The sequence below is a fragment of the Corythoichthys intestinalis genome, chromosome 11 (assembly GCF_030265065.1).
Source record: "Corythoichthys intestinalis isolate RoL2023-P3 chromosome 11, ASM3026506v1, whole genome shotgun sequence".
Classification (NCBI taxonomy): Eukaryota; Metazoa; Chordata; class Actinopteri; order Syngnathiformes; family Syngnathidae; genus Corythoichthys; species Corythoichthys intestinalis.
In genome coordinates, this window is record NC_080405.1 from 3,808,377 (window position 1) to 3,869,324 (window position 60,948).

At 42.7% G+C, this 60,948-nt stretch overlaps 1 pseudogene; it reads right to left on the reverse strand.

Annotated features, from left to right (window-relative positions):
* Positions 1-27,185: 27,185 nt before the first annotated feature.
* On the reverse strand, positions 27,186-47,606 carry LOC130924357 (uncharacterized; annotated as a pseudogene).
* Positions 47,607-60,948: the final 13,342 nt, after the last annotated feature.

A 60,948-nucleotide genomic window follows, 5' to 3' on the forward strand; every position in this document is an offset into this window, starting at 1 on the left:
GAATGGATGTCTGGGTGGTGCCCAGAGGCACTGCCAAACTTAGGTTGGGCAAAAGAGTTTGTGACCACTGTTGTCGGGCCGACGTTAATGATATTCTGTCCGTCCGTTATCATATGGCAAGGGTGTGATGTGGATCGTAAACTATGTTCTGTTTTAATCACTTAGTCATTCATTTCCTGCATAAAGGGCCCACGCAAACATTCATTCCCATACACTGTTATTTTAGATATATTTCATTGTTGGTTACACTATGGTTTCAGTATCTTTATTTTATTTGTACTAAAACAATAGAACGACTATTGATTAGCATGTTAGCAAAAATGCAATTTTTCATCATTGGCGGCTGAGTCCGAAGCAGATAGAGTGTCAACTAAGCCATCAGAAGCCATCAGACAATAAAGAAGCCTTCAAGTTTAGCTCACCTGAGATGCCTTGTGGAAACTGCAAAAAGACTGCATGTGATGTGGAGGCATTGGATCCCTCACGCAGAGGGATCTCAAAGCTCGTATCCAGAATCTTGAGATCATCTTACCCAGGGCTGTCAACAGACTTGCAGGGGCCCAGGGACAAGAGACCATTATAGGCCCCCCCCCCCCCACCTCACCACACCCCTGCCACCGGCTTGTCATGACAACATACGCAGTACTTTTAATGCTTTGCAAGCAATGACAGTGTAAATTTTCAAATTATTTAATTTGAGATGGACAGTTAAATTTAACAGACCGTAATGTGATGTGACACAATATAAACAAACAATTTTCATCTATTGTCCCGTGTAGGCTACAATGCAATACAACTGAGAGTTGGCTGCTAAGCAACAAAACAGTATAACTAAACATCCTGTGCCTGCCCCATCCACATCCCTGGGGTTATCAAGCCCCCAAACAGTGATGCCCCTAGATTTTTTGACAGCAAAGTCATTTATAACATCAGTGAACTCCAGTTTTTGAGCAAGGTCACGCTCAATGGAGAGCATGGCTAGGTTGGTAAGCCGGCTATGTGATATAGTGGAGTGTAGGTAGCTTTTTTTAAATTTTTATTTTACTAAAGGCTCGCTCTCCTCCAGCTACAGTCACTGGAAAAAACAAGAAAATGCATAGCAGTGTGCAGAGATTCAATTCAATTCAATTTTATTTGTATAGCCCTGGAATACAACAACGTTGTCTCAAAGGGCTTTGCAGAGGCAATATGATACACAATCAGAAACAGCAAATGAAGCAACAAAGATGAATAAATAAATTCAAGTCCTGGGTTTCCCCCATCCTGAGACCCTCCATGTCGGCAAGGAAAAACTCCGGAGTCTTAAGAAGAAAAATGAGAAACCTTGGGGAGTACCACAGTCATGAGAGATCCACTCCCAGGACGGATAGACAGGAAGCCCCAGGACAGCTAATGGGAATTAGCAGGCGAAGTTACAGTCTGTAAAGATGCAGTGGAGTAAGGGAACAAGAAACGGTCCATCTAGCCAGATGAGACGGGGGTAGCAACGAGGACGTCCATCCAGCTTGGGGTCCAGACAGTCAGGAGGCTGCAGCTGAAAAATAGCCCCTCCCCAGAGGGGAGGGGGGAAAGGGGACACCGGGTGACTAGTGATGAAGAGACTAGACAACTAGATATTAACAATGGAAAACAGAAATAAAGTAAGATAAGTGGTAGGTAGAGTGAGAAAAAGGAGATAGAACTCAGTGGCTGTACTTCCCCCAGCTTTATAGCTTCTAGTGCAGCTTAGACTAAACTTTGAGTCTACTCTGACTTCAACTAGCCTGACCTTAAGCTTTGTTGAATAGGAACGTTTTTGATCTAATCATAAATGTGCAGACTGTCTCGGCTTCTTTAATATTAGCTGGAAGCTGATTCCATAAAACAGGGGCTTGGTGGCTAAAGGCTCAAGCTCCGACAGTACTTTAAGAAACCCTGGGAACTACCAGTATACCTGCATTCTGAGAGCGGAGTGTTCTGTTGGGGCAGTATGGAACCAGAGCATCGGTGAGATAAGATGGCCCCAACCCATTAATGGTCTTAAATGTAAGAAAGAGGGTTTTAAATTTAATTCTAAACTCGACTGGAAGCCAGTGAAGGGCCTGGAGCACAGGGGTGATGTGCTCTCTTCTATTGGTTCCTGTTAAAAGTCTTGCTGCGTTTTGGTCAAGCTGAAGACCTTTTAGAGAACTTTTAGGACAGGCTGCAAGTAGGGAGTTACAGTAATCCAATCTCGATGTAACGAACGCGTGAATTAATTTTTCTGCATCGCTTTTATATTTCTAATTTTGGCTATGTTGCGCAGGTGAAAGAAGGCCGTTCTGCAGGTTTGTTTAATGTGAGCTTTAAACGATAAGTCAGGGTCGAATAAAACTCCTAGGTTTTTAACTGTGGTGCTGGAGGCTACACTTACATTGTCCAGAGTGACTATCTGGGCAGTTAGGGAATCTCTCACACTTTTTGGGCTTATTATAAGGATTTCTGTCTTTTCAGGGTTAAGTAAAAGATAATCAGTGCTCATCCAGGTATTTATATCTTGGACGCAGGTGCTTAGTTTGTCCACTTGCCTGATCTGCTCAGGTTTAATTGATAAATACAGTTGTGCGTCGTCAGCGTAACAATGAAAGTTAATGCTATGTTTTCTGATGATATTACCTAGACGAAGCATATACAGCGTAAACAAGATGGGCCCGAGGACCGATTCTTGCGGCACACCATAACTAACTCTAGAGTACGGTGATGATTGCTGGTTTACATTGACAAACTGGTACCTATTAGATAAATATAATTTAAACCAGCAGAGGGCTGCTCTTCTAATGCCTATGTCACATTCTAATCTCTGTAATAAGATATTATGGTCGACTGTGTCAAAGGCTGCACTCAGGTCCAACAGAATCAGGATCGAGACTAATCCAACGTCAGCGGCTAGTAACAAGTCATTAGTTACTTTGACTAATGCAGTTTCAGTGCTATGATGAGCTCGAAAGCCAGACTGGAAATGTTCAAATAAACTATTGTCCTGTAGGTGCTGACAGAGCTGTTTAATTATCACTCTTTCAAGGACTTTGGAGAGAAATGGTAAATTAGAGATAGGTCTATAATTGGCCAAAATATCAGGATCAAGAGTGTTTTTTTTTCAAAAGCGGTTTAATAACTGCATATTTAAAGGACTGGCCATTAACTAATAAAGTATTTATTATATTTAAGATAATATCAATAGTTAGAGGCAGAGTCTCTTTAAAAAGTTTGGTTGGGATCGGGTCTCGGAGGCACGTTGATGGTTTGGAGGACATTATAATTGAAATTACATCATTTTGGTCTACAGTATTTAATATTTTAGAGGGGTTTATAGGAGATTCTGAATTTTTAGTCTGCACTTTATCAGACCTAATAGTTGGAAGTAATTCATTTATTTCTAATAGTTGCGATTTTATTGTTAAACATTTTTAGGAAGTCATCACAGCTAAGGGTGGTTGGCATATAAGGTTCTATTGAGCTGTGACTGTCAGCCTTGCTACAGTGCTGAACAGAAACCTAGGATTATTTTTGTTTTCATCTATTAAGGATGAGTAATATCTGGTTTTAGCCGTACGCAAGGCCTGTTTATAGGTCACTAAACTGTTTCCAGGCAGAGAGAGTGTGCTCTGTGTTGGAACGGCGCCAAAGTCTTTCTAATTTACGTGCCGATTGTTTAAGAGAGCGTGTTTCAGCATTATACCAGGGAGAGGCTCGTCTCGGCTTGACAAACTTTAATTTGGGGGGAGCGACAATATCGAGTGTAGTACGAAGAGTAAACGTAAAACTATCAACAAACTTGTCATTAACAGCAGGGCCGGACATTATTCCTTCATAATCAGATGACATGGAGGCAAATATTGACTGTATTATCTGTTTATATTCTAAAACACAGTGATCACATAATGTCCTTTTCATCTGAGTTCTAGTCACTAGTGACGGATTATCTTGAAGCACAAACTGAAAGGTAATTAGAAAATGATCAGACAGTACGAGGTTGTGGGGATGGACACTAAGATCACTAATCTCCGTACCGTAGGTTAAAATCAGGTCCAGGGTGTGCTTGTGACTATGAGTTGGTTTATTTACATTTTGAATGAAGCCAGTCCCATCTAGTAGGTCATTAAAAGCCTTACCAAGAGAGTCACCGTCATCATCAACATGTACAGTATAGTAAAATTACCTACAATTATAATTCTATCCCAGCTTAACAAAATACTGGATAAAAAGTCAGAGAAATCTAACAAAAACTGTGAGTAGGGACCAGAGGGACGGTAAACCACTATGAAAAGAACTGGTTTTTGGTTCTTTGAGTTAGCATCTATAATTGATAGTACTAGACTTTCAAAGGAGTTATATATGTAATTAGCTTTACTTTTTGGGCTCATACCTAAACATGAGTGTGATATTACTGCCACCCCCCCCTCCGCAGCCTGTGCTTCTAGCTGTGTGAAAATTCACGTGACTTGGGGGCGTGGATTCATTAAATCTAACAAAGTCATCCTGCTGAAGCCAAGTTTCAGTCAGGGCCAAAATATGAATATTATAATCCCCAATTAAGTCATTAACTAACAGAGATTTGGGCGAGATTGACCTGATGTTTAATAATCCGCATTTTATATATTTATTAAGAGTTATTTTATTTTCACTGCTATCAGGGGATATATGTATTAAATTCTTTGGTCTCGTTCCTATAGTTCTCTGTTTTCTCCTGTTCACTATACGAGGCACGGACACAGTCTCTATCTTCTGTCCTTAATGTTGGATTTGTGACAGCTTGGAAAGAGGCGAGTGATCACTACTAACAGAGTTGTGTTTTACACTACAACACTGCGCCCGGGCCCCCACTCTGAAGTGTCACTTTGGGAGACTAAGTTTGGCGGCCAAGTTTCGAGTTAAGAGAGCAGCACCGTCCCAAGTTGGATGAATGCCGTCTCGGCGCTTGAGCCCGGACTTTCCCCAAAACGCACGCCAGCTATCAATAAAGACTATGTCGTTTTCTGGACACCATCTAGACAACCAGCGGAGTACACCTCATCATTGACCAAATTAGGCAGAGGACCAGAGAATGCTACGGTGTCCGCCATCGACTTAGCAAGCTTACACACCGAGGCGACGTTTAATTTAAGCACCTCAGACTGTCTCCGCCGGGTGTCGTTACCGCCTGCGTGAATCACGATACGGCGGAACCTCTTCCTATTCTGCTTTAAGAGCCTGAGGTTTCCTTCGATGTCACAGACTCTGGCCCCTGGGTAACACCTGACAGACACCGCCGGGTGCTTCACGTCTCTAACTATGGAGCTTTCAATTACGAGAGTGTCTGGTTCAGCCAGTGTGTCGCTGATGGGGGGCAAACCTATTGCTGACGTGAAGCTGCTGGTGCACTGAGGTTGTGCGTTTACCACTACGCTTCCCCCGTACAGTAAATAGCAAATATTTAATATGTTAAGGTTTTTAAGTATATAGAACAGTAGAACATAATATTTATTTAGACAATGATTTAAATCAAAAAAGAAATATGTGAATGTAAAGTAAAATAAATTAAGGGTCATTCAGGGGTCCCTATGGTCCTGAGGCTCAGGATAACATACCCGGTTGAACCCCCCACCCCCCTCCACCCCCAATCGAGGGGTTTGATCTTACCCAAACTCACCTCAAGGAAAGCTGCTTTTATCCCAAAAAAGGCCAAAGATTCTGAGAATAGATGAACTGAAGTATGCTCAACTACGCAACTCCAGCCATCAAAAAGGAACCAGCCAGCTTTCCCAAGTCTACCGGTTAAAGACCGGAGTTCCATTGCTGGAGAAGAGATTGGGAAGCACTCCAAGAACATGATGACAAAGATGCAACAAGGAGCCAAATGCGCAATTTGTCAGTCACAAAACAAAGGTTTAATGAGCAGTGCAAAGTGTTCAAAAAGTGACGACAAAATATCACAACAATGGCTAAAGGAAAAAAACTGAGTGGAGCAAACAAGGTAACAAAAAAGGCATTGGCTTCAACATGAATCAAGGCAAAAGCTTGAAAAAGGTGGTGGCTCAGGACGATACAAGATGAAATGACAATGGACAAGGGCAGACGCAGTCTATAAACAAGCTCACAGGTGATTACAATCAGCATGATTAGGGAAACAAGGGCGGTAAGTAAAGCTGAAACAAGGACAACATGGAAAAACAATGAAAACCTAATAAGAATATTGAGAAATAAAAAAAAGTTTCATCTTTGCATTGATGAAAATCATCTGAGGTCTTTGCCTGACAAATTACAAAAAAGCAGATAACATCTTTTGGGGCCCTGGAGAATAAGTTTTGAAACAATACAACAATCTCAATCGAGAAAATTGAAGAACTCCTGAAACTTACAGCCATCAGCGTCCATCATCCCAAAATAACAATTCTCTCATGCAGTCCATTGAAAAAGCTTTATTGGACCTTAGTGACCTGGTAGAGACCGGCGTCATGAAGAACTCACTTGTGACAAAGTTAATTAAAAGCAAGCTCCCTGACGTCCTAAAAAAAGAGTGGCAGATGCATGCGGCGAAGGAGAGGCATAAGCATAGTCTGTTAGGAGCTTTGACAGTATCCTGATGTTCCTCAAAAGGCAAGAAACAATCTATGAACAGTTGGTTCAAGTTGATGACTGTCATCAAGGTACTGCTTGAAGTCAAAACAATGTCGGTCAGAAACTTGGCACTTGAATTGACCTCGTATCAGACACAAACTACATATTGCACAAAGTAGTCGAACATCTTCACTTGCAGAGTGAAGCCATTACACTGGTCAACTACGGTGAGTGCGGTATGAAGAGTAGTCATTCCCTAACCGAGAGTTTGTGGGTATGGTTCCCCGCCCTGGTGACCTCGTCTAAATATCCTTGAGAAAGATAGTGAACCCCCTACACTTCCTTGAAGTTTGAACGGTGCAATAGTGTAAGTCCATTCACCATTCTCCTTTTCACTTCCTGTCCACACTTTTCTTATTTTGTTATTTCTTATTTTTTCTTTTTCTTATATTTACTATAGTCTTTTTGTATATGGTTTTCTGGCTTCTCTTCGATTCTTGCTGCACCACTCTTAACCTGTCTCAATCACCACTCCGACTAACCTTCCTTATCCTGTTTAAATGCAAGGGCATGCAATGAAAAAGATCTGTATTAGTGTGATGAATGTCCCAACAATCTCCAAATTTAGTGATTTCCTCTGGTCTTGAGATATCCCATCAAGAATGAAGAATGAGCCATATTAGGTGTTTTTTGCCAGTGGGACTACAGACCCCAGCTGATGGATACCAGCAGACTAAGTGGAATGCAGCTTTGATCGCCGCTCATGCTAAAACTTGGGGTACAAACTGGTAGGTAATAAAATGTATTTATTTGTACATTCTGTATATAAGCAATAAATTGAACACAAAACTAGAAATTTCAAGACAGGGATATTGCATGACCATCGTCGTCGTCTTCCGCTTATCTGAATCCGGGTCGTGGGGGTAGCAGCCTCAGCAAAGAGGCCCTCTCCCCCGCCACTGCCACCAGCTCATCTGGGAGAATCCCAAGGCATTCCCAGGCCAGCTGAGAAGTATAATCCTTCCAGAGTGTCCTGGGTTGGCCCCAGGGCCCCCTTCCAGTCGGACATGCCTGAAACAGCTCCCGAGGGATGCATCCAGGGGGCATCCTAACCAGATGTCCGAATCACCTCAATTGGCTCCTCTCGACATGGAGGAGCAGCGGCTCTACTCCGAGTTCCTTCTGGATGTCCGAGCTTCTCATCTTATCTCTAAGGCTGAGGCCGAGCACTCTGAAGGAAACTCATTTCAGCCGCTTGTATCCGCGGTCTTGTTCGTTCGGTCATTACCCAAAGTTGATAGGTGAGGGTAGGACAGTAGAATAATTGGTAACTCATTCCGGCTCAGCTCCCTCTTCACCACGACAGAAGGATTAAGCACCCACAACACTGCACCCAATCCGCCTGTCAATCTCACACTCTGACCTACCCTCAGTGGTGTACAACATACCAACATACTTGAACTCCTCTAACTGGGGCAGGCACTCACCCCCGACATGGAGCGAGCAATCCACCCTTTTCCATCTGAGAACCCTGGCCTCAGACTTGGAGGTGCTGATCCTCATCCCAGCCGCTTCACACTCGGCTGTGAACCGCCCCAGCGAAAGCTGGAGGTCGCTGTGCGGTTGAGCCAAGAGGACCACATTATCTGCAAAAAGCAGAGATGAAATCCTCCCACTATCGAACTCGACCCCCTCTGCCACATGAGTGCAACCAGAATTTCTGTCCAAGAAAGTCAAGAACAGGACCAGTGACAAAGTGCGGAGTCCAACCCTCACTGGGAAGAGGTCCGACTTGTTGTCATCCCCACGGACTAGACTCATGCTACTGTGGTACAAAGACTGTTCCACCCCATTCTCTCGGAGTAACCCCCATAGGGTGCCTCTGGGGACACAAAACAATCCACAAAACACACGTAGACTCAATTGGCAAACTCCCATGCCCCCTCAAGCACCCTTGCAAGGGTAGAGATGGTCCGTGGTTCCACCACCAGGATGAAAACTCATTGATCCCCCTAGATCTGAGGTTCAACTATCGGCTGGACCCTCCTTTCCTGGCGAAGACTTTCCCGCGGAAGCTGAGGAGTGTGATCCCCTGTAGTTGGAGCACACCCTCTGGTCGCCTTTCTTACAGAAAGGGACCACCATCCAGGTCTGCCATTCCACCCATGACCACGTAATGTCGCACAGGCGCATCAACTAAGACAGCCCTGCAACATCCAAAGCCTTGAGATAACCAGGTTGAACTTCATCAATCCATGGAGCTCTGCTGGCGGGGAGTAGATTCACTGCTTCGGCGACTGCCCCTGATGTCCACGTATTGTTGCATACACGCGTCAACTAAGACAGCCCTGCAATATCAAAAGCCTTGAGATACCCAGGACAGACTTCATCAATCCATGGAGCTTTGCCGCCGAGGAGAAGTTTCACTACTTCGGTGACTTCTGCCCCAGTGATTGACCCGTCCATCCCCAGGCCCCTCGGCTCTATTTCCTCCATTGAATGTGTGTTGGTGGGATTAAGGAATTCCTTAGTGTATTCCTTCCACCACCTGACAATGTCCCCAGTTGAAGTCAGTAGCTCCCCATTCCCGCTGTAAACAGTCACCCCCTGAGGCGCCGGACGGTTTGCCAGAGCTGATCGAAAGTCATAGCCTCACCGAACTCCTTTCACGTCTGAGTTTTTGCCTCGGTACCGCCACAGCTGCATTCTGCTTCGCCCGCTGGTACCAGTCAGCTGTCTTAGGAGACCCACAGGCCAACCATGCCATGTAGGTCCTTCTTCAGCCTGATGGCCTCCCTCACCTCCGGTGTCCACCATCTGGTTCGGGGATTTCCGCCACGACTGGTCCCAGCTACATTGCGGCCACAGCTCTCAGCAGCCGCCTCGACAATGGCAGAGCGAAACAAGGCCCATTCAGACTCAATGTCTCCCAATGCCCCCGAAATGCATTCGAAGCTCTGCCAGAGGTGCAAGTTGAAAATCAGTCTGACAGATTCCTCCGCCAGGCGTTCCCAGCAGACCCTCATTATTCGTTTTGGCCTACCAGGTCTGCGCAGCGTCTTCTGCCATCTGATCCAACTTACAACCAGGTAGGGGTCAGTTGACAGATCTGCTCCTCTCTTTATCCGAGTGTCCAGAACATACGGCCACAGGTCTGATGATACGACTACAAAGCCGTTCATCGACCGACCTAAGGTGTCCTGGTACCACGTGCACATCCTTATATCACACATGTTGTTCGTTATGGCCAAACTGTACATCATCCTACTGGAGGACTTTAACGCCCATGTGGGCAATGGCACTGTGACCTGGAGAGGAGTGGTTAGGAGGAACCGCCCGCCTGATCTGAACCCGAGTGGTGGACAGTTACTGGACTTCTGTGCATGAGCATCATGACCTGTCCAAATCTGGGTTTGAATTTTGGTGCTCATAGAAGCCAACCCATACAGTAGTATATTGCATATTTTTATATGAAAAAAAAATGGTTATAAAATCCATAAATAATGTGTATCCTTTTTGCTCACAGCATCAATTGTCAGTATAATCTGTATATTCTGGTCCATGATAATTGGGATTGGGCTGGGTTCAATCATCACAATCAATACAATTTAAACTCCGGCCGACAATAGTGGGATAGAGGTGCAGTAGTTTACATTCAGCTTTTATTGCTGGAAACTTGAAAGTGAGCCCACCGTGTAATATTGGGATGGTGACAGAGAAATCCAATCTATCTGGCCAGGTGGTCGAGGATCAGTTGGGTAAAATCCTGTTCAGAGCATCCAGTGGAGGAAGTGATTTTAATTAAAGATAAGTGGTTCGGAAGGCTGTAATGTGCATGTTAATCTGAATCCAATAAAATGGTTGTAGCAGCTAGGAGAGCTTAGCAAAGCACAGACTCTATTGAAGAACTGCATTTCATTTAGCTAGTAATCGATGCAGATTGACACCACTTAACATGCAAATAATGTTCAAGTAAACCAATGGCTTCCTGTTGAACGCCGAACATCAACAGTTTAAGGTTTAACTTTACCTTTGATCATTAAAACCCTCATTCATTTTTCCAAAGTTATATTTACTGTATAATTTCACAAAACCTCCCCAGGTTCGTCAGGCCACTTATATATCATATACAAACAAACAAAAAAATATACTCAAGATATCGGGCCATTTAAAAGAAATGAGAGCCTGAGAAAATATTGATCACTCGATAAACAAGCACTGATAACAACTAAATGTGAATAGCCAATATAACCCCCTGCTGATGTGTGCGAGTGGGGGTTTGTGTGTATGCTAGCTTGAGGCACTTTATTGGAGATGCTGTGAATCAATAACGTGTATTTGTGGGTCGGCCTGTAGCTATCCTTCCAATTACGCATTTCCAACAATGAGCCCAACAGCATCTCTTTATAAATGTCCTATTGTATAGGCTCAGGAAAGCATCAGTGTGCACACGCACACACATAAATAGATAGAGCTTTACAAGCTAAGCATTCTTGAATTGATTTGATAAACATTGCTGTGAGCCTGGGCTCTCTCCACAACTTTGTAATTACCGTGAAAGCTGACATTGTATATGTGTTGTGATTTTGTGAGTTTCTAGGTAGGGTGCCTAATGAACCCGCTAAGCGTATGTGTTTTTAACAGTTTAGTGATGGAATGAAGATGTGTCGAATTATTTTTAAAAGAATATTGGATTACGTTATCTGAAATCCATACACAGTTTACGGCAAAGCAACCCCTCGCTCTTGCATTGGCTTTTATTTTTAACTGTCAAAATTGAATTCTGGAGCTTTTGGTGCCAACATGCACATGCAGTAGCAGCTTCTTTTATGCCCATAGATCATTGCTGAAGAGAAAAAGCCATGAAAAATGGAATGGGTTGAAGCATGAAAAAAAGAAAATACAAACTAGACTCTACTCTAGTTACTAGAGCTGTGAGCTGCTATCAAGGGTCCTTGTTACCCTGGCCACATTAGGGTGCTGATATGTGGTGGCATTGTCACATTGGGGATCACGCCTAAGATAGGGCTCATTGTATATTATGTGACGTGCCTTAACTTGACTCGGTCCCCGCTGTCCCCCAAAAGGTGACAGCTGCAGCCTATCCTTGCATATGCAGTATTGATAAATGCTGCCACCTCAACAGATTTGTTCTCGTCATACAGTGCGATGACACGGGCATTTAATGAAATTCAAAACTTTTGATAATTCAATCTTTAATATATTTTGGCGGAACATACAGATTTTTAGGTCAATCAGATCAAATAGCGTTTGGAAAGAAAAAAAAAAAGCTTGTCATCATTGGTAGAGTCATAATCTAATTTATGTACAATTTCATATTTGCATATTTGTGCTAATTTTGGGTAATAATTATTAACCTAAATTATGAAATCTGGGTTATATTCGTTATTTTGTTTTCTTTTTATGTTACCGTGAGTTGGAGCACAGTAGCAAGTGCCTTATGGCAGGGCCTGCACCCACAACCTGAAGAAAGGAAGTGGGTTCCCTTCCCATGGGCTCACCACTTGAGGTTGGGTGTGCATGTAGCTGGGTGGCAGCCAAAGGAGTGGTCCTTGGCGGTCTGATCCCCAGCTGCAGATGCTGGCTCTTGGGACGTGGAGCCCCTGTATCTACAACTCCCATTACCCCCCCCCAGAACCCTGGTGAGGTTAGCTGATCCACCATTCCGTGGCCGTACGAAATCCACACTGCTCTGTCTGAATCTGAGATCCAACCGCCTGACGGAACCTCCTCTCCAGTACCTCTGATTAGTCCTTTCCAGGGAGGCTGAGGAGTGTGATCCCCCTATAATTGGTACACGCTCTGGTCCCCTTTTTTTTTTATAAAGGGGAACCACCACCATCATGTCTGCCAGTCCAGATGCACTGTCCATGCGATGTTGCAAAGGCACGTCAACCAATATAACCTCACAACATCAAGAGCCTTTAGAAAGTCTGGGCAGATCTCATCCACCCCTGGGGCTCTGCCATCAAGGAACCTTTTGATCACCTCAGTGACTTTAACCCCAGAGATAGGAGAACACGCCTAAAAGTCCACTGCTTCCTCACAGGAAGGTGTCTCGGAGTTGAGGAGGTCTTCAATGTATTCGGCCAAACTCCGCTATACACAGTGTTGATGATGCACTGCTTTCCCCTCCTGAGGCGCCGGATGGTGGACCAACATTTCTTTGACACCGTCCGGAAGTTGTTCTGCATGGCTTCAGATAACTTCTCCCATGCCATGGTTTTTTCCTCAGTGACAACCACGGTCGCGTGCCGATTGGCCAGCTGGTACCCATTATCTGCCTCCAGAGAGCTTATAGGGCTCCTTCATCAGCTTGACGGTATCCCTTCAGGGTTCTGGGATTGCGTCCATGACAGACACTGCCCACCTTACAGCCGGAGCTCCGGTCGCCCGCCTCAAAACTAGAGGTGCGGAACATGGTCCACTCGGACTCAGTGTTCCCCGCATCTGCCGGTGATAGGAGTTGAAACTCCTTCTGACAATGGACTCCGCCAGGCGTTACCAGCAGAATCACACAAAATGCTTAGGTCTGCCCTGCCAGACAGGCATATTCCCACACCATCGAAGCAAACTCACCTCGGATAAGCAGGAGAAAATTGATATGATGTAATAACGCTCTAGTAGTTGTCCTACTTTCAAGCTGTCGTAAATGGCAAATTGCTGCAACAAAGCGCTTTTGTGTAAAATACAAGTAAAAACAACAAGCAGAGCATGGAGCAACAACTTTTCGGACTGCCATCACGGGCCTATACTCACACACATACGAAGGTTTTGTGTGTTTTGTTTGGAACTTTTGTCAACGGGACAAGTAGGGAAATAAATATAGCTGGTTTCAGTTTCACATCCGCCTCATTCCTTAAGAGTTTTAGGTGACGCAAGCCCTGTCGATGAAAGAAAAAAACGTGTCAGTGTCTTCATTCTCTCTTAAATATTTTTGGTTCAACTTTTGTTTGTGAAAATTCAAATTTATAAGACCTCTATTTGGGGAAAGCGTGGCTCGGGCATCCAAATTTAGCTGTCTCCTGGAAGCCTCCCTGGGGGGAGACATAGGGGTCGACGCCGGGAAGACTATGTCTCCCGGCCGGCCTGGGAACGCCTTGGGATGCTTCCAGAACAGCTGGATGAAGTGGCTTGGGAGCAGGAAGCCAGGTCTTCCTTGCTAAAGCTGCTACCTTATTTACTGAGCAAAAAAAAAGGTCACGTGAAATTGTTTTCACATTCAATACCAGCTTTACTGAGCTAGTAAGAAACCAGGGAGATAAGGTCAGGAATGCTGAAAAAAGGGGTGATGTCTAACCAGGACAATGGGTGAAGCGAATGGCAAAAATCCACGTGTTTCCAACTCATCCCCCACCCAGACTAGGCCTAGAACATAATGAGATGAATGCCAGTTTTCGTCTGACGGGACAACAAGATGTTTTTGACATTTCCTTATTACACGTGTGGCCTGCATCGTAGCAGTGTTTGGGTCATGTCGTGTGACATGTCCTCCACCCCCACCCTGACCTTCACCAGTGACTTTGTGGCCAACTCATTCATTACCAAAGATGTATAAACTATGATGTTCTTCATCCCAGGCTGCACTCCGGGCTTACTTGTTTTGAAACACATGGTAAGATTTGCTTTCTTATATTGGCAAAAGAGAATGCAATGTTGTTTTAGCCTTTAAAGGTCTGTGCCGAGTGATCATGACACAGTAAATGTAACTCCCAGTGTTAACATGGAATTCACGTTACCATCAGCATGAACTTTAGCGTAGCACAAATCCTCTTAAACTGTTGTTGTTTTCATTTTGTTGGGATTGGTTATGGCCAGTGTTGTTAATCTTACTTTAAAAATGTAATCAATTACAGTTACAAATTACTACTCCCAAAAAGTAATTGCGTTACTAACTCAGTTACCTGAATGTGACCCCCGACACACACAGAGTCCGCCACGCTACGGTCAGCTCCGTTCCAAATGACGCAACAAATACGATACAGATCCCCTGCGATGCCCAATGCCCACCCGCGGACTCTAGACGCACAAATGCAAAACAGATCAGATCAACACAAAGTTTATTATTGTGACAGTATTTTCAGGGGGAAAAGCACGCCAAAATGCACAAAGGCCAAAAGTACAGTTTAGCTACAGTTAAATTCAGTTCAACACACACAAAAGCACACAATAACCCGCAGATCCAAACCCCCCCCCCCAAACCTACGCACGCACGCCGCTAGAGGTAAGATCAGGGCTAAAAAATCCAGCCCGACCCGATCAGGCCCGCGGGTATTAAAGCCCCGCCCGAGCCCAATCAATTAACTTAATTTGCAGGCACGAGCCCGGAAAAAAACTTAAGTTTTATGTTTTATTGGTAGGCCGGACCATGAACCCCCCGAAATTTTATGTTTTATTTGTGAGGACTCTAGAGGCGGAAACGTGGGGATGCGATGCGTCAGTCAGACCTGGACAGAGCACTGCTTGGAAAAACAAATTAAAGCCTATCTTTTGTAAAGAATTCTCCTAGTTAAACAAGACTGTATATGCAGATTCATTAAAAATGTATATCTTTTATATTTGTGTGACTGTTCAATCAGCTGGATAGTTCATGTTTCATTTCCTTGGCAATTAAATGCAGCAGCCCATTTGACATTTATTTTTTAATTTCCTCGAGTTGGCATAAAAAAACACAAGTTTTTTAAATGTTTAAATAGTGTACATATTTTTATAATCATTATAAATGCATTTAAATAATGAAATAACGCTGGAAAAGTTTGTTAAATATACGTTGAGACAACATTGTTGTGATCCAGGGCTATACAAATAAAATTGAATTGAATTGAATATATTTCTGTGTTTGTTAAATATATTTCTGTGTGGGATATAGTGCTCACATGGACGCGCCTCTCTGACAAGAGGCTCTGCGTGGCTCCTGTTCGCAATTCCCATCTAGCGCCTTCTCTGTTTCATCCAAATGATTTATTTTATAGCAAGTATTCCTTAGTTTAACATCCATACATCGTTTTAGTTTACATATATAAATATCTATATTATAAAAAAGTTAGCGAGAGAGAAGCCCGGCCCGACCCGAACGTCATAATTGACATTTTAGGCCAGACCCTTCCCGAAATTCGAGTCAGGTCAGGTTCGGGCGTAAGATCTTACATCCAACGCGCGCACATGCACAAACATTGCACTTGCAAGAACTGCCAGCGGAAATTAGTTTCTGTAAATCAGCACAGAAGTCGAGCTCACTTTATACTGTTTATTTTTCTCCGCGTTCTCTTCAGGTTGCCGCATCAAAACCACCAACAAGATAGTCGCGCTGACGACCAATGCAGCACTTCATAGCAGAGGTTGCGCTAGACTTTTTCGTTGTCTGTCATTTTGACTGACAGGGTCATAAAAATCCGGTCATAATCTATTTTTACCTGTCACTTAAATTTTTAAAATGATGATAATGACATTGTGGTGACCCTTCGTTTAGCATAATTCACCTTCCGTACTTGTGTGTCCATTTGGCCGAGCACGTTAGCGGCTACGACACAGTCACGTGACAGAAACACTTAAGAGCCGCGCGCGTTCCGGCTTGAATAGAGAGTTCACAGAGAGCAGCAGAGCTACAGCGGCTGGACACAGCAATTCGAGCTAACAAGACTCTTAACATTGCATAACGCTTCAACATATTCAATAGAATTTAGTTTTCATTCATTTTAAATTAATATTCTGTCCGAACAAGCTTAACAGAGAATCCACACCATGCCATCACACATAAAGCAGATGAATATGTAACTTTTTTCTCCGCAGTGACAAAAACAGCTGACTGTCGCCCCAGTAGCTAGGCTACGTATGGAACAATGAAATTAACAGTTCACCTGCTGTGGCCTGAACGGAGTCTTACACCTTCCTCCTGGTGCGCATGGACTTGAATTGCGTGCCCGCTTGTGCAGTCCCTGTTTTTTCACCTCTTTTATCAACACCATTTTTGGGGCTTTTTGAAGAAACTTCGGACATTCAGTTGCCTTGACATTTTTCAGAGTAAGGCCAACGACGTCATGCATCAAGAGAGACAATAGCTAATTAATATGCTCACTCCCCACCCTGTGGTCTGGGGTGTGAATTGCAACCTGTCAAAATGACAGGTGGACTTCAGTTTTTTCCGTCACCGTTTTAAAAAATCGGTCAACGACGGAAAATATTCGGTTAACGCGACCCCTGCTTCATAGTGAAGCTACCATGAGGAACAATGTCTTTTCCTTTAGTCATTTTAAAATATAATGTTTGGAGATACACGAGCACTATACTTCCCATGCAAATGACCTGTATACATTTTGTTTTGTGTAAATTTCAATAAAATATGGTTAAAATTAAATGCATAATACTTTTATCAACATTATTTTCTTTGAAAGACCGGATCTTGCTGCCGTTCTATTTCCTGTTTGGTGCGCGCTAAACAGCAGGGCTTGATCCGGCCGCAGGTTGACGGACCAGAAAATAGACCTCGTACGTATTTTAGTTTTGACGGATCGGAGAGGCGGACTCAGGCGCATCCGGATCGGAGCTTAGCGGATCATGTGGACCACCTCGTATTGACTACAATACAAACGTATTTGTTGCGTCGTTCGTAACGGAGCTGAGCGTAGCGCGGCGGACTATGTGTGTTTCGGCCTTAAGAGTAATTAGTTACTTGGGAAAGTAACTGGTGTTACCTTTCATGCACAGTAACGCAGGCCTTTACAGCCTCAGTAACGGCATTGCCAAGATGAGAAAAGTAATTAATTAGATTACTCACTACCAGAGGTCGCGTTAACCGAATATTTTCCGTCGTTGACCGAAGTCCATCCGTCATTTTGACAGGTTGCAATTCACACCCCAGACCACAGAGTGGCGAGTGAGCATATTAATTAGCTATTGTCTCTCTTGATTCATGACGTCGTTGGCCTTACTCCGAAAAATGTCAAGGCAACTGAGTGTTTGCCTGGGACGGCCAGACTGTTCTCCCTGTATTTTTCAAACACTGAGAGAAAAGTCTGGGACACAGCCTCTCGAGTAGGTACAATATCAATCGACAAATCAGATTTGTTTATTTGCGGTGACGTGTTCATCACGAGCAACGTCACTCTTGCGCGCCGAAAGTCGTCTCTACAACAACACGGATGGCGAACGGGAGAACCGAGAATATGTTCCAATCCGCGGTAAATTCAGTTTTAAATGATCTAAAACACATCGACACGAGACATTGACAACAGTCCGTCTCGCGCTAGCCATGTTGAATAAACTCCGTTCTCCTCATATGTTTACTTCCGCGCGCAAGTCCCTCGTCCTGCCCTCATCGCTTTGCTAACGGCACGTCTGCCCGTCGCTGAGTGGTGCACTCCGCTGTCTGTTTGCCTCTTGTTAAGCTTGTTCGGACATAATATTAATTAAAAATGAATGAAAACTAAATACTATTGAATATGTCATTATTATCATTTTAAAAATGTAAGTGACGGGTAAAAATAGATCATGACCGGATTTTTACGACACTGTCAGTCAAAATGACAGACAACGAAAAAGTCTTGCGCAACCTCTGCTCACTACTAAAAAAATAACACCGTTATACTCTAACGCCGTTATTACCAACACTGGTTACGGCGTACTGTTGCAACTCAAACCAGTGGAAAACCTTCACGAAGTTGGTGTTGTCCTTGTAGACACTACAATATGTGCTCCTCTTTCAATGTTCATTCGAAATTTTTCAAACCTTCTACAACCACTGTAATACAGATAAAACTGCTTTTGGCACAGTTATTCCTAAAACACATACAAACAAAAAAACCTCATTTTCATTAAAAATTGCATTTTCTAAATGATTCGCAAAATAAAAGTTAACAAAAACAGCCGTAACTCCAAGATCCAACTCCTAATCCACCCCACACACACACACACACACACACACACATATATTTCCTTAATGCAAAAGCTCAATTTTAACTACTTGAGAACATTGGACGTTCATTAAAAATGAAGCTAATGTAAACATTTACTTTTTGTTTTTTCTTTAAATAATAAAAATATAAGTAACATACAGTACCTGCCAAAAGTTTGGACACAACTTATTCTATGCAACAGAAAGCAAAGTCCTAATGTAACCCCCTTTTTCTTTGTCTGCTGCGATTTGGAGCGTCGAACTCCTGGACTCTGCGTTGTGTTTTAATTTAGTTCCAGGAGACGTGGATGGTTTTCGACTTTTTATTGTCTGCATAAAACACGCACACGATGCGAGCTGGTCACTCTCACAGGCCTCGCCACAACATGCTTTGCTGATGACAAATTACAACTGGCATGAACAATATATATAATAAGCAATAATTGTACCTGCATAAAACACGCACACGATGCGAGGTGGTCACTCTCACAGGCCTCGCCACAACATGCTAAAGAATAATTGAAAATGGTTAGCTCTTTGGCGCTAAGCTAATAGCGACTTAGCAATGCTATCCAACTCACCTTTGCTGATGACAAATTACAACTGGCGCCATCTGCGGCGTGCCCAGCTATTTATAGTCACCACATGAGTTGGGGGCGCTATTGTGCCTTCTAATGTGGACAAGTGGAATCACACATATCCATAATAACTCTGTTACATACCCCCCTGCTGAATTCCACTTGTCCCACCAGAAAACGAAAGAGAGAGAGAAAAAAATTCTGACCAACACACATCGCGCACAAACAGGCATACCAAAATTACAATAACAACCATACATTAGCAAAAAAACCTCTCCTTTCTTGTGTAACTGATAAGGTACCGACATACAAAATTACAGTCACAAAACCCGATCACAACGATCATTCCTAACAGGAATTAGTGAGGTAAAAGGCTGGCCAAACCTCGTTACCACACACAGGGAACCCAAATATGCCTGTTACATATTTCCAAAATGACTATAATTTCGCCTCAACACAGAAAAATATAAAAGAGAATCTAAATTTAGCAATGTACGGCGTATCATAAGTGAGAAACATAGAACGATATTAATAGTAGAACAAGAACTTTAACAATGGAAAAATTCACCCTAACACTAATGCATGACCTCAATAAGTCTAACTACAGGTTTTAACAATCTACCCGCTCTGGACCTCCTATTGTCCCTCATCTCCCCTTCAAGGACACGAAAACCAGAACCCTGGTCGTCAAACGCCGCGTCAGTAAGAGACAGATTGTCAGCAAGAGATTGGGAAACCTGTAAGTTGTCATCATCAGGTCGAGCGCAGTCTGCGCTAGTAATTACAGCGTCAGTCACTGGTGGAACAAGGCCAGGTGAAATACCCACCTCTGAACTGGCAACTCCAGATCTAGAGGCAACAGCATCGTCCAACTGAATTGACTCACTGTCCCTCAATACATTATCTAAATCCTGCTCCACCCTGCTAACAGATACAGACGGCAAGGTAGACACCCAAGCCTTTGTCCTATACTCCACAGAGTCCACCCCAACATCCAAATCCAACTCTTCACGATCAGAAGCAGTTGAATTAGAAACCAAAGATATGTCCATCCCACTCGTCGGGACATCATCAGAGTGCGGCAGAAAGTTCACAGGCATGATCAAGTTGCGATGCACAACTTTCTCCCGACCTGTGGAGGCATGCCGAATCCTGAAAGTGTGACTTTCCACATTCAAATCAACCACCTCATAAATGGCATTTTCCCATCGGTCCGCCAACTTCTTCTTCCCACGCTCGCCTTTATTGGCCAGCAACACACGATCACCCACTTCCACAGGTGCCCCACGTACTTTACGATTGTACAGATCAGCATGCCGCTTAAGCTGCTTAGAAGCCGAAGTCTGGGCGATGTTCATAGCTTCAGACAAGTCTTTCCTCAAGGTTTGGACATATCGATCATAGTCCACTACTTCCGAATCACTAAGAACAGTGTCAAAAATGACATCAACAGGAAGTCTAGGAACTCTTCCGAACATAAGCATGAACGGAGCAAAGCCCGTCGTTTCATGAATGGTACAGTTGTAAGCGAATGTCAGGGACTTCAATGCATCAGGCCACCTGTTCTTCATCTTGGGAGGAAGAGCGCGAATCATATTTCCAAGTGTCCTGTTCATTCTTTCACAAGAACCGTTCCCCATCGGGTGGTACGGCGTCGTATGAGACTTATGAACACCAGCCACATTCAACAACTCAGCAATCAAACTACTCTCAAAATTGGCACCTTGATCACAATGCAGACGCTTCGGAAATCCATAAATGCAAAAGTAATTATGCCAAAGCTGATGCGCGACTGCCTTTGCAGACTGGTTGGGACACAAGAATGCCTGCGCCATCTTTGTGAAATGGTTCGTTACGACAAGAACATCCAACGACCGATTATTGGAGTCTTCAGCCGACCAAAAATCGATGCACACCAACTCTAAAGGCTCTGACGTTCTAATGTTCTCCAAAGGAGCCTTAGCTTCCGGTTCTGGAGATTTGCTCACCACACAACGTCTGCAACGCCTACCATGCTCCACAACATCCCTATGTAAGCTGGACCAGTGAAATCTTTGTCTTGCAAGGTACAAAGTCCGCTGTTGACCCTGGTGGCCAGCTTCATCATGGACACCTTGGAGCACCCTGGAGCGCAGAGACGTTGGGACAACATACAAGTACATTTTCTTCTTTGTCACAGTGTTTCTTGCCACTCTATACAGGCATCCTGCACACCCTGAGCACACACTGCAGCTGCCTCCGCAAGCAAGACATCATAAGGAACTCTAGTCAATCAATGGAACGTACTGGCTTGCACGAAAGGTTCCCTACTCAGAGCATCCGCGACAACATTCTTGGGACCAGGGATGTACTTGATGTCAAATTGAAACGGTGCCAACTTCGCAATCCACCGATGTTCACACGCATCCAGCCGTGCTTTAGACAGAATGTACGTGAGTGGATTATTATCAGTCCACACCGTGAACTGATGACCTCTCAACCAATGGTGGAACTTATCGCACACTGCCCACTTTAAGGCGAAGAACTCCAGCCTATGAGCAGGGTATCTGGATTGTGCGTAAGTGAGCGATTTACTCGCAAATGCAATGGGCCTTGCCATTGACCCACCAGCCAGAACTTGCGAAATAACAGCACCAAGCCCATTACAAGAAGCATCCACTGACAACAAAAATGTCTCATCGAAATTCGGATGAGCAAGCGTGACCTGGTCCAACAAAGCCTGCTTCAACCGCTGAAATGCCAGACCACACTCCTCAGTCCAATCCTCGCCACATAACGTCCTGGGCAATAGTTTACGCTTCTTGTTCCCACGGGGGATCTTCTTACCAGTCGTGAGGTTGAACAAGGGCTTGGCAATAGCAGAACAATTTTCAATGAACTGTTGGTAGAACACTACCATTCCAAGGAAGGTCCGAATTCGACGCTGTGAAGGAATATTTGTACCTTGCTCCATGAGATCATCTTGCGTCAAAGAGGTAATGGCAACTACTTTGTCCGAATCGGTTTTGATGCCATCACCATCAACAATGTGTCCAAGAAATCTTACTGACTTTTGCAAGAAATGACATTTCTTCGGGGCGAGTTTAAGATTGTGAGCCTTGAGACGACAAAAGACCATCTCAAGTCTCTCTATCGCCAAGTCTTCAGAAGGTGCATACACCAGAACATCATCTAAATAGATCAGCAAGCTGAGAAAGTTCTGATCACCAAATATGCCCAGCATCATCCTCATAAACGTCGCAGGGCTATTACACAGACCCTGAGGCATACGATTGTACTCGTACAATCCAAAAGGTGACGCGAAAGCTGTGTACTTCCTGTCATCAGGATGCACCTCAACATTGTAGTACCCAGCAGTGAGGTCCATCGTGGAGAAAAAGGCGTTGCCTCCAAGAGCAGCCAAAGCGTCAGCTGGGTGAGGGAGAGGGTGAGCGTCCTTCACTGTGCGAGCATTAAGCCAGCGAAAGTCATTGCAGACCCTCACATTACCAGACTTTTTCCATACCAGCACTAAGGGCGACGCAAACTCACTGCACGATCTACGGATTATCTCACGTTCTTCCATATCATCCAACACACGCCTCACCTTCTCATACTGAGTTGGTGGTATACGTCGACATGGAAGTCTGAAGGGAGTCCCATCCACAACCCGAATTCGATGAAGAAAGCCCTCAATTTTCCCACAATCCAATTTCCCTCTCGAAAATATGGATTCAAATTTAACAATGAGGTCAGTCAATCGGTTTTTGCTGGTTAATGTGACGTCACTAGAGTTTATGTCAATGTCAGACAAGCCTAGTTTTTGCAAAACTAATTCTGGCGAGTCAGTCGAATTAAGTTCCATTAACCGAGAAGAATGTCCTTGATAGGGAGACTCAGGTAAACTGGAGGACCCAGTTATCAGACTACGCACATCATGTTCAATAACGCGAGCCGTTGATAGCTGAACAGTTTTCTGAACACCGGAATGCGGAGCACTGCGATCCTCCTGTTGACAGACTTTCTGACTGCCAAAACACTCCACTGACATACATTGATGAACGTCAGCTAATTTAGCATTCCGCTTCAATGTGACAGGCATATTTGTGGGATTTATTATTTTCAATGGCAGCAGCCCATCATCAGCGAGCAAGGCCACTGTTCTTCCCACCAAAACTGATTTAGGTCTCGATCTTGCAACTGTGGGCTCCAACATTACACTACTGCCAACTGACAAACCACTGGTTTGAAGCAACTTGCCCCAAACAAGGTGTTCAGTCAAGGGCTCCAGAGTGATAGCTCTTTTTAATTTCACAACTCCAATTTTGTCAAAACAATCATTAGATTCATCCTTAACCTTTGTCAACAAACCCATCAACTCATTCCGCAGGTCTCGATCACTTCCAGTAGTAGCCGAACTGCCAATAAGCAGACCTTTCTCTTGCCGCAGACTACGGACCAAAAATCTAAGTAGATTGCTACCAATGATGAAACTATCACTCTGACCCTCAACCACAAGTGTTGGCACAATGATTTTGAACCCAAATGCCTCTACATCAAGATCACACACCCCTAATGGTATTGATTTCAAGCCCCCACAACCGATCAAAACAACATCAGTAGGTTGCAGAGCGGAGTCACTCAGCACATGTTGCTCCAACAACTGAGGAACGACAGCCGAGCTCAGTGTACAAGCCATTGAACCGCTGTCCAACATTGCTTTGAGTGAAACTTTACCACCAAGAGTAAAATTTTCATAATACAATTCCTCATGTGGATTCAGTTGATGAATATTTTGAAGAATAGGTCTGTGCCCTTGTGCTACTTCTTCACACACAATTGACTCAAAATCGTTAACAACATTATCACTAGAAATTTTAAGGGGATCACACTCTGGCCTTACACTTGTCCCCACCACATGTAGGCCAACTAGTTTTCCTCATGTGGAACTTCAACATAGGACAGTGGAGGTTTGACGGCTACAGTCCTCGGACACTGAGCCATTGTGTGATCAGACGCATAACAACCAAAGCACAAACGATTGGCTCTACAATGGGAATACGTGTCATGTCGCTTGTCCTGACAAATTGCGCAAGGAACAATAGTTTTATACGCAGTGTTTCGGCCTGGTTGAAAATTTGCAACAGGCTTCCTAGCCTCAACTGCCTGGCTAGTCGGCCGTTCCAGCACATGCTCTAGCATGGCTAATATACGATCAAGACGTTCAGGGATCCCCTTACCCTGTTGATCAGACAAAGGGGTCCCATCAGGTGACATTTCCTTTTCAGAACTCGCATGCACTTGAGGGGACACACCCTGCTGCTGAGACGTTAGACTCGTGGACACCCTACGTTACAGTGTCAGTCGTTGGTCCCTACTGTGTTCAACTAACTTCTCATGAACATCATTGACTGTCCATTGTTGTAATGGCTTACATTTGAAAATCAGTGACAACTCGGGATCAGGAGAGTGACGTATGAACATGGCAATCAAATCACATGACAAGTTGCCAAATGTCTAGTTTTGACCTTTGAGACAATCCTCAGAAACTTCCATAGCTCGATTTAACCTTAGCCAGTAATCGAAAGGGTGTTCACCTGGGTTGGGCAATGTTGCATAAAAGTCCGCCAGGGGCATAGCAGAGCAGAATGTATCACTAAAATGCTGCTTCAGAATTTCAAAAATTGGTTTTGGCCCATCAGACAGTTTCAGGCATGGTTTACTACGTAACCCCACCCTGACCACTTCCCGAGCCCTCCCCACCAATTTGCTCATCACTTCATCAGCTTGTTCTGCAACTGGAATCCCCTTCTTCTTGATGTAAGACATCATCATGGCTTCCCATTCCCAAACAGTAACTGCATCATGACCATCACCCTTAAAATTGACTGGCTCCTTGACTTCAGATCTCACTACAACATTCATAATTGAAGCATCAGAATTAGCATTGTTTGTTGACCCATGTGTACCAGGTCCTACCCCACATCCTAAGCGAGATTCAATGCAAGATGCGATACTTTCACCAATTGAAAGACCAATTTTTGATGCCATATCGTTAAAAAAAAATCCTCAGATTTATCACAGTCTTCCAATTTAAGAGTGTGAGAATTAGTGGGCAAATTCACATTAGGATTTGGAGTAGATGAGCAAGGGTCGTACAAAATCTGACCCCTGTTTCTGCTTGGCGTTTGCATTGAAGCAAAAGATAATACACCCCTCCCCCTCCCAAAACCATTACCCACAAACATGTCTCACACACAAAAAAATATATTCAAGGGCAAACAAACAGATGAAAAAAAATATCAATCCAAAGCCCCAAAACGAGTTTTTAAAGTACAAAATGGAAATTGCTTAAAAACAACATTTACCTACACAATATCCAAGCATACAATGGCAAGCCAGGAAAAAGAAGACCTCCTCAAAATAATATATGGCGCAACAGCACCACCATGAGGACAATTGAAAAAAACGTCCTACTGCGACCAGTGATGACGAAGTGCAGGCATCGTCAACGTTGCGACCATGCGGGCCCACGAAGCTCCGTGTAGCAGACGAGTCGACTCGCTCCTAACAGCAACGGGCCACGGCACCAGTGTAACCCCCTTTTTCTTTGTCTGCTGCGATTTGGAGCGTCGAACTCCTGGACTCTGCGTTGTGTTTTAATTTAGTTCCAGGAGACGTGGATGGTTTTCGACTTTTTTTCGCACACGATGCGAGCTGGTCACTCTCACAGGCCTCGCCACAACATGCTAAAGAATAATTGAAAATGGTTAGCTCTTTGGCGCTAAGCTAATAGCGACTTAGTAATGCTATCCAACTCACCTTTGCTGATGACAAATTACAACTGGCGCCATCTGCGGCGTGCCCAGCTATTTATAGTCACCACATGAGTTGGGGGCGCTATTGTGCCTTCTAATGTGGACAAGTGGAATCACACATATCCATAATAACTCTGTTAAACTAACTCTGTTGCAATAAAAAAGAAATAAATTCCACGAAGAAAATAAAATTAAAAAAAAACTGCCAAAAACAAAACTGGAACCCAAAAAGTCATGCCTGATAAAATGAATTTGATGGCGCCTGTGTGAGTTGGAGTGCCATGCAGTTCATTTTCATAGTTTAATTTTCCCTACATGTTTTTAAATACTCCAGTTCTCTCGGAATTGAATTGGGTGGAGCCAGCATTGCTCAGAAGGTTCCCCTTTTGAAGTCAGTACATGTGAAGGCCTGTCTGAAGTTTGCCAGGGACCATCTGAATGATGCATAGAAGAGAAAGTCATGCGGTCAGATGATAGCAAAGTAGAACTGGTGCAAACTTAACTCGTCGTGTGCGGAGGAAAAAGAGGGATGAGTCCAATCCCAAGAACACCATCCCTACTGTAAAGTATGGGGGTGGAAACCTCATGCTTTGGGACTGCTTTTCGGCAAAGGGGACAGAACGACTGTATTGTATAAAGCAGAGGATGAATGGTGAAATGCATCGTCAGATTTTGAGCCACAACCTCCTTCCCTCAGTCAGAGACTTGAAAATGATTTGTGGCTGGATCTTCAAACATGACAATGAACTGAAGCACACTGGCTGCGTGAAAAGCATATCAAGGTTCTGGAGTGGCCTAGCCAGTCTCCAGATCTTAATCCAATACAAAATCTTTGGATGGAGCTGAAACTTCGTTTTTCTCAACGACAGCCCCGAAAATCAATGGATCTAGAGAAGATTTGTGTGGAGGAATGGGCCAAAATCCCTGTTTCCATGTGTGAAAACCTGGAGAAGAACTACAGAAAGCGTCTGTCCTCTGTAACTGTAAACAAAGGCTTCGGCACTAAATATTAATACTGATTTTCTCAAGGGTACAAATACTTATGAACCCCAGTAAACTACAAATGAATTATTTAAAAAATCACACAATGTAATTTCTGGATTTTTTTTTTCAGATTATGTCTCTATGAGAGGAAATGCATCTATGATTAAAATTTTAGACCTCTACCTATTTTCTAAGTGGGTGAACTTGAAAAATCACAAGGGGTGCAAATACTTCTCCAGGTGAAAGATACATCTTACAGATGCGCTGGGACACATCATCAGTGATGTTTCCTAGCTTCATTGGGGGTTTCGGGTCTTTCAACATCAGACCCCCTCAGCCTAGGTGACCCGATCGGGGTGATCAATCCCCGGCCTGTGTCCCAGCAGCGTTTGCCCACGGCTCTGCCCTTTTAATCCAAAGCCATCTTGTGGCTTTCTTTGCGGCTTTAGTTGCGGATCTGACAGACTTACGCTTTGCCTCCCCGACAAGTCCTAGCCGGGTGAACAGTCTGCAGAGTGACCACCCTGAAAATCCCCGGCAGCCCACCTCCAGAGGCTCACAGATTGTCTTCCAGCCTTTCCTCCTGCACTCTTCCACCAGCTCCTGTTACTTGGCATGCTTCCTTTCATTTGCCTCGTCCATGCGTTCCTCCCATGGCGCAGTCAGTTCTAGAATAATCAACTGCCTGGTGGAATCTGAAACAATGACAATATCTGGGCGGAGCCTGGTTGATGTAATCCTGGAAGGGAACTGCAGTTGCCTGCCCAAGTCCACTTCCAGTTGCCAGTCGTTGGCCGAGATGAGGAGGGCAGACTTTTCCTTTGGTGGAGTACTAGGCTTCTCTCCAGCTCTGGAATGTGATGGTTTGTGGCTTGTGGTGGCCTTTGCTGTTGTTAATGGCAGTGGCAATGATGTCAGCGACAGCCCCAAGCACCTGGTCGTGACGCCAGCGATAGCGCCAGTCTCCAAGGGCTTTTGGGCAGCTGCTGAGTAGGTGTTCTGGGGAGCCCCGTCCTGAGGAGCGCGGGCAGGATGGTGTTTCCGTTTTTCCCCAGACATGGAGGTTTGCTGGAATTAGAAGGACGTCGTACACGGCCTGGATTAAGAACCTGATACGATGGAAGTCTGCTTTCCAGATGTTGGACCAGGTGATTTTCCGTTGCAGAACATTCTCCCATTTAGTCCATGCTCCCTGCTGCCCCATTCCCACCATCCTGCTGACTCGTGCTTCCTCCACGCCTGCCCGCACTTCCTCCTGGATCAGATGCCGACGCTCCTTGCCCTGGGCCTTGTCAACTCTGGTTGACGGAAAGTAGCCATTGCCATGGACCCCACCAGTGCCTTCTACCTCAGCCGTGACTCAGCTACATCTATGGCTTTGCCTGAAGTCCATTTTCTGCCTGTTTGCACCTGAATACCAGCTAATGCAACCTTTGGATCTCTGGATTCTCTGTATTGTTGTGCTTCCCGTTTTCTGCACACCATGAACTCTTCAGTGAGGCCACTGATTGGGAGCTGTCGTATGTTACTGGTGCCATACAGAGCAGAACTGCTTAGGCTGCGTGGCAGATGATTCTACTCCACACTGTACATGTGTGGCACAGCTATATTGGGAAGAGTTCCACCATCATCAGGACATAAATCGTCCTCAAAACCATCTTCCGCGAAAACGAAAACAGTTTCATATCATTTAATGTCTGATTCGCAGAAGAAAAATGAGTTGTCCAACAAATCGCTGTCTATGTTGATTGTACGTTCTGCTGAGCACGTACAGGCTACCGTCCGTGACGTGACAGCTGCTAGCAAACAATGTTTAGCCATGCTGTTGAATTGGCCGAGCGTCTGTGGAACTCCCGCGGCGTGGGCAAGAAAAATCAGCTTTTCTTCAGTGAGTATGGAACATATTTACCAGAGGCTGACAGGTTATTTCTACATACACTATATAATAATAGGGAAAAAATAGTTATGTGATTTCGGAATGCGACATATTTCCTCTTTAAGCCGGACATGGCTCGCGAGCCATATGTTCTTGACCCCTTGGTTTGATACATGTGGTACGGCAATAATGTGTTTTCTGTATGTGATATTTTGCTGGCAACAGCAGATTAAAGAATGAAATTGAATAAATTAGCGAGGTCTGCACTGTATTTGATTGTTTCTGAGTGGAAATCTGCTCAAGCCACATGGGGCCCCTCAACCACTCCTGATATTTTTCTCTCTTATGTGCTCCCATTTTTTTTTTTGCCTGGTGTGTATTACTGTATGTGTATTGGTTTCTTTCAACTTGTAGGATTCTTGCTTTGCTCGGAAATGAATCGATATTTCGTAGGCCCGATTTATAGATAATGTATTGTGACAGCGACAAATGCCTTGGTGAAAAAGGTTTCTAAAGTTGCAGCCTAAATGAATGTTATTACAGCAAAAATGCACATTTCATTGTATTGGCAGCAGAAGCAGCCCTTCGTAGTCCTGTGTATGAGTTTATATGAGTTGAATATGGATCCATTTCCCAGGTAATTGAATTGATACTGTCATGCATGGGGGCAGTGCCACATTGCTCTGCAAGGCGGACGGCGGTCTGATTGAATTTGGATGGAGGAAAACGTCCAGGGATGTGTGTGTGTGTGTGTGTTTCTCTCTGGATGTTGAAGACTGTTGTCAGCAACCACCACTAAGATAACACACCTGACTGTGTTCATGATTACTGCCGTACAGCCAATTGTCTTCCGTTTATCTGCTGCCACAACCCTGACACATTCAAATATCCACAAATACAACACAACGCAGAGGCCATTTAAAATGCCAGCTTGGGCAAGCATACTACTAAATATTCATTTTGTCTTTCCTGGTGGAGATTTGCTTCCACTCGGTTACGGCCGATTGATGAGAGAGAAGAGGGAGTCTGACAGTTGTTAATTTGCTCTCAGTTCACCTGATTAGAAACACTGCCACTGTATTACTAGAGCGGCTGAAAGACGAAGAATTGCTGGGGCAACAAGGAAACTGTAAATATGGTAGTAGCTGTACAAGAGGGCAAGATGTGAGGAAATGGAATGACTAATTTGGGGAAACCCAAAAACAAAACAAGGGAAAGCAATGTAGGAACATTTAATGGCGGGTGAGTTTGTTTGACACTATGAGTGAAGGGAAATATGATGACAATTGGGAGCAATCAGCGAAGGTGTGACTGGGGTTCTGAGATAGAGATGAAAGGGTAAGCGAGAAATAGGCCCACCTATATTTCACAAAATGCTGGACAAGTGAATGTCGTTCCAGTATAAGGTACTTTCAACCAAAGTCATCTGTTCGCTGTCAGTATCGTTTACAGGAAAAGGCATCAAATGTAGTTTCTTTGCAACTTGGCTTGCGGGTCTTGTAAGGATAATAAAATGTACACAAACATGACAGCCAACTAATGTAGGTAGTTAGCACACAGGGTGGCGTGGCTCAGTGGTAGAGTAGTTGTCCCCCAACCCAGAGGTTGTGGGTTCATTTCGCCGCCCTGATGAAAGTATCCTTGAGCAAGCTACTGAACCCCACGTTGCTTCTGGTGCTGTGTCACCAGTAGGTGGATGGCGATGTAGTGTAAAGCGCTTTGAGAGCCTTGAAAGGTGGAAAAAGCGCTTATACAAGTTTACCACCACTTATCTACAGGGGTACTCGCCACGCTGTCATACTCTCTAGTTCCCCTTCGGTGTGTTTGTCTTTTGTCCGTTACATTTTCGAGCTCACACCCATTTATGCACTGTTTTGTTTTTTAACTCTTTACTTTTTATGAGCACCATTTAAACCTTGCGGCTGATGCTCATTCCTAACATCTTGATCTTGTGAGAATGCTTTCAGCAAAGATATCTGCTGTACAGTCTATGCATTTGCAAAACTGATTCTGAGTCAAATGCTTATTTATGCATATTTTTTATGAAAAGAATCTGAATCGCATTTAGTTATGCAGAGCCTAAAAAGAGCATGAAAGACTGGAAGGACTTAATATATTGTTTAAATCAAAATGTATGGATAGGCATACAAATATTTAGCATTGATACAAGTACATAAACATAGTGTCAACTTGTGAATTATTTCGCCCGGATTTTTATACTGTAGCGACTGTTATTTATTATTTGTCACGCCTGCAATGGTTCATGGGAAGCTGTGGCAACCATGACTGAGAGTCATGGTCTCTTGGGGTTGTGCGGTATGGGTCACAATAGTAGCAAGTTTGAAACATAAAAACTGTCTCTCTCATTCTTCTCCATGACAATCACAATACCATACACAGTGATGGGAAATTGATTGTGCATTAACCTCTTTATGATGTCCTTTTACTATTACTACATTACTGCTGCATCTCCAGGGAAAGTATCTGCCATTCAATTTGATTGCGTTCGTGTTGCACCAACCCAAGCAATGCTGGGTCATACTGCTTGTGGAGCACTGTCCACGTCACAGGACATAGGTTGGTCCCGAGGACCATTCGAGCTGCCCTTAACCAGCCTTCGGGAATTGGTCAAGGGGGCGCCACCCACACTGCACTAAGCAATGAAACTAGCCCAACCCCTCAGGGCACCCACACGTCAGCTCTGTAGCAAATGATCAAAAACTACAGAAGATTAAAGAGGTCCAGTGACATGCACCAGGATCTACAGCCACTTTAGTTGTCAGATAACATTTCTTAACCCTTACAAATCCTGGGAAGCGCCCACATGTCATGTGCACAGTGTCATCTTTGAAGCCTTGTCACACTGTAATTACGCCACCCTCGTGGTCGCCTTTGAAAGTGTGGAAGTTTCACTGGAAGGTTCTCTTGTTTTTATTTGAAGTCAATTGACCAAGTAAAACGGGAAACAACATCATTGACAATCATCATTAAAAAAACATTAAAACGCTGCATGGACCGCGTGTTTATCGCCACATTTCCATCATTTCATGTACTTTTTCAAAACGAAAATCACCACTAAAAACTACATATCCCAAGAGCCATTATGAGGTCATGAAGGTCAAGTGTAATGTGAATTATTTTTCATAAATTGCTGAGCAAGGCGCCACCTTACGAGAGGGAGGTGAAGTAGCGAGCCACGGCCAGTTGGATTGAGTGAGTGACTTTATGAAACATGCGGAAGGAATGGAAAACCAAATTTGTGACGTAGCTCTGTGTCTTGTTCCACGGCGAAACTGAGTGGCATGCCTAAAAAAATTGAACTGATCTAGTTTATTCAACTTCATTTGACTTTTCCTTTGGATTTTTTTTCCACAATCAATCTTTTCAATTTGTAATTAGATGTGTGTGTTTGAGAAGCGTGATTGTATGTATATACTTTTTATAAGGTCATGGGTGCAATACCGAACCTCACAAAGAGATATCGTCCAAACCCTTTTTTGTGTAGGACTGAAATATTCCCCCCCCCCCCCCACTATTTTGCACTACTGGTCTGCTATATGTAACCTGTTTTGACTATAGTACCGTCATTTTCGCATTATAAGCCGCCACTCACCAAATTTAACACGAAAACGGCATTTGTTAATCGATAGGCCGCACTGGACTTTAGCCTGTTATGTCCCAAATGGAAGGCTTGCTAAGGATGCAACATAAAATGAGCCACACATTTACAAGTGGACACAAATCAACAATTTATTGACACAAGCCAAATAACAATGAGTACAAAATACGAAAGAAGTTTGCTTCAGGGTAAGTCCAGGCCAAAACAACAAACAAAAGGAATCTACATTTAAACCCCACCCGCTAACTAAACCCTGATCGTAAAAAAAGAAACAACAAAATGACACAGCCACTACCTTGGCTTCCTACACTAAACGAAACAGGAGAAAACGAGTTGAACAAAAATGGCAGCTTACCCCTACTGCTTTGGTGCTCTTATTTACAGTGGAGTGGCAAAACACAAAAGACCTCACAGAAAAAGCGGGAGTGTAACAAACTAGCAATTGAATGCGAAGGTGAATGTATGGCGAGCAAAAGCAGCTGGCAAGGAGGTACGCGGCACAAATGCTGTCAATGTCCATTGACAGCGGCTTACTTTTGAAGCTTGGCACCCTTCCTTCGTGCCAGCGACGTCGTCTGCCCGTCCAGCGTCAATCAGCTTCCGTCACAGTGGGAGGGGAAGCAGCCAGCTGGCAGAGGATCAGCTGACTGTTGATATCTCAAGAAAAAACAACAACGGCCAGGACCGTCACACCCGACACCTTTAAAACAAACATATACCCTTATTATAGCCTTAATAGCTAGCGGTAGTGGGCCTGACCCCAAGTATATTTCAAAATTTTGGAGGGCCAATAACAATGGGGCCTCTTTTGGCCCAGTTCCACCCCAAGTCACCTACCGAAGGAGGGAACCAGTTACTAACTAACACATTGTTTACTAAGTTGTAGGTTGGTGAACCGTCAGGCCTCGGCAGGGCAGCAGCTTTCAAACATGAATTTTGACTTTGATTACAATGCTGAGCCCTTAGTAACCCATAACTGACCACATAACTAATTTTCAAAGATGGGAAAACGTTTTCTACCACTAGATCATTTCCCAAAATGAAATGAACCCCGTCAACATGTAACTGTTCATGTACGGCGACCTTTACAGGGCCGACAACTAGTGGGCAATGTAAATACACATTATGTGATGGTGCCCGAAATAGAATCATTTTAAAGTGCGTACGACAGGATTAAAAAAAGTCTTAAATAGCATTATTACGTGATCATATTTTACGAATCATATTTTGAGACGATTTGACTATATACAACAATTTGGCAAAGCACAGATGATGAGATATTAGTCTTTTAATCCGCCGTTTAGCCACGCCTACCATTATAGGGCTCTAGCGTCCTGAACAGGTGGATGACGTCGGCAGGGTAATGGTTTCATCTGATTTACAATTCAGCCCATTGAAGGGGAATTATTCAGAACAAGGAAAATGCGACGATGAGAGCCGCAAAATGTGATTGTGTCAGTCTCGCCACTCCAATATTTTGACAGGATATTCTTTTTATTGAAGTATTCTTCCCCAATTGCTATGTAAGTGGTATGGTCATGACAAATAACAGTCTTGTGCGAAATGGAATATGAAATAATTAAAAAGTGCATTTATTCAGTACGACATACAGTAGAAAAATTACTTCATAATGGTCAAAACTGTCGACTTCACCTTTACTGTCGAACCTCCCGAACGATATTTTATGCCAACGTAGTTAGTCAGGCTTTTGTCATTTCCCTGCCCCGGCAAACCAAGAGGCAGACAGCTAGCCGACATGCTAACCCGAACCGAGTGACGTCTCAAAGTCTTATTTTCGCGTTTCGAAGCGAAAAATCACCACATTAAACTAGCTTGGATCATATCACATGGCGGCGGGGTTGTCGATTAGCCTCGCCGATCGGCAAAACGCCCAGCGGCGAGCAAGTTACAGCTCGTTGCCCTTCTACGGACAGGAGAGCTCGCCAGGGAAGCAGCTGTAGAGTACCGCCGGACAAACCGGCTGACATCAGAGGAGCGCGTAGCTGCCACATAGTAAACATGAATATGGCGTAATATAATGCTTTACTACACGGCGAAGACATAAACGGAGAGCGGCTTGCAGTTTTTTTGCAGCTAAAATGGCAGGATATGTTTGAGGATGTTCGTGGAATAATTCACGCAGCTGCTCAAATGTGGAAACTTTGCTTGCCACACACCACCGATCTGACAGGACTGCCTTCTCATGAGCCAATTCAACAAAAGTTTGAGTAGGCGTTTTTCTACACTCCCGAAATTTTTGTCTGTACGCTTCCCAGACTAATTCATATTCATAATGTCGTCTCTTTCACGGTGTCATAGTCCATGCTATGGTCCATGGAAAGACATGAATTGCTGAATAATTTACACTGGAGCAAAATGCTCCACACATTTTTGAGAGAGCTGAGGGAATACGCTCAAAAGCAGTAAAATACGAGTCCACCTCACTCTCACTTATTTTTTTTAAATCACAGTCAACGGGATCTAAAACATTATGTGCAAGCTAAAACCACCAGTTAAAATGATCAAGAATTGAGTCAAATAGATTTTTTAAAAAACTTGTTCTTATGAAAACTGATAATCACAATGAAAGGGCTCATTTTTGGGCTGTCAATAAATTGTAATACCTAAAATTTGGAGTGTTAAAAACAATTTTGGTGTATTCAAATAAAATGGAATTTCTGTCCACAGTTGTGCAAATGGCTGCGGTGCCACCTTCCCTTATCCCAGTACTGGCTGAGAAAGCATAACTAAAATCCAGCCAAGTCTCAATTCCAAAAAAACAAGTTTGTAAGTCATTTATGATTTAAAAAAAAAAAAAAAAAAAAAAAAGTGCATAGGGAAAAACCCTTGTTTTAGCTATAGGCCTCAAGTCACCAAGGAGATACAGTATTCTGGTAACTAAGTGAATGGGAAGGGAATGTTAAAAATCTGACAATTTTTATGGTTCACTGATATAGAAGTGGATGTGAAGGGAGGAGGTGTACGTACCCACAGCATGATGATTCTATTGCGAGTCCAAACATTTATGACAGGAAATGGGAGTCATGGATCTTTCGATGGAGGTGGTCTCTTGTAAAAAAAAAAAAAAAAAAAAAGTCTAAGTTGGTTATCAAATACGAAAAAGTTGGTTTTTCACTTGTTTTATCATATCATGATTTTCTAGCCATATGTGTGAGGCGAATGAACTTTACATTTCCAAAACATGAAGACAGGGATCCAGATATGATAGATATCTTTTGCTGCTGTAATGAGGGTGATAAAGTACACCTTGAGTTTTTCTGATTGCTGAAGTTTGAGCTCAATGCTATGACATGAATGAAAACTGTTGAGGCTGAGGAAATGTGAGCATGATGTTGGGCGCAGAGTTATGGATGTCCAGGACGAGAGCCACTGGGTGGCATAAAACATGGGCATTCCTCACACCCGTGTTGTTTTTGGCAGCCCTTTTCAGTTTCATCTTAGTCTTTTGGACTAAATAGTGATTCGTCTTAGATATATTTTAGTCCTTTCTATATGTGTTGGTCTTTGTCTACTTTTTGTCGTTGAATACTCAAGATGTTTTCGTCTGTAAAAAGGCTTTATATATATTATCTTTATTCCGGAATCTCACAGTGGGTCCATAGCACACACACACCAACAAAGAAAAAAAAAAGAATACCGTACATACGGAGACATAATAATAAAGTGACTTGAAAGGAAAAAAAAAAAACAGAACAACAAGGAAGCACTGGCAATCAGTGCACAACAAACAGGCTTTTGTGCCAATGGCACCACAGGCTCGAACTAAATCTAAAGCTCATTGTAGGGTCTGTTAAATTCATTATAATATTATTTCCAGACTCATTTAGCCGACACATGAAGCTGTACATCAATTTTCTTAAAAGCGCTTTAAATGTGGGTAATCCAGAGCTAACAAATAATTGACTGGCGCTGTACCATCTAGGCACACGCAGTAACAGCCTCAGGGCATCATTGTAGGCTACATTTAGCCTCTGCATGGATTTAGCTGTGTACCTTGACCACAGGTGAGCTGTGTAAAATGGTGTGCAGTATGCCTTAAACAGCGAGGTCTTAATGTGGGGGGAGCACATAGAAAATCTTCTTTTGAGCATATTTGCCTGTGCATAAAGTTTACAACATTGACGATGAATATCCCTGTCATCCGACAAGTCTTCAGATATGAAGTGGCCGAGGTATTTGGCTTCATTGCAAATATTCATAGCTATTTTGCCAAGAAAGAACTGAGGGAATATAGCCGCCCTATCTTCTTTAGAACGGACAATCATGATATTACTTTTCTCTGCGTTATATTTGATGTCAAAATGATCACCAAATTCGGAACATATCGAGAGTAACTCCTGCAAGCCAGCACTGCATGGGGAGAGCACCACCACATCATCTGCGTACATAAGATGGTTAATGACAGTGTCTCCTACAACACCTCCCGTATTACACTTATTGAGTCGGCTGGATAAGTCGTCCATGAAAACATTGAACAAATATGGAGAGAGAATTCCTCCCTGTCTTACACCATTACCTACTTTAAAGCAAGCAGAGACCGAGCCACCCCATTTTATGCGAACAAGTTGATTTGCATACCAGAAGGCCAGAATACGGATTATGTATTTGGGCACCCCTCTTTTTGCTAACATAAGAAAAAGTTTGCTGTGATTGATCCGGTCAAAGGCTTTCGATGAGTCAATGAAGCATAAAAACATTGTTGAGTTTAGGCTTCGATATTTAAATAATAGCTCCTTCAGAGCAAATATACACATGTCGGTTCCATGTTTCCTTTTAAACCCGAACTGATTGTCGCTTGTCGAAATAAATGAAACAATTCTGCCCAGTATGATTGACTCTAGAACTTTAGAGAGCACACTGGCCAGGGCAATAGGTCTGTAATTATCTTTACTATTGATTTTACCAGCCTTGTCTTTTAAGATAGGCACGAGTTGTACTGCCATCATAGAGTCAGGTAAGATGCCATGCTTAAAAAACCCGTAAAAACACAAGGCAAGAAGAGGGATTATTTTCTGACTGGCATGTTTTAAATGCTCAGCTGTAATACAATCGGCACCACCAGCCTTATTGTTTTCTAGTTCAGTAATAGCTTTGTGGATTTCATCCGGGGTTATCACTAAAATCTCACTGAGGTCAACATTATCCGGTATGTATATATCACTCTTAATACAGTTAAACAGCTCATAGTAGTGCTGTCTCCATAATTCCGCAATGTTATTCGAGCCACATACTCCGTTAATGTTAAAAGGTAAGGGAGCTTTACACTTATTCAATATTTTCACCTCTTTCCAAAAGTCACAGTATCTATGATTACTAAGTTTGCCAGCAAGGGAGTCTGCCCTCATACTGGCCTCATTCCTACTAATAAAACGTACAGCAAGCTTAAACCTTGCATTTGTGCGCTTTTTATTCTCAAAAAGAGGCCCACATCTAATTCTGCCAGATGCCGCCCATTCTTTAAAGGCTTGCCTAGCTGCTGAGTGAAGTTCAACCACATAAGAATTCCATCCAGGCTTGGCATGAGGAATTTGCCCATTATTGTTATTATGTAAAGTTTTACCAGAGTCATATAGGCATTTAACGATGAAATCATACAAGCTGCACAAATCTTTGCGATGCTGTATGTTTTTGCAGTTTATATCGCAACATAGTAGAGTTTGCTTTGGTAATAACACGGAATCTAACAACATATCCGTTTTTAAGGTGTACTTGCTGATTGTCTCATTTGTTAGGGCTGACCAGTTAAGTTTACTAAAGCTGGCTCTGCTTTCGTCTGCGCTTATCATTGGTATTTTCTCCACTTTGACACACATTAATAACGGAATATGGTCAGATGTAGCTTTAGTTTAAATAAATAAATAAATAAATAAAGGTTTCCAACAATATCAAATGAACACTGAAAGACAAGCACATATAACTTCATGAGCGTTTTCCAATGGTTTTATTTGCAGCCAGAAGCATGGAGCATTCCGTAGCCGATGTAAACAATACAACAACTGTTTAAGAGGACACTTGCGATGCCAAAGTTGATGCTAATGCGAATGTTATGCTAACACTATACTGTAAGTTACATTTAACAGGAATCCATATTCTCTCTTGCCAAGATAAGAAAACAAATCTTACAATATGTTTCAAAACAAGCAAGCCTGGCTAAAAGAACATTTTTTTTAAATCCATCTTAGGTAATGAATGGGTTAACCACCTGTCACTGGTCACAGTGAGGGTGGAGGCGGACGACATGTCGCATGAGTGACACGACCTAAACACTGCTACGATGCAGGCTGACTAACTACAAACACAATAAGAAAATGTCCCGCATATGACAGAAACTATGTCGCATTTTCATCTCGTCTCTGTTAGGGCCTCTGCCCCTCGCTCCTGAGACCTAGCCCACCTTGGGCAGGTGGACATGTTTTTAATCTGATTGCAGGATGGACGTCTAATGGGTGGAGCGGCCACAGGTGCAGACAACAGCAATTAGCAGTCTTTAAAAGTGGATGGCACCGCATTGTCGCCCAATCAACTTTTCTGGTTCTTCGTCAGTTGCGTCTCGGAGTTTTTATTGATTCTCTCTGAACGCCAGCTCACAATTTTTTTGCTCTCGCCGCACGACCTGCTTTGCGCGCTTCTTGTCAGATTCTACGTCTACCACCTTTCCGAGCCTTATTGCCTCACGAAGTCTCGACTACCCCGAGCAGAAAGATCCACACACCCCCTTCGTCTTACAACGGTCTACTCACCCTCTGACCTTGGCTCCGGCATTAGCCAACTCACTTTTTTTTCCCGGTCTCAACGGAAATAAATAATTTTTTTTCGTGCTTGTGTCTGCTCAGGGATCCTCCCCATTTTGTGTACCCTAACATTCTTGACAGATGAAAACTGGTGATTGTCTCGTTGTGGTACAGTCATCCAAGAGAGTTTTTAGCTCCTCTATGTCACGTCATTGTCATGAGAAAAAAAATTATCGTAAACTAGATATGACTAGCAAGGGTGGTGGTTCGAATTTTTTGCTTGTTTGTTTAAACTGGCTAGAGTAGGCATATTCGTGAACATTTTTGCTTAAATTTTAGAGAGGATGAGATTCTCACTCTCTGGTAGGGGAAGTACTTTCCACAAAACCTGGCAGCCCTTTAAAGACTACCTGGATGGACTCACAATCTCCCAAGAAAGTGACTAGAAGCCCCTCCCCCTTCCACTTTTATTATAATTTACTTAGTTTAGATAATATTTAATTTGACTTTTTTTTCATAATATCAATGAATTGTACTATTGAACTGTGTGCTTTTTTCCTTGCTTTATTTATTTATTTATTTTTCTGTGTTTTGTTTTGTTAGTGGTGTCTGTGTGGTTTGTGTAAAATAGATGGAGGACTTGCTCACGATAAAGCCAATCATAACTTTATTTTCCCTTGGAATTATGGCAAAGACTAAGTGTTTACGCTTTTTGTCTTACACCAAATGGGCCATGAAAAAGATTACTCGAACTGTTACTTTGTGTTTGGCAGAGATCTATTGAATGAGGTACGTGTATCAAAAAGCTCAAATAAAAAGATGTATGCAAAAAAAATTTTTTTACTTATATTTTAGGACACTAAGCACTTGAATACAGGTGCCCAGAGGAAAACGCTATTTCCATATAAGCCAAAATATTGGGGAGCTCATCCTGATATTTCCAGAGGTTGAAGTGCGTTTGAGGAGATACGGCATGTCAACACTAATTTTAGTGATGCCCGATCATTGATTTCAAACCTAGCAATTGCGATACTCTGATTCATTGTCATAGTTAGTGTTAAATATATGTACCATTTGACATAAAATATCACAACGAAATGAAAGTACACCTTTTTCACAAATATCGGGTATAAATATCTATAAAATGTGATGAATTTTCTTAGTTTCACTTTTATTTATTTTAAAGCAGATTTTACTTCAGAAGTCACGGCAATACTGATTTATGAGTGGATCATGCTATTAATTTCACAGATTTGAGTGTTTGGGTAAAAAGTATGTACAATGCATATTTCATGCATGTAAATGAGGGACACAGTTTTTTCTAGGGGTAAGAAAAAGTAAAGTGAGCCTAGATTCAAATTCTAAGTGGAAAATGTCAGTTTAGTGGACTGAAGTTACTAGTACATCTTTCTACTATTACATCAGTTCATTAGATACATCAACGTTGTTCACAGAGACAGGTTTACTGTCAAAAATCGGTATTGATTCACTACCTCAATTTCACTTCAGTAAAAAAAAAAAAAAAATCACTTCAGTCAGCAGAGAATAATTCAAAGGTCTCTGTTATTACAAGGCATGCTGTTCTTTAAATCCTGAAATGAAATCCATTTTTTGGTCTGATGATTCCTTTAAACAATGTTCAACACGGTCATGGAAAAAGAGAAAATAGCCACCTGTCTACCCTGTCTCCGTGCTACACACAAATGGCAATACAAATGCACACACATGCAAGCACAAACAAAGTATGAGATGTGACAAAAAGGAATACATGGATAAAAAACGTCTTTTACCAGGAAAACTGGAGAAAGGTGTTAGATGTGCAACTCTTTACCTACTGCAAATGATAGCATACAAGCTGTTTTGCTCATATTAGTAATGCACTATAATCCATTCTTCAACCGAAACCGTTAACCAACAATTTCCTCCTGGCTGATAACCGATAATTCAAGCTGATAAGTCTATAAAAAAAAGATGTGTGTAGCGGATGATGTTCGTGAGCTGAGTTTGCGTTGCCGTGTTCGGCAGCTCGTGTCTCTTTTTCTTCTCGTGTCTCTGCCGGAAACGCGCGCAACAAAGAGTTGCTCCCCCCGGAACACAACATACCCCACATTAGTTCCATGGGTGAATTATGAACATATAAGGTACTTCCACTTTAGCCTGGTACTCCAGACTCACCGCTGTTCCAGATATTGAGTCTGGCCACCATTAAGCGGATAAAATTTCCAGGGCGGAGCAAACCACAGCAAACAGACAGCGGAGTGGACCAATCAGCGACGGGCGGGACGAGGAGAGCGGAGTTTATTCAACATGGCTAGCGCGAGACAGACTGTTGTCAATGACTTGTGTCGATGTGTTTTTGGTAATTTAAAACTGATTTTACCGTGGATTGGAACATATTCTTGGCTCTCCTGTTCGCCATCTGTGTTGTTGTGGAGACGACTTCCGACGCAGAAGAGTGACGTTGCTCGTTAAGAACACGTCACGCAAATAAACGCATCTGATTTGTCGATTGATTTTGTACTTGCTCGAGAGGCCGTTAATGGGCTGGGTCCCAGACTATACTCTCAGTGTTTGAAAAACACAGGGAGAACAGTCTGGCCGTGCCAGGCAACTTCCACTTTACTTCCGCATGTCTGCTAGCAACTTCCGTTTTAGAATTTCTCCATCCAAAACAACAGTGGAGCTGGAGTAACATGACTCATCATAATCCCTAAAACACAATTTGGAAATACTGCATCCTTCTGCCATCATCACGACAGGGGAGGACAACATGTTCATGAAGGTGTGGCAGATGTGGAACCATGCTCGTGCCACCACAAAGACTGGGTGTTTTTGTAGCCATGTTGCTGCTGTGTTATGGAAGTATGTTCTTCCCATCCCTGCATTCTAATGTGTCTGCTGCTCAAAAAATACAAAAGCTAAAATGTTGCGCGTGAAATGACTTGTTGCCTTTGCTATTGTTATTACGATGATGATTGTAATTATGATGATCTGTAATATAATTTACTACAACTACTGTATCTGCTGCTAGCCTGTGGCTAATCAGTACGTGTTGGATGGCACGATTACGTCAACGCATTATAAGTGTTACAAGTTTTTTGTTCGTTTGTTTACAGGTGGAAAACACTGGTAGGCAAGGGAAGATAAATTGATGTGCCTCGCAGCAACAATTACTGTACATTGATGGACATTGTAATGTGTGGCAGGGCAGGATGAGTGCATAAAAAGTAAAAAAAAATGGAGCAGACTTCCACCTATGCACTTTTAATTCACAAAAAAAAAAAAAAAAAAAAATCCAGCTCAACTACTCGTCACTCGGGAGTGCATAGGACCACGCACACATGATCACCCTTGACTCCCCAAAGAGTCGGTAGCAACAGAAGTGACCGTTACAACATATATCGAGACTACGTGCGTTCTACCCGTGGGTGGGCGAGAGGCTGGGGCAGGAGACGGTGGCCCGCCTCGCGGCAGACCGTCAGCTTGATCCCGAGATCCATCATCGAGCTTTTGAACTGCAGCAACTTTAAGATACGCTATTGGAGCTGGAATTACCGTGGACAGCAGGAGAAAGCCCGTCTGGAGGCCATAATGTCGGGTGAAAGTTTGACGAGGCCCCGTTTTAAATGAAACGGAAAAAAAATCATGTTGTCCAAATGTTTTATTGCGACAAATATCTGCAATAAAAAAGAATGACATACTATTTTTGTTTATATTTATATACCTTGAAGTATTTCCTTCTAACAACAAAATCCGTGTCAGCCCTTCTGCATTCGGCATATGTAATATAATTTGTAATTTCAAGTGGCCGGCGTAGCAATCTACACCTCACATCAACACAGGCTGATTGGTTGTTATAATTTTGTCCACAAATGATCAACGAAGTGGTAAGAACAATCATACAATCTCATCTGCGTCGTGCTGAATCAATTTTTGGAGATTCCGTGGGTTCCTCTGCTTTGAGTTCGCAGTTTTAACTTTGTCAACACACTGCTTACTTCAACTGAAATGCATGTTGTTCTTTCTAAACCGGAAGTTCAGAACAGAAATTTTCCATGATGGCGCCGCCCGTGTTTCGCTCAGGAAACTTGTCTATACACAAGGACAAATGTTACTGCGCAAAAATAGAATTTATTGCTACTTTTAGTGGGAAATTTCAACATCTAAACAATGACAGATTGTCAAAGGTGTCTCTAGTGGTCAAAAGCTCCGTAGCTTTCCGTTTGTTTATTGCGCTAGCAGCAGCCTCGTAGTCGTTCCACAAATCTTTGTGATACAGCTTCAAATGGCTGATCAGGTTTGTGGTGATTAAAGACGACGCTTCCTTTCCACCTTGTGGAACTTCTGCATTGCATGTTGTGCAGATGGCGAGAGCGTTATTTGCATCACACACAGAAAAGTAAACTCACACTGGTGACAGAGCTGCCATATTATCCTACTGCTTCAAGCATGTTGTGTCACACGTCAATCATGCGACAGGGGCTTCAGAGGGAGAAAGGGTTGAGGTGCCGGCGCCGAATTGGACAAAGCTGTCTTGATTGAGCAAATTTGGAGGCTAAATCAGGTCTATTATCATCGGATTGCGTTATTAGTTGAATTTTTAAAAATCTGGATTATTTGTGTGACGACATAATTGCCATTATCGGCCGATAATTGTTGGTAACTGTTTTTATAATATTCCCATATATGTTACATATTATATATATTATATACTATAATGAATTTAATATTCCACTGATTATACCTTTAACACAGAATAAAACACAACAGGTCTTACATAGGCAGAGTTAGATCTATGTGTATGTATGTGTGTGTGTGTGTGTGTGTGGGGGGGGGGGGGGGGGGGGGCAAAACATGTATGATGACCCCGCAATACAAATCTCAGCAACAATGACTTTGCAGAGTCAATATGATACACAGTCAGAAACAGTAGATGAATTAGATAAAAGTTCATGTCCAGGGCATCCCCCATCCTTGGACCCTCCATGTCGGCAAGGAAAAACTCAAAAAACCCTTTGGGAAAAATGAGAAACCTTGGGGAGAACCACAGTCAGAAGAGATCCACTCCCAGGACGGACAGGCTATAGACCCTACCCACGTGACGTCACAACTCCGCTCTCCTGAATGTTACCGCCCAATTGTCCGTCAAAACATAGTGTTAACCTGTTACGGCTACGTACATTCCTCCTATTTACGGCGTGTTTTTCTGCTCCTTAACATTAATAATCAAAATGGTGAAGGCGTGTGTGGCTGTTGGTTGCACTAACAGAGAAGATGGAAGGAGAGACTTGACGTTTTACCGTATTCCGAGGGATCCAAAGAGGAGAGCGAAATGGACGGCTGCAATTCGACGTGAAAACTGGGCACCAAAAAATCACCACAGACTATGTAGTAGTCATTTTATATCCGGTAAGATGCATTTAAGATATACTTAGAGGGTTTTGGGCTGACAAATAACCACAATTAAGATCATTGCTAGGCTAATCGCCGACAACATACACGTATGTATGTAGTGAGAGTGCTATCGCTAAACCATATAAACATTAAAAGCCTTAACTCCATTGACAAACGACATGAAATACATTAGACTTGACAGTGGATGTTAGCAATAACAAAAGATTTTGAATTGAAAATTTCGTAACTCACCTTTCCAAGCACAAGATAGATTCCTGCCGAATTTTCGTGGACGAGGACCTGTTTCACCCAACCAGCAACGAAGTATTTATAAGCATCCAAGCTCTTGAAGTTTTTCAAATTTTCGTGAGAATAGGCTGATTTTGTGTGGACAAGATAATTGTAAATATCAGCGTAGCAGATGTCAGGCAGACAGGGCGAAGACAGTGGGTCGAAAAACATCGATTTGGGCATCAAATATGGATCTGGCGACTGTATAGAATGAAGCTTTTCCACATAACGCCTTTTATGCAACACATCCAGTGAGTTTACGGCATCAGAAAGCACCGGGTCTTCCATGAAATGCATTTTAAATTCCTCGATCAATTGAAACCAATACTAATACAGAGACAAAATGACGGACAAGTGGGCGGAACCATACAGCGAGCACGTGGTTTTGTGACGTCGGTGGGTAGGGTCTATAGATGCACCAGGACTGCTGGTGTGGTGGGTATTAGCAGCAGGAGGTCCAGTTTGTAGAGATGCAATGGAATTAAGAAACAAGAGGAGGTCCATCTAGCCAGATGAGGGGGGGGGGGGGGGGGGGGCAACGAGAACGTCCATCCAGCCAGGGTTCCGGATAGTCAGGAGGCTGCAATTGAAAAATAAAGGGGGGAAAGGGGACACCGGGTGACTTGTGATGAAGATGTGTCAACTAGATATTAGAATTAGAAAAGAGAAATACAGTAAAGACAAGTGGTAGGTAGAGTAAGAAAAAGGGGATAGGACTCAGTGGCTGTACTTCCCCCAGCATTATAGCTTCTAGTGCAGCTTAGACTGAACTTTGAGTTTAATCCGATTTCAACTAGCCTGACCATAAGCTTTGTCTAATAGGAACGTTTTTAGTCTAATCTTAAATGTACAGACTGTGTCGGCTTCTTTAATATTAGCTGGAAGCTGATTCCATAAGACAGGAGCTTGGTAGCTAAAGGCTCTAGCTCCTACTGTACTTAGAGACCTTGGGACCTACCAGTAGACCTGCATTCTGAGAACGGAGTGTTCTGTTGGGGTGGTATCGAAATAGCATCGGTGAGATAAGATGGCCCCAAACCATTAATGGTCTTAAATGTATGAAAGAGGATTTTAAATTTAATTCTAAACTCAACTGGAAGCCAGTGAAGGGCCTGGAGCACTGGGGTGATGTGCTCTCTATTAGTTCCTGTTAAAAGCCTTGCTGCTGCGTTCTGGACTAGCTGAAGACCTTTTAGAGAACTTTTAGGACAAGCTGCAAGTAAGGAGTTACAGTAATCCAATCTAGATGTAACGAATGCATGAATTAATTGTTCTGCATCGTTTTTAGACAAAATATTTCTAATTTTGGCTATGTTGGGCTGGTGAAAAAAGGCTGTTCTGCAGGTTTGTTTAATATGAGCTTTAAATGATAAGTCTGGGTCAAATAGAACTCCTAGGTTTTTAACTTTGGTGCTGGAGGCTACACTTACATTGTCCGGAGTGACTATCTGGGCAGTTAGGGAGTCTCTCACACTTTTTGGGCCTATTATAAGGACTTCTGTCTTTTCAGGGTTAAGTAAAAGATAATTAGTGCTCACCCAGGTATTTATATCTCGGACACAGGTACTTAGTTTATCCACTTGCCTGATCTGTGCATGTTTAAATGATAAATACAGTTGTGTATCGTCAGCATAACAATGAAAGTTAATGCTATGTTTTCTGAGGGTATTGCCTAAAGGAAGCATATACAGTGTAAACAAGATGGGCCGAGGACCGACCCTTGCGGCACACCATAACTGACTCTGGAATACGGTGATGATTGCTGGTTTACATTGACAAACTGGTACCTATTAGATTAATAGGATTTAAACCAGCGGAGGGCTGCACCTCCAATGCCTATGTCCCATTCTAGTCTCTGCAATAAGATATTATGGTCGATTGTGTCAAAAGTTGCACTCAGGTCCAACAGAACCAGGATCGAGACTAATCCATCGTCAGCGGCTAGTACCAAGTCCTTAGTTACTTTGACTAATGCAGTTTCGGTGCTATGATGAACTCGAAAGCCAGAATGTGTGTTCCAGGCATCCAGACACACCTGGGATTCCACGTTTCTGAACAGAAGTGTCGATGTAGGAATTCTTGAGGAGGAAGTCTGTCAATCTTCGGGAAAGGATGCTGAAGAAGATTTTCCCCTCAACGCTAAGAAGTGAGATGGTCCTAAACTGCTCCAGCTTGGTGGAGTTTTCTACTTTAGGTATTCAAACACCCTCAGCCTGCCTCCACTGGTCTGCAACCGTTCCTCTGTGCCAAATCACTCGCAGGGTCCTCCAAAGACTTTTCAGCTGCTCCGGGCATCGCTTGTACATCTTGTAGTGCACTCCACTGGGGCCTGGAACTGAACTGGCTCTGGCTGCAGTAACAACTTCCTGGATTTCTTTCCAGATGGGCTCGCTGGTGATGAAATTGACAGTGGGAGATGGTATGTTCAATAAGGCACTGGAAGGCCTTAGATCCTTCTCTCTTTCAGGGTCGTTCAGGTTGTTTTCCAGGAAGTTGTTGACTACTTCTTTGGCGCAAACTAGCCGCCCACTGTGCCTCTGCCCCAATAGCTGCTTGGTGAATCCAAATGGATCTGCTATGAATGCTGTTCGCTTCCTTGCTCGCTCTCTCCTGTGCCATTCAGCTCTTCGCAGGGTTGTAAGTTTCTTCCTGCAGATGTTCCGGAGTTCAGTCAATGGCGCCTTCTCCTCCTCGGTTGCTGCCTTGTACTGCCTTGCCAGGGACCGGAGCTCCTGCCGCAGTTAATGGATCTTTTCTGCCTTTCGGTTCACGGTGTAATTGGAAATGCTGGGTTTGACTGCTTCCACACAGAACCTCTATGCTCCATAAGAGACAATGATGGTAGTCATGGTCTGAAGCCGTCTGTCAACATCTGTCTGTGTCTTCGTCGAATTGGTGCCACACTCCGTGTCGGCTTTCCGCTTGGTACGAGGAGGCTTGATTACAGCTACATAGGAGCAGGAAGGTTTATCACATGGAGGTTCTGGGCTCTGTGGGGTGTCTCCCGGCAGGGCTCCTCCGTCATCTCACCAGGACTCAGTCCTGTGCGCTGTGTATCCCTCCCCTGCACCAAGCATTTCATTCGGCCCTGGTGCATTTTTAGGCCCTGCTCGTTCTTCAGGCTCTTGCCACAGATGCATCTTACAGGTGCCGTCGTCATTAAGCCGTTTGCCAAAGTTGTCAACGTTGGGTCCGTACTGTTGGGGAACTCATCCTCACTCCCTCTCGGGTTTCCCAGGGGGTATTTTTCAGTAGGGTTCTTTGTAGCTTTGTTGGTTTTCTTCCTCATAGAAGATGCAAGTTGGGATGCTACCCCTTATTGACTAAAGAGAGTGACATTTTTCCTAAAACTATTGTAGCGTAACTCAGAAGTGCTGTAATGATGCGTCAGTGCAACCCTCCTACTGGTGCGTTTGATGCGGCAGCGCGATGCTCCCATTGGTGGGTTTCTGGTAGGACATGATTGCGCGCATGAAATACTTGCGAAATAGATGAATTACTTCCAACTATTAGGTCTGACAAAGCACAGAGTGAAAATTCAGAATCTCCTATGAACCCCTCTTTAAATAACTTCACAACTGTAAACCAAATCGATGTAACCTCAATCATTATGTCCTTTAAAACATCAACGTGCCTCCTAGATCCAATTCCAACCAAAGTTTTTAAAGAGACTCTGCCTCTAACTATTGATATAATCCTAAATATAATAAATACCTCATTAGTTTACTGGCCACGTGCCAGTCCTTTAAATATGTCGTTATTTAACCTCTCTTGAAAAAAACCTACTCTAGATCCTGATATCTTAGCCAATTACAGACATATCTCTAATCTACTCTTCCTCTCCAAAGTCATTGAAAGAGTGGTAATCAAACAACTATGTCAGCACCTACAGGACAATTGTTTATTTGAACATTTCCAGTGTGACTTTCGAGCTCATCATAGCACTGAAACTGCATTAGTCAAAGTAACTAAGGACTTGTTACTGTAAGAGTCAGTTATGGTGTGCCGCAAGGGTCGGTCCTCGGCCCATCTTGTTTACACTGTATATGCTTCCTTTAGGCAATATCATCAGAAAACATAGCATTAATTTTCATTGTTACGCTGACGACACACAATTGTATTTATCAATTAAACCTGATCAGATCAGGCAAGTGGATAAACTAAGTACCTATGTCTGAGATGTAAACACCTGGAGGAGCACTGATTATCTTTTACTTAACCCTGAAAAGACAGAAATCCTTATAATAAGCCCAAAAAGTGTGAGAGATTCCCTAACTGCCCAGATAGTCACTATGGACAATGGGAGTGTAGCCTCCAGCACCACAGTTAAAAACCTAGGAGTTCTATTTGACCCAGACTTATCATTTAAAGCTCATATTAAACAAACCTGCAGAACAGCCTTTTTTCACCTACGCAACATAGCCAAAATTAGAAATATTCCGTCTAAAATCGATGCAGAAAAATTAATTCACGCGTTCGATACATCTAGATTGGATTACTGTAACTCCTTACTCGCAGCTCGTCCTAAAAGTTATTTAAAAAGTCTTCAGCTAGTCCAGAACGCAGCAGCAAGACTTTTAACAGGAACTAATAGAGGACCGCACATCACCCCTGTGCTCCAAGCCCTTCACTGGCTTCCAGTAGAGTTTAGAATTAAATTTAAAATCCTCCTTCTTACATTGAAGACCATTAATGGTTAGGGGCCATCTTATCTCACAGATGCTCTGGTTCCACAGCGCCCCAACAAAACACTTCGTTCTCAGAATGCAGGTCTACTGGTAATTCCCAGGGTCTCTAAAAAGTATTGTAGGTGCTAAAGCCATTAGTTACCAAGCTCCTGTCTTATGAAATCAGCTTACAGCTAATATTAAAGAGGCCGATACAGTCTGTACATTTAAGATTAGATTAAAAACGTTCCTATTTGACAAAGCTTATGGTCAGGTTAGTTAAAAACAGACTGGTCTCACAGTTCAGTCTAAGCTGCACTAGAAGCTATAATGCCGGGGGAAGTTCAACCACTGAGTCCTATCCCCTGCTTCTCACTCTACCTACCACTTGTCTTTACTTTATTTTTTATTTTTCTAATTGTATTATCTAGTTGACTAGTCTCTTCATCACAAGTCACCCGGTGTCCCTTTTCCCCCCTATTTTTCAGCCGCAGCCGCCTGACCCCGGCTGGATGGACGCCCCCCATCTTAAATGGCTAGATGGACCCCTTCAAGTTCTCTCACCCCATTGCATCTCTACAAACGGGAACTCCTTCTGCTAATACCCAACATCAGTCCTGGTGCTTCTAAAGCCTGTCCGTCCTGGGAGTGGATCTCTCCTGACTGTGGTTCTCCCCAAGGTTTCTCTTTTTTTCCCATGGGGTTTGAGTTTTTCATTGCTGCCATGGTGAGTCTAAGGATGGGGGATGCCCAGGACTTGAACTCATCTAGTTCATCTACTTTATCTGACTGTGTATCATATTGACTCTGCAAAGCCCTCTGAGACAACCTTGTGATATAGGTCTATACAAATAAAATTGAATTGAATTGAAATAATACAGTGGCATTGTGTTCTATAAGCATTTATTTATCAGTCTCACGGGCCGTCAGTTACAAATGAAAATTCTAATTTCCTGGTCGGGTATTTTCGGAAATTTTGACGCCACGAGCGGGAGCCGGCTGTAGAAACTCTACTTGTGTATGCGTCACTGGTTGAGTTCTCTGCCACAGAATCCCAAACTGGACTGTGTGTATGCAAAATGCTGTAAGATTTGCGATCTCCTCATATACAATATATTACCAAAAGAGGATGCACTTTGACGAGTCTGGGTGAGATTTGTGCAGCAAACTCGGTGCGACTTACGAGAACCTGGACCAGGGCCTGTCGTGTGTTCGCGACATTTGAGGAGTTCTTAGAAAAGTAAATTGTGCTTCGATATCCCATGTGGTCCAAGATGTGCTAAATTTGAAACACTTCCATTTTTGAAGATTGATTCTAAAACTTTTCTAAACGTTTTCTAATGAACCTATGTATAAATGTTAGGGTTGTTCCGATCATGTTTTTTTGCTCCCGATCCGATCCCGATCGTTTTAGTTTGAGTATCTGCCGATCCCGATATTTCCCGATCCGATTGCTTTTTTTGGCTCCCGATTCAATTCCGATCATTCCCGATAATTTTTCCCGATCATATACATTTTGGCAATGCATTAAGAAAAAAATGAATAAAACTCGGACGAATATATACATTCAACATACAGTACATTAGTACTGTATTTGTTTATTATGACAATAAATCCTCAAGATGGCATTTACATTATTAACATTCTTTCTGTGAGAGGGATCCACGGATAGAAAGACTTGGGACTTTGTGTATTGTGACTAAATACTGCCATCTAGTGTATTTGTTGAGCTTTCAGTTCAGATACTGCAGCATGCCCCAAGGCATGATGGGAAAGTGGAACCATGATGGGAAGTAAAACCATGACTGTGAGTCATGCTAACAATGGATATACCATCTGTGCTTTGGAAAATAAGTTATGGTGTTAAGACAATGATTAATTGCCTCCTTGCTTACCCTCATTGATTCCTGTGACATTTCTAACCATTGGGAGAGAGATTGCAAGGATTTAATCAAATGAAAGACGGTTTCAAAGGCTACCAAGGTTCACTCTACTCAATTATTGATAAACTTTGTCTCTCATTGTAGGGGAAATATCATTACAATAGTTTGAATGCAACAACGAGTGAAAGGGTCATACAGCGCAAATATTATTAGCTTTAAATGCTTTAACATGACTCATTTATCAATCAAGTAAATACTGCCGTATTTGAAATATTTGTGATAACCCTACGCTAAACCTAAATTAAAAACTCAGGGTGAGTGTAACATATTATATCTGTAACGTTAAATACTGTTAGCAAAACGATTTAATTAAAATCAATATACATTAAAAAAAGGCATGGCCGATATTTTTTTGCCGATTCCGATACTTTGAAAATGACGTGATCGGAGCCGATCGATCGGGAGGCCGATCGATCAGGACATCTCTAATAAATGTTGCTTTACATTTTGTAAATATCAATGTTTCTGTTTTGTAAATATCATGTATGTTTCTGTATGTTTTGCAAATAATGATGTATGCTTTGTAAAATGTGTATATGTAACAGACAGCTAGGACTGAGGGGGCGTGACAGGACGAGCGTGTCTGCACTCTTCTCCATAGCTCCCATTTGGACTTCAACTTCCGCACTTTCAAATGAGACCAACCAGTGGAACATAGGTGACACGATTACAGCGTGACGAAGCTTCAAAGATGATATGCGTAAACGTGTTTCCGCCAACATTTTCTCCCAAGACTCTGGAGTTTTTGGAGTTTTTCCTTGCCGACATGGAGGGTCTAAGGATGGGGTGATGCCCAGGACTTGAACTTTATTTATTCATCTTTGTTGCTTCATTTGCTGTTTCCGATTGTGTATCATATTGCCTCTGCATAGCCCTTTGATACAACCTTGTTGTGATTTAGGGCTATACAAATAAAATTGAATTGAATTGAACAAGTTCGGTTTTAAAGGGTTTTTAAGCTCCTGAGACCCAAACTTTTTTTTTTTTCCCGCTATGCATTTTGCCAGGGGTGGCCAAGTCTGGTCCTCGTGATCCTCAATTCAACCTGTTTTGCAGGTTTGCCTCCTCCAACATGCATGAATCAAATAATTAGGGTCTCTGGAAGAGGTTAAGAGTTTTAGGAGATAAGAACAAATTTTCCAGAAGGGTGACGTCGATTTCTTCAACTTCACTGTCAGCGATCGCCTCATCTGCTGGAGATTCTGTCTCCAGTCATATGTGTGGTGCAGCAATATTGGGAAGATTTCCACTGTCATCAGCACATATATCATCCTCAAAACCATCTACTGCGAAAACGTTTTCATTTGATTCGATGTCTGAATCCTTGAAGAAAAAAGGGTTGTCTGACAAATCACCATCTATGGTGATTGTGCGTTTTGCTGCGTAAATACACACTCCCGCCCGTGATGTAACAGCTGCTAGCAAACAATGTTTAGCCACGCTGTCAAGTTGGCTGAGCGTCTCCAGAACTCCTGTGGTAGGGGCAAGTAAAATCAGCTTTTCTTCAGTAAGTACGGAAAATATGTAACATACACTAGAAAATAATAGAAAAGAACAAAATTATGTGATTTTCAGAATGCGACATATTTCCTCTCTAAAGATTGTAGCTTTGCAAATTTGTAGCTGTTCAAATATGAAAGGTACCAAATCCTATCTTGTCAGTCAAGCGACATCTTATGGCTAATTGGCTGGCAAACAATGACTTGCCAGTGTCAGTGCCTTGCTATTGCTGACTACCACTGTACATGAGTTTTACATATCATTCATGTTATGATGAGGTTGAAGGTAAAACTGTTACTTTTGTTATCAGGTCACATGGAAGGCCATTAATGCACATTATTATGTTTGAGACACTCTTTACAGTATTACAATAAAGGGACAGATTGAAAGTAGGACTGAGCAAGCCGCACGTCACACCGTGCCAAAGTGAATTAACTGATGCAGGATAAGTATCGTTTGCTCCTGCAGTTGTTTTTCTTTGTCTCAACTCTTGTGATTTCATATATCATTATTTTCTTTTGCTGGTGAAGCTGGTAGTTGTGTTCTGGGTGTTTTCTTTTTTTTTTTTCTTCTTTTTTTTGTTTACATTCCATTTTAATCCTCTATCTCTTGTCTTACCTACTCTATTTCTTCACACTCTGCTGTTGCCTTCGATTTTCATCCCGCCCTCTTTCTCCCACTTTCCCCTCATCTCTCCATTTATCAGTATTTTAGCTTGAAACAGATAACATCATTGCTTTACTGCTGCACAAAGCTGACAGTTTGCCTGTCCTCGCCGTGGGCTTTAAACACACTAAATCAGTGCCTGAAAGAAATAGATATTTTGCCACTGAGATAAGACCATTTCCTGGTAAGCATTCATTGAAATGATATAATAACTGACATGGTTAGGAGTGTGGTGCTAAAAGAAGAGGGTGTGAGGGAACAGTGATGAATATGGCTTTTGCATTTCCTTTTGTAACATGAAGATGCCTCTTTTTCTGTAAGAGAAGAAATGGTTGAGGGATCTAAACGTTGACACTAGAGGTGGTAAATTGAATGCCATGAGCCGTCTGAGCCTCTCTGTCTCTAAAAAGAAATCCAATTAAGGTGTATTGGAGGGTTGTGAATGAGGCAGTGACTGGGCTCCCAGTGGCTGATAAGACTGGTGCTATAACTGAAGCCAGATCAGTCGCTGCTAAACGTGTAATCCCCTCCAGCTGAACAATATGGACGCAAGTCTGATTCAATACAGCAGCAGCCAATTCCCCACATTAAATCAACACAGGGAGGCCAGAGTTGTTAACACACTGCCTAAGGCTTAAGTCAACCCAAGAAATCAGAGAGTGTGGCTGCTGACAATGGCAGCTATCTCTTTTCACACGGCACATACACACATGCACACACACTGCATAAAAGGTCCCTGGGGAAGTGATTTCTGTCCTTTCAGCGTTAAGTACCTCAGCTCTCCAAGTAATTTCACGGCTAATGCAACAGTTCTACACTGTATCTATTTGTCTGTGTGTGCGTTTATGTTTTCATTGTCAGCGTATGTATGTATGTGTTGTTGGTAAAAGATGTTCTAAAATTACAATAAGATGAGCGGTTTGTGCTCATTTTTAGAAGCAGGATTGCACTATTATTACTTTGATATTCATCATAGCTTTGAGGAAGATGATGATTAGATGAACAGGATGATGATGGTTAATCATCTAGCCAGCAATAATACAGTTCTATTCCAATTTAAGAGACAAAAGGTTGGTTGGTCAGATATCAGATGTTGGTGTCCAATTTAAGAGACAAAAGGTTGGTTGGTCAGATATCAGATGTTGGTGTAGCCACAACAACATCTGCAAACCCAGAAGCCCTGTTTTCAATTTTTATAAAAAGAAAAAGTCAGCCCTGTTGTATAAACCATGAAACTCACCTCACAAATGTGTCAAAACAAATATTCCCAGGTCCTCTTTAAAAACAAACCAAAATATACAGCTAATTTGCTCAGGGCGCACAAGGCCCCCCTGCAATATTTCCTGCAACTGTTTCAATCAAAATGATTTACTGACCCAGCAACTTTATCAAGAATAGCCTCAGTCATTATGAGGTGCTAATGAAACAGGAACAGTTCTCATTTGTGGTGTATACACAAAAGATCGCAGGAGTCGGAGCTCGGAGCATGCAACTGTAGACCGTGGACGAGCGTAGACGGCGCGCGGCCGTTGGCCGAAACGTAGACCGCGGACCGCTGTGGAAAATCCCACGCCGCCGTTGGCCGCAACGTCGACCGCGGTCCGCCTCCTTTTTTCGGCCGTGGCCAATCGGCTCTCCTCGCCTACGACCACGGACGCCCGTGATTGGCTCCGCGAACGTAGACCGCGGCGGCCCGCCTCCTCCTTACGACGCGCCTGTGATTGGCCCAAAAGACGCAATCGGCGAAAAGACCCACGCACTCAATCGACAAGCCGGAAAGGTAAATATTGTGTATGAAATTCGACAAAAATGATGCAAACCAGTGTTGTTTTTCAATTACCGATTCGAGCTAACGCTAGCTAGGCTAGTTGGCGTGTAGATAAGCCGTGTTGTGCGCGTTGCGCCGCGCTAATAATAATTAGCCATGTGCAGGCACGCACGTAACGTGAACATTCAATGACTCCGTGTGCTATACGTCTTGTATTACTTGTAACTAGTCACAAATTTAACCAATAACTCATTCATTCCACTTGTGTTCAATGCATTTTTTGTTGTGACGTGATCCTCCCTAGTATGATGCCCACACTGTAAATGCTCCCTATTTGGATTACAAAAAAAAAACTGAACAAAACAGAAATACTGTACTACATAGACGTCATCATTTTGTAAGTGGGCCAATTTTGCATTTTCCCCAATAACTTCGTTTTTATTTGGAATTTGGGAATCAGATGAACTCAAGACACCCCTCTCAACATTTTAGCATCTCTGAACATCAAGTCATTTTTCTTTTTCTAATTGCCAGCTAGGAATGGAGGCATCCTCTTCACAACCGACAAAAACACAATTTTATTATTACCATCATCTAGAATTTTTCCTCCGTGTCATGTCCTGCTTTTGTGTTGACACTTGCCTTTGTGTTTCTCAGTGTACATCAGAAGCGATGACCGGCCACCGTGCTTTGCTGCCTAAACTGCGCTTGAGAAGTACATGTACAAACAAGGTATTGTTCTGGATGCCTTTTTTTAAAAAAAACATCTCCTTCATTTAAAAAATGAATTGAACCATATTATTACTTCTTGTCTGATGTTTTTTTTTTTATTTTTATTTTTTTACACCTAACAGCTAGGAAAAACTGCCTTGCCGTCACCGCAGCTCCAACAGACCAGCAGATCCCCGGCCAGCTCACGGTGACCTTTGGGAAATACAAAGGCAAGACCTTCATGTGGCTTACGGAGGAAGATGTCGGCTATGTCAAGTAGTGAGTATATATAAGAAATTGATAATAGGCAATGGATTGTGTGTCTTTGTTACCCAAAATAAAAAAATCGATTTAAAACAACTACTGCATGCTCTCTTAAAAAGTCTCCTCGATGGCCACGTGAAGGAGAGGCGACGACAGAAGGGAAGGTGCGACACCAAAACTGGGGAGTGGAGACTGAAGGAGCAGCTTCTACGCTACGTGGATATGTTCCCTCCGGTGTCATGCCACTTGGAGCAGAACATCGACCGGGCCATCTGCGGGCAAGGCCGCTTCCGGTCCTTCACGTTCGAGGAGATGTGGCAGTTTTATGACTTCTCCAAGCTCCTCCGTAACGATCTCCAGGCCGAAAGCGCAGAAGAATGGAAGATGGCCCAGGAAGTCTTCTGCTTTGTGCGTCAGTGGCTACTGATGACAAAGTAGGACATCAGTGTCACGTTAAGAAATTTCGATTGTACATCCTCACAAAGGAGGAGGAGGTTAGTAGGTCGATAAAAAAATAACATAATTTCCTTTGCCAGTGTTTTAATGCATTTCATGGCTTACCCGTGATATTTATTTTTTGTTCTGTAGCAAGCTAAAGGCAAAGTTGCACCAGCTACGCCCCTCACGTCAGCTTGTGCATCAGCATTAGCAGCATTATCAACATGACCTGCTGTAGCAAATACACCATCAGCAGCAGCAGGAGCAGCAGCACAACAACAAGCACCACCACCACAAGGTGATGATGAAGACTGGCAATGTAAAATACTACGCGCCTGGGCGCTTTGTGGCCAATCCGCACAGGGTCACAAAAAATATTCCAAAAAAAAAAAAAAGACCTACACGGTCAAGGCATCCACGTCCAAAGGACTTTCTGTCGGGTCTTTTGAAAACTTTGTAAATTTTAAGGAGGCGGTCAATGACCTTGTAAAATAAAACACATTGATATGTACTTCATGTCTCAGCTACTTCTTTTTACACACACAAATATGCAGTATGTTCGGCATAGCATATAGTCCTGTATATTGTACACTTTCCCAATGAGTGCAGACAGAAAATTAAAAACCTAGTCCTTATTTCTCAACACTTCAATATCTGCAAAACACTTGCTTATCATTAAACTTATTTAAGACTCAATACAGGCTGCTTAACTTTTACTGTGTACTATAGCTCCTTTATTTAAATACAAGAAAAAAACTGGAATTTGAGTGTAATAACAAATACATTTAAAGCATAGAGATTGGGAAAAGTCCTAATGCCCTTTAATTGAAAGTGGGGAAAAAATAGGCCAAGACAACACAACAGCTAAAACACAGTAATGATGAAATCTATAATGCTGCGCTTCGGACCATGACGTCACTTGAAGGAAACAACATCGAACTTTGGTCCCGCCCTCCCGCAGCCTCTGAACAGATGCTCAACCACCCTGCGGAATGGAAAGATGCCAAGACCACCCAGAGTTAACTTGTTACCTGTTGGGCAGAATGACCTCGTGAATGAAAATTTAAAACCTAGTGACTTACTTCTAATGGAATACTAGTTTCTTAACACTTGTATATCTGATTAACACTTGCATATTGCAGTTTGCTATTGGCGTAGTTCAGGAGTCAGCTATCATTTTATTTATTTCAACATCATCCTTCGTACACTGCTTAGTTTAAATTTATTTTTAGGTAGTAGTAGTAGTGTATATTATTTATTTATGTATTGACATTAATTTATTGTGTGATGCACTGATAGAGTGTTGCTATTTTTAATGTCATTGTACTATTTGAATGACAAAGCCTATTCTATTCTAACATTCAAACAGCCGTATTCAACCGCCTGCAACTACCACAGAAAAGACAACACACACAAATTGACCTAAAATATGAATGAATCAGCTCATCTGTGAATACGTATTTTATATATTCTGCGGGGAAAAGTTCACCAAACAAAGGCATTTAGGATTCTTTGACATTGGCCAAAAACACACCTCCTTAAAATAAATTCCTATATTTAATCTTTAAAAAGCTTTGAAATGTCATAAATATTCTTAATTCCAGAATAAATATGGATTCAAAACATTATTTGAAAGCAATTTTTTTTTATTTAGGTAAAAAATGAACAACTTTTAGATGTATGTGCTTAATAAGAACAAATGGCAATATTTACTGAAGTAAGTAAGTGGAATAATCTCACATTCATCTGTTAAATAGTCTTTAACGCGCAAAACAAGATGGAGAAAATTATTTGACTAGACTATGTGGGCCTAAAGTGCAGTAAGCGACCGGAATTAGTGCTCATTGTTTAAATACACTTTAAACTCATTCATAAACAGTTTTACAAAAAACTCACAGCTGCCACCCTGGAGGGGATGTTCAATTGGAGTGGGTTCGGTCACACACAGATTGCAGACCGGAAGGAGTACTGGCCAATCAGAGCAGGGTTGGGGTACCACCCCACAGTCTGGACTGATGACCAATCAGAGAGGGCGTATTTAATTGTAGGGCAGAATTGATACAAATCAGTCAACGTTTCGCGATTTGAAGACAGAGGCCGCATCGCGCTCGACCTTTGACCCTTGACTCTAAAGTTTGGCGGGCCTCCTCCCACGTGAAGTGCAATCGAACTCTAGCGACACCTGCGCTCGACGTTGACGCCCGGGGCCAAACTGTCTGCAATCTGTGTGTGACCGAACCCACTCCAATTGAACAACCCCTCCAGGGTGGCAGCTGTGAGTTTTTTTGTAAAACAGTTTATGAATGAGTTTAAAGTGTATTTAAACAATAAGCACTAATTCCGGTCGCTTACTGCACTTTAGGCCCACATAGTCTAGTCAAATCATTTTCTCCATCTTGTTTTGCGCGTTAAAGACTATTTAACAGATGAATGTGAGATTATTCCACTTACTTACTTCAGTAAATATTGCCATTTGTTCTTATTAAGCACATATATCTAAAAGTTGTTCATTTTTTACCTAAATTAAAAAAAAATGCTTTCAAATAATGTTTTGAATCCATATTTATTCATTTCAAAGCTTTTTAAAGATTAAATATAGGAATTTATTTTAAGGAGGTGTGTTTTTGGCCAATGTCAAAGAATCCTAAATGCCTTTGTTTGGTGAACTTTTCCCCGCAGAATATATAAAATACGTATTCATAGATGAGCTGATTCATTCATATTTTAGGTCAATTTGTGTGTGTTGTCTTTTCTGTGGTAGTTGCAGGCGGTTGAATACGGCTGTTTGAATGTTAGAATAGAATAGGCTTTGTCATTCAAATAGTACAATGACATTAAAAATAGCAACACCCTATCAGTGCATCACACAATAAATTAATGTCAATACATAAATAAATAATATACACTACTACTACCTAAAAATAAATTTAAACTAAGCAGTGTACGAAGGATGATGTTGAAATATATAAAATGATAGCTGACTCCTGAACTACGCCAATAGCAAACTGCAATATGCAAGTGTTACGCAGATATACAAGTGTTAAGAAACTAGTATTCCAATAGAAGTAAGTCACTAGGTTTTAAATTTTCATTCACGAGGTCATTCTGCCCAACAGGTAACAAGTTAACTCTGGGTGGTCTTAGCATCTTTCCATTCCGCAGGGTGGTTGAGCATCTGTTCAGAGGCTGCGGGAGGACGGGACCAAAGTTTGACGTTGTTTCCTTCAAGTGACGTCGTGGTCCGAAGCGCAGCATTATATATTTCATCATTACTGTGTTTTAGCTGTTGTGTTGTCTTGGCCTATTTTTTCCCCACTTTCAATTAAGGGCATTAGGACTTTTCCAAATCTCTGTATGCTTTAAATGTATTTACAGTGCCTTGCAAAAGTATTCGGCCCCCTTGAACCTTGCAACCTTTCGCCACATTTCAGGCTTCAAACATAAAGATATGAAATTTAATTTTTTTGTCAAGAATCAACAACAAGTGGGACACAATCGTGAAGTGGAACAACATTTATTGGATAATTTAAACTTTTCTAACAAATAAAAAACTGAAAAGTGGGGCGTGCAATATTATTCGGCCCCTTTACTTTCAGTGCAGCAAACTCACTCCAGAAGTTCAGTGAGGATCTCTGAATGATCCAATGTTGTCCTAAATGACCGATGATGATAAATAGAATCCAAATGTGTGTAATCAAGTCTCCGTATAAATGCACCTGCTCTGTGATAGTCTCAGGTTTCTGTTTAAAGTGCAGAGAGCATTATGAAAACCAAGGAACACACCAGGCAGGTCCGAGATACTGTTGTGGAGATGTTTAAAGCCGGATTTGGATACAAAAAGATTTCCCGAGCTTTAAACATCTCAAGGAGCACTGTGCAAGCCATCATATTGAAATGGAAGGAGCATCAGACCACTGCAAATCTACCAAGACCCGGCCGTCCTTCCAAAATTTCTTCTCAAACAAGGAGAAAACTGATCAGAGATGCAGCCAAGAGGCCAATGATCACTCTGGATGAACTGCAGAGATCTACAGCTGAGGTGGGAGAGTCTGTCCATAGGACAACAATCAGTCGTACACTGCACAAATCTGGCCTTTATGGAAGAGTGGCAAGAAGAAAGCCATTTCTCAAAGATATCCATAAAAAGTCTCGTTTAAAGTTTGCCACAAGCCACCTGGGAGACACACCAAACATGTGGAAGAAGGTGCTCTGGTCAGATGAAACCAAAATTGAA